The sequence below is a fragment of the Pteropus medius genome, unplaced genomic scaffold (genome assembly GCF_902729225.1).
Source record: "Pteropus medius unplaced genomic scaffold, Ma_sr-lr_union100, whole genome shotgun sequence".
Taxonomy (NCBI): Eukaryota; Metazoa; Chordata; class Mammalia; order Chiroptera; family Pteropodidae; genus Pteropus; species Pteropus medius.
The window spans coordinates 11089433-11161521 of NW_024350319.1; the positions used below are offsets into that span (position 1 = coordinate 11089433).

The 72089-nt window shown below is 35.0% G+C and overlaps 1 protein-coding gene and 1 pseudogene across 1 annotated transcript; one reads left to right on the top strand and one right to left on the bottom strand.

Moving 5' to 3' along the window:
* Positions 1-20110: 20110 nt before the first annotated feature.
* On the top strand, positions 20111-52131 carry PTGFR (prostaglandin F receptor). Its single transcript, XM_039838473.1, has 3 exons — positions 20111-20328; positions 21733-22602; positions 51359-52131. The coding sequence occupies exons 2-3, from the start codon at positions 21805-21807 to the stop codon at positions 51665-51667; spliced, it is 1107 nt and encodes a 368-aa protein (XP_039694407.1). The 5' UTR covers positions 20111-20328; positions 21733-21804; the 3' UTR covers positions 51668-52131.
* Positions 23640-23785, bottom strand: LOC120583424 (uncharacterized; annotated as a pseudogene).
* Positions 52132-72089: the final 19958 nt, after the last annotated feature.

Sequence of the window (72089 nt, forward strand, 5' to 3'; positions counted from 1 at the left end):
TAATTGCTGGAGCAACTTATTCCTGAAAGAAATTCTTCTCAAGAACATAGAAATGGAATAAAACACTCAATTGTATACCTCTTGAAATCCAAATTGGAATGTCAAGACATAAGAATCATTGTACTCTTAACAATGTGGTACTATATACTTTCTTTCCATATTCCTTGTAAGGTGTTTGTATTTAACCTAAGATATGATTTTAAAGTAATCAGATGAGAAAAGATAAAAATGGTTAAAGAGTGTTGTAAGATTAACCTTTCACAGATTTAAAATTGCCCAGAAAATAAACTAGACCTGATTATTTTAAAATGAATTTATAATAGACTTGAAAATATCCTTTTACACTGCTCCACATAGAAATATCAGCAAATACTATCCAGGTTGCCCACAAGCATCAGTGGTTTGGTTTATCATCTTTTGCAGTGTAGTAGCTAAGTGGCTCAGCTAGTTGAGAACAGAGATAGGTCTTATGTTTGGTGTTATCTTACCATTATGTTAAGTATGTAGGAAGTAATTAGTACATTTTTGATGAATTAATTAACATTTTAACCTCCAATTATAAGTGTTTTTGAATATCAAATATAGTTTTTCAGGTATTTAAAATTATTTCTATTTTAGATAAACATCTCTGAATTTGTTGTCTGATTTAACTCTTGAACATTAAACAAATACATTAGAGAATACTAAAATCTGTATTTTATATGGTATATTTTAAATGTGTATTTTATATTGCCCTACTGAATAGTAGTTAAGAGAAAGGGCTTAAGAGTTAGTGACCTGGGTTCAAATCTCAACATTGGCATGTAATAGCTATGTGACCTTGGGCAAATTACTTAACCTTCTTTAAGCCTGAGTTTCTTCATCTGCAAAATGAGGATAATAAGAAGTATCTATTTCATAAAGTTGATGAGAGAATAAAATGAGTTAATGCATGTAGAACAACACTCTTCGAGAGACATGTTTAATACGTTTCCTTTTCCTCACCTCCATTTACTCTTAAATCAATTCTAATTTGACTTCTAACCCCACACCCAACTAAAACTTCTCTTGTTAATTTCACTAAAGACCTTCATGTTGTACTTGTGTTGATTTTTCTTTGTCTCTATTGTGCTCAACATCTTAGTGGCCTCCATCTTTTATTTATCGTCATTTCTCTCAAGGTTATTTCACTCTTACCTATGCTTTTAAATACTGTCTACATGCCAATGTTCTCCAAATGTATATCTCCATATCAGACTTCACTTTTGATCTCTGTACTCAGATATCTAGCTGGTATTTTCATCAAGTAGCTTCTCAAAGTCCCAAACTTTTGATATTCTTATACTCAGGTCTACAATCTTCCTTCTTTATCTTAATAAATGGTACCTCACTATCTGCCCAGTTATGAAATCTAGAAACCTGGAAATTATTCTTTTCTTCTTCCTTTTATTTATTTCTTCTATAATCCTGTCACTACCGTCTTCAAAATATATTTTGTATCGACCCATTCTTTTCCGTCGCTACTGCTATCACTTTAGTCTATCATCATCTCTCATCTGGATTTCTGCAGAGCTCAAATATCTGTAGATGTATTATGGGGCCTGCATCTCTTCCAAATGCCAGTTTATAGTGACACTTTCTCCCTTTCATCACTTAAATTAAATGAAGCCAACAGACTTTAGAAAGAAAATTACTAGTGTAACATATTTCTTTGAATTCAGGTGCAATTGCTATGTTTACAATATAAAGATATCATTGGAATGTAAAAAAGAATTTGTGGATGACTTGTGCTTGGGCAGGCCAGATCCTAAATGCCTGGTTTCTCTCCATAGGTCCCAGCATGACACCAGCTGGTCCCATAAAAGCAAGATTTGTTTTTAACGTTATCTCTAGGACAGCCTTTGGCAACAAGATCACTTCTTGACCATGCCGCTTCTTCTGCACCTGCCAAGACTCTTTGGATCACTATTATTCTTCCCTTGGCCACAAGAAGCAAGGCAAGCCTTTTTGGAAAACTCATGGCTCTCAGAATGGCACCTATTCTTCAATTGTATGGGTTGTCCCATGCCCTGCCCTAACCCCTCCTTGCTCACTGGTTCCTTGCTCACTAGTTCTGGGAACACTGGAAGAAGCAGTAAGATGGGCTCTTGGTTTCCTACTCTCTTGGGAGCCTGCACTATCTAAAGTCTGGTGCAACCGGAGGAATAAATTTGCTCTTCGTTTCATCGTTAGAACTAGAAAATTATCTATGATCAAGTAAACATACCTTTTAACTAATTTCTGATTCCAGTTTTGCTCTTGCCAATCCATTTTTCGCACAGCAGCCAGAAACTGAGTGTCAATAAACTTTTTAAAGTTGAAATATACATACTGAAGAATATACAAATCCTAAATATGCACATTGATAAATTATCACAAAGTAATCATACTACTTAATTCCAGAAATAGAATATACCTTTAGAGAGATGTTATGATGAAAACTACCTCCTGGCAGATAAGCTAAATATCTAAAGGTGCATAGTACATAGAAAGAGAACAAAAAATTGGGGCCTGAAGACCTAGGTTTGAGACCTGGCTTTGTAACTCAGTTTTTAACTCTCTCATAAGACAGGCACAAGGAAAACATCATAGAATTTAGTATTTAATATATATTTATTTATTAGTATGTAGTATATGTAGATTATAGAATTTAATATGTAGTATTTGATATTTAATATAGTATTTTAGGACAATATTGTTGTCAAAGTCACTAGACATTTCTACTTTCTTAAACATCAATTCTTAGGATTTTATTTAACCTTTTGGTATTATTTGTTACAATTGATCACTTTTTTGTCCTTTATACTTACTTTATCACTTTTCCCCTTGTCGGGATTGTCTTCTACATATCTGCTGCTTCTTAGTCTTTTTGCTTGTTTTCTCTTTATCAATCTGAACTCTTAATGTAAGAGTCCCTCGTCTTCTTTCCTATATCTATACTTTCTCCTTCGGTGATCTCATTTAGTCTCATAGTTTTAAATACTATCTATAGCTAGACAATTCTCAAATTTACATTTCCCATCTGATCTTCAGGCTTATGTATACAAGTGCCTGATCAACACTTCTACTTGTATTTCTAACAGGCATCTAAAACTCACCATATCTCCAACTGAGTTCCTATCACCCTCACCAAATCTTCTCTACCCCTAGTCTTACCCTTTTCAACTAATAGAAACTTCATCCTCTAGTGGCGGAGATATTGGGAGGCATCTTTGACTCTTCTCTTTCTTTCCACCCCACATCAAATCCATCAGTAAATCTTATTGGCTCTACCTTCAAAATACTTTAAACCATTTCTCACATTTCTATAACCTGGTCCCAATAGCCATCATATCCTTCTTGGACTATATGGTTACCTCCTAACCAGAAGTTTGAAGTCAACAAAGAGAGTCAACAGAGAACATGGTAAGAGTAGTCATGACAGAGGGAACAGTGCAAGGGCCCAGTGTCTTCCCATTAGAACACGAGCTCCAGGAGGGAAGGGATTTTAGTTTGTTTTGTTCACTGCTATCTCTTCAGAGTGTTCGATGCCATAGCAATACTCAAAAATTATTTGCTAAGGAAACGAATTTTTACTTTCAATAATATCTCATGACAAGGAACCTACGGATTTATGTTATACTATTTTTTATAAAATTATAAAAATTTTGCAAATAATTGTTATTTTTGTCACTGTTACTTTTCTCTGCCTATCTTGTTCTTTTTTATTCCACCTTTTGGTAATGGTTTATATTTCTAAGATCTTTCCACAAACTATTTTTTTCACTTCAAAAAGGGAAGGAGAGGGGAGTAGGGAAGTTATATTTTATGATTCATTTTTTTGAAACTTGATATTTTATTCTTGTATGTATTAAGATTTGAATATTGATTAAAATGTAATAGGAAAAATTACAAAAATTTATTTCCATGAGCATATTTTTTTCCTAATCATGTATCTTGTCATTTTTTGGGAAATATTTTCAACTTAATCATAATGTATATTTTTATTTTGCAAGTTTTGAACTACTTAAAAATAATAAGAAAAATATATTGCTATTAGTTTAAACTTCTGTTTCCTTTACCCATTGAAAAACTGTTTTATGAACAGCAAAAAAGAAAATTTAATTGGAATCATACATATTTTCAGGTTTTCCTTTGATAATAATGAAAAATGACTATTTTTCAAATGGAAGCTTTTTACCTCTTCCCTTTTTAAAAGAGGAATAGTAAGCCCCAACTGTTTATTTGGAATCTTCTGACCAGCCAGTTCAGAGTAGTTTAATACTCACTTCTTCCCAGAAGGCACTGTATTTAGGGAGAACCAGACCATTCAGTGCCAAACTCTGGCCCTGCCTGGCTGGCTGCCTGTGGCTGCTGGGAACAGCCTGAGTTAGGGGTCCTCCCAAAGCTTTTGGATCTCTGCTTTCTTTCCTTCTGAATTACTTGGTCTACTTCTCTGGGTTTTACAGTGCTGCTGGTTGGTGGATGGCTGACATTATTTTTCATATTATTTCTATACCTTTCTTTTCTGGAAGATGTCCAGAATCAAAGTTTTAGTTTTAATAAAATTATCTTAAACCTCATAAAAGTATCAAAGATAAAATTTGAGTGCTATGAATCATAAAACCTGTCTTCAGTGCTTGTAGAGAGAACATGGCAATAGGCAAAGAAATAGCACTTTCACAGTTAAAACTGGTAATGCTTCAGTGATTAAAAATCTACTTAATTGTTATTTGGTCATTTAAAAAACTGAATTCATTTGAGCCACTGGTTGTTATTTCTAATTCACAGCTGGTTAATTTAGCCTGTACCAGTTTCAGCCTACCTCACCTTTCACTGCATACACACATACACACACACGTCTCTTTTTGAACGTAGGTACCTGAAAACCACCAAGAGAAAGAAAAAAATGTCAGCTTATAAATACAGTTTTTCATGAGATTTTTAAGAAGAAATGTTTTCAAGAATTGATCTATAGAATTCAACTTTTTTTATTCAAACAAATATTCAATCTAATTCTTAAAGAAATAAACCTCTGTGCTATTATTTTGAAATTTCACTTTTAATTTGTAATACTGTTAAAGAGCGCATACCACTTAATGAACTCTAGTGTAAAGACACTAGATATAAAAGTATTATATCAGAAAAGCTCATGCTTTACACTGGGAGAAAATTACAACTACATGCATACATAACAACATTACTTGTTATTATGTGTATTCTTAACCCCTTCGAATATGTAATTCTAAGAAAAGCTATTTGTTTTAGAATAGTAACAATAATAATAGTAATAATAATAATAATAATAAGCACACATTTACAACTGAATTTTTTTCAGAGGGATTCTTTTCATTGCTTGGCTTTCACTAGTCTGAAAAGCACTTGCCTTGTCCTTCACAGAGCCTTAAGAATTGACTCTATGTGATAACTAAGGAAATATTTAGGAGTAATGTTTTTAAATGGTGCATGTGGTGTTCACTGCATATTCTCTGACATTTGTGATCAGAGTAATAATAAACATTTATTGAGCATTTATTTTAATAAAAGCAAAATTTATTTTCTCCTTATAACAACCCTATGAGGTAGGCAGAAGTGATTTTCAAAACATTTAACTTCCTGTAACATTCTGACCCATTGGAATGGATTCTGGACACATAGCTAGAGCAGGATAGCCAGGCTCCTGCTATTCAAGGTATTAGCTTTTTAATTTTTTAATTTAGTGTTATGGAGTATAGAGGAGACTTAGGGGGTGGGGCCTGGGTGGAGGTTGTGTGTGTATAGGCACTGGGGTGCTTGAGTAGACAGCTATTTATCTACTGGCATAAAAGTATTTTATATTTTAAGAACCAGATCTCCCATATTGGTGATAATAGGACAGTGGTAATACTGTTATTATCCCCCGATATGCAGTTGAGGAAATCAAGGCACAAAGAGATCAAGTAATTTGCTTATGGTCACAAGTAAGAAGCTGGAGTTGAACCAGGAACATTCGTGCTAGAGCCTGTGCTCTTATTTGGTGTGTAATACAGCTTCATAACGGTGCATTCTTCTTATCTGCTACAATGAATGGTGGAGGGAGTGAGTGAAAGGGAGACCAATGGACTCACATGAACATCTAGGCTGCTTGTTTCTCTATCCCAGAATACATTATAAAAATATTCAATTGTAAAATGACTTTTAAAAGCCACGAAGGAGAAAATTGCAATAGAATGTGTCTGGTATATATATTTTTAGTTTGTAATAGTACGGAAAACTCTTTATGTAATTACATATTCTGTATGGAAACAGGTTAATTTAAAAAGAAATGAGAGAAGAATATAAAAATATTTAATGAAATTATAATGTGAGAAGTGTTATAAATATATAAAGTATATAAAATATGTATATTATAAATACATATTTTTGTTTTATTAAGCTTATTGGAGTGATATTGATTAATAAGATTATACATTTCAAGTGTTTAATTTTATAGCACAGGGGTCCCCAACCCCCGGGCCATGGACTGGTACCAGTCCGTGGCCTGTTAGGAACCGGGCCACATAGCAGGAGGTGAGCGGCAGGCGAGTGAGTGAAGCTTCACCTGTATTTGCAGCTGCTCCCCAGCACTAGCATCCCCACCTCAGCTCCACCTTGGATCATCAGGCATTAAATTCTCATAGGAGCACTGGTCCCTGGTGTCAAAAAGGTTGGGGACAGCTGTAATACATCATCTGTATATTACATTATGTGCTCACCACCCAAAGTAAGTACATATTGTTATATATGAAACCCATAAAAGTATACTGTGAGAAAATGTTACAAATTTATAATGTGTTGTATATCATAAAATGGGTAACTACATGCAGTAATTATGCTCCAGGTTTTGTTAGATCCTTTAATTCTTACTATTCCTGACTATGTATTATTTCAACCTTGATCCAGTGCTGGTTTTATTAGAGATGTTGAAAGTGCAGCTGCTGTGTGTGGGGTCAAGATCTGAGTGAAGGCCAAGCAATGTCTTAGGTTATGGACTCCTCAGTTATGAGAGAACAAGACTGTTTTCCAAGTCTAACATGGAGGGAACTGGAGTTATCAGTTATTTACTTGCTGGGCTTGGTTAAGCAAGCCACATACTCTGGTAACTTCAGTTTCTTATCTGCATAATGAGGAACAGAGTAGTACTTACTTCATAGGTTTGTAGTGAGAATTCAGTGATATAATGTGTGTGAGTTACTGGGAACAATGTCTATCTCTATGGAAGACAATCAATAAATACCATATATTTTGATTTACGGTAAAGTCGGCAATATTTTTAGAAGTTCTCACACTAATTCCATCTCATTGTTGTTTATACAAAATGGTACGCTATAGCCTCACATTCAACTTTAAGCTTCCAGTTAGGCTCCCATATGGGACATTTATTTTAGAAATAAAATGATAGTGTATGTAAATAATAGTTAACATTACTTGAATCTTGTTGCTGTGCCTGACAACAGTGCGTTACTTTGCATCACTTGCATCACTTACTCTGTACAGCAATCCTTTAAGGTGGATGTTGCTATCATTGTTCAGTTGCTTTGCACAATCACATAATTGACAATTTACAATAATACTATTAGGTAAGTATTTTTTTATCTCTATTAACAGATGAGAAAACTGAGACTTACAGAGGTTAAATGTGGGGCTAGTTTTCAAACCCAGATGTTCATGACTCCAGTGTTCTTAGTCACCACCATTGCATATTATATGTCATATCATGTTTTGTATGTTCCATCGTGGTATCTCTCATTTACTGCTAGCAACAGTTTTTTCTCCCTCAAAGAACTGACATTTCTCCCTTACTTCTTTGTAACAACCGTATGACTGTTTCTTCCTTTAGACGATGCCTGCTAAGAAGCTTAGATCCAAATGTGAAGTTCAAATATAATAATTCTATAATGGTGATAAATTATATATTTAAGCTTCCTTGGTATTGAAATCCTACTTTCTTGTTTGTATCTTTCCCAGTCTTGATTTTTAATTCTAAATTTGCATTTTTCTTTAACCATCTGTTTATTAGAACAGTCCCCCTTAAGCCACAGTCAGGCCTTTTGTAGAACAAGATGAATGAATAAATAAATAAAGCCTATAGTCATAGCTTGATAAATTGATCAATAGGGTGGATTAAAGATCTAATAGTTGTTAATTGAGAGTGATTATTGCTTCTGGTTGTTTCCACAGTTTTATGAGTCCCAATAATCAAGTGATAAAATATATATTTTTGAGAGTCAGTTTTGTAGAATATTATCCGGAGTTGTAATTCTTTTCTGTGAGGTAATAAGCATCTTTAAGAGCATGCCAAATCTAATATGTCATTTAATGACAGTCGACTGGCTAGCTAAACATTCTGAATTAATTAATAACTAAATATATGTATCCTGAGAATTAGTTCTTCACAGATATTTTACAGCATACAGACAAAACAGAAAGGTAGAATAATAATACAAAAAGGAAGCAGAAAGGAGGGAGGGTCATATTTCAATCTAATCATTCAGGAAATATTCAATTCAATAGAGAATTCATTTCTTTCAGAGAAAGAAATGTTTGAAGATGTGACAGAGGTAATAATAGTAGGCAATATGGCTTCTTTGGATGCCATTACCAGATTGTGAAATTTGCTGTGGATGATTCTTAATATTAGATATGATATATTCAAATTCTGAACTAAGTATTTTAGTTCAGAATTTGATTCTACCTTATACAGCAGTTTAACTTTACTAATCCAACAGATATTTATTCGGTTTCTACTGTGTTCCGGATTTGGGTTTCAGATACCTGAGGGAACAAAACAGACAAAATTTCTATCCTCAGCGTGGTAGGCAAATAATGCGCACCAAAGAAGTTCAGAACCTGAGAATATGTAACTTTATGTGTCAAAAGGGACTTTGCAGATATGATTAACTTAAGAATCTTGAGTTGGAAGATTATCTTGGTGAGCCCTAAACGTAATTACAAATGTCTTTCCAAGAACAAGGTGGAGGGAGATTTTCCTTTAGAAGAGGAAAAGGTAATGTGATGATGTAAGCAAAGACTGGATTCATGTGCTTTGAAGACACAGGAAGAGCCCACAAGCCAAAAATGTGGGTGGCTATGAGAAGATGAAAAGGAGAAAAATGGATTCTCCCTTCAGGGCCTCCCTGCCAAGAAGTGGACCGTAGTCCAGTGAAATTGATTTTGGTCTCTGACCTCCAGAACTGTAAAAGAACAAATTTATGTTGTTTTAAGCCACCAAGTCTGGTAATGTGTTATAGCAGCCATTGAAAAGAAAAACATTCATGGATTTAGTTCTAGAGGAGGAGACAGACAATAAATAATTATAATAAACAAATAAATCATATAGTATGTTAGAAGGTAATATGTGCTATATAGAAAAGAGGAAAAGCGGCCCTGGGTAAGAAGGATAGAGAGGGCCGGATCCACACAAGGGTTCTGGTGGGGTCTAGGGGAGGAGAGCAGTTTACAATATAACCAGGATCTGCAGAATACACTTCATTGAGAGGGTGGGATTTGAGCAAAGACTTGAGGTTGGTAAAGAAGGTAGCTAAGTAGATATCTGTGGGAAAATTATTCCAGGCAGAGAGAACAACAGTACAAATGCCCTAAGGCAAGAGTCTGCCTGGTGCATTTAATGAAAAAAAGCCAAGGTGATTAAAGTGAGAAGGGCAGGAAAAGGAAGATTAGAAAAATAGCAGGCTAATCACATAGGCCATTTGTAAAGCCTAAGAGGAAACCATTTTACAGATTAACTAGCAGTTATTTTTCAGAAGATAATACATATCTGGTCAATTCAGTTAAATAGTTCTCAATTGAAAAAAAATTATTAGTAGGGTAAACTAGAGGATAACAATAGACACAGAGATGTCTCCTTAATCAATTGCAGAGCACCAAACAGTTTAGAAGAATGCTGTCAGTCAACTGATGTTTGTGAAACAAAAGTTTTCAGTTACTTTTGAGTGTAAATATATAAAGACTGTACTTGAAGCCAGCTGAATTTTATCTGATATCACTGTCTCCTTTTATTTCATAAATTTCTGATTATTTTGAGGTTAAACTTTCATAATTTTGCTGATGTAATCTCGTCTTAAAATTTGTTGTTCTTCTGGCATATAGTTTTGGATGACAGCATCCACTTTTGGTGTAGTCTATATCTGGATTTAATATATTTGAAACTATGGACAATTTTATGTGTGAGGCAGGGATGTCAAAGAATAGGAACTAAATTTTAGTTGGATGAGTCAGCCCCATCCCTGCATGGCAGAATAGCCTGGACTGATTGCCTTGAACAAGTTAAAGGCATAATGACAGTGATTGCCAGCCTAGTTCTGGCCCAGCGGTTCATTTTATATTCCAAGGACCTTCACCTTTCAATGGCAGCAAGGTTTACTCAATATGTTTTCCATTCCACACCCTGATGTGGTTAAATTCTAAAATCACCTGCAGACATGGTGTGATTATGAGCTCAACTTCTCTTTCTTTTCACATGTTAAACTTGGATCATGTCTACCATGCCAGTTCTTTCAAAGGTGTCTTGCCCACTTAAAATTTGATAACTCGATGGCAAAGTCACCTCGAAACATTCTAGAATCATTGCATCCAGAATTTTGTTTAAGCTAAACAAGTAAATATTCGTTGAATAAATGAATAAACCAATATTACCATTGACAGGGAGTGTCTGTCCTTGCCTTTCCCAGCTACACTTAATGTTTAAGTTTTTGCAGATTCTTGGGCCTGCTCTGATATTAGTTGGAAGTGTATCAGAGGACTCAGACCATCAGCCAAAGGGAACTGGAACAGTTGCGTATGGGGTATGTGGGATGAGTCCCAGGCACCTGCATGCCCAGTGATTTGAATCTTTGATTAATCCCACTACATTCATCCAGTCTTTACAAACAGGCTTCTCTCTTATTTTCTTATTTTATGTTCTAGTTCTTGTGTGACTGGTTCTCCATATAGAATGCTTTCCCAGTTGGCTGGTGCCCTGACCACATGCATGATGTATGAGAGGGCCAATTTTGTTTAGCAGGCAAAGGACTAGAACTAGGGGTCTGTATCAGGGTTCTCCAGATAAATAGAGCCAATAGGATGAATATCTGAAAAGAACAAAAAAACAGGCCTCCCTAAGCAAGAGGAAATTCTCCAGCAGACTGCCTTTGGACTGGAGCATGACTCATCTGGGTGTCTCTGGGTTGAACCCTAATTGTATTTATTATGTTATGTTATGTTATGTTATGTTATGTTATGTTATGTTATGTTATGTTATGTTATGTTACATTATATAATTATTAATGTTTCTACATAATATATATACATAATGTTTATGTACCCATACACACACATCTTATTGTTTCTGTTTTTCTGAAGAACTTTGATTAATACAGAATCTTAAAGACCATTCTAGCCTAGCCATTTCTCCTTTCTCTTCCTTTTGCCAGTTGTTCTCCAGTATGTAGATGAGACATCTGAAGCTCAGAGGGGTCAAATGACTTATCCAACATAATCAGCTAATTCATTACTGATGTGGCCTGTTGGTGGGACGGGGAGAGAGGAGGCATCAGCAATGACTAATATATTCACCAGCTAAATACCTGGGATTGTTTAAAGGAATAGAGATGTCAGGAGAATGTACATATTTTGAGATAAAGTTTTACCCTCATTCAATTGTGTTTCAAGCATCAATTATGGTGGCGATAATGCAGAAGGTATTCAATGTGCAGGAGAGGTGTCCAGGAAAGGGAGACATTCCTGTTCGATGATTATCCTACTTAAAATAAAGATTTGATTATGTAAAAGAACAGACGTCCAACATGTATGAAAAAAATCAGTTTCCATTTGTTAAAGACAGCATTCCGACAGTGTTCTCTATGCTTAGTGATAACTGGCTTTGATACTTTCACAAGATGAGATCCTTTTACTGTCAGAGAAATCACACTCTGAAAGCCAAGATCTTTTTGAACTTTAAAAGAATGTCATGAGGACGTGGTTCCATAGTGTAGCAGTTAGCATGCATGCTTTACATGCAGAAGGTCCTGGGTTTGCACCCCAGTGGAGCTGCCATAGTCCATGGTCTTTGGCCATGCCACCGTGAACAAGCCTGATGTCTGATCTCAGAAGCTAAATAGGGTCGGGCCTGGTTAGTATTTGGATGGGAGACCACCTAGGAAGACCAAGTGCTGTAGGCATAAATGATTATAATAAATAATAAAAAAGTAAAGGAATGTCATGACAATACAGTACTTTCAATTTTCAATTTGATTTTCGAAAATTTTACAATAGAAGAAATAACATCAACCATGTTGAGAGTAAATTATAACTAGCTTTTAGAAAATGAAATGTGATGCTTCAACCATGCCTAGACACGAAACATGTTGTGGAGAATGTAGGTAATTAGTTGCACAATTCAGGCTGAGAATCACTTTTCCTCTCAATTGTTTTTGCCTTGTATGTTGGATAATTTGAGAGTATTTTTTTGTTTTAGTTTATTCAGTCTATAATTTTTATTTCCCCTTCATATTTTCTAGAAGGATATGGTTATTGAGACAAGGTAAAAACACAACTGTATATACTTATTCAATACACATTAATGAGCATCACAAAGGACTTGTGCTGTTTTATCAGAGATACGAAAATAAAGAGGACACAGCTTCTTTGCCAGTTTAGCAGGTAGAAAGTTTTTAGTGCCATAGGGAAAAACTGTTAAAGGAATTTATTCACGCATTTACCAAATATTTATTGATTGTATATTATAGCCTAGGATCCAGTGTTCAATATGTGGAAGCTGAGAGAGAAATGCAGAAAATATAAAAGTATATTTTTATACTATTAAATATACAGTATACTGTTAAAAGTATAAAATATAAAGCTTTTTTCTTTCTTTTATGGTCTCTTGTCATGGTGTTATTTATTTGCTATTTGATGTTCTAAGTAAAGAAAAATTAAAGTGTTAAATTATTAGTGTGATTTTCATTGTTCATCTCTATATTGTGCAATGCCAATTCACATGCAAATATCAGTACAATTCACTTGTGTGTAGAGTCACCGAAATTACAAAATTTATATTTTATGGTTTGCCCTTCGAGGGCACCTCTAGCTGGTCAGAGACAAACTTAAGATAGAGTGAGAAAGGTTGAAAAAAGAGAGGACCTCTCAGTCATGGAGATGGCTGAGCATTATGGGCCAGGGGACATAGGGATACTTATGGGGCCAATGCAGATCCTCACAGACACCCTACGGTTCCCTTCTGTGGTTTGGGATGTGTATTGCTTGAGCCTAATGGCTACTGAGTTCCTCCTCCCACTGGACAAAGGACCTATATGCAGTGCTCAGCAGCAGGTGGGGGCCAGGGTTGTCGAGCCAGGTGTCTCCTGCACCTACTGCTCCAACCCACGGTAGATGGGCACCCCTAAAAATCTGTTATTTTTTCCCTTCTTTAATTCCCCCCACTCCACTACCACCTCTGACCCATAGATGTTGCCATTTTCCCCTTAAGAGCTGGATCTCTGAAGGCAGGGCGTCCTCTCCTACATGCTCGTGGTGCTTGCTACACGATAGTTCGTGGCTCTACCTGGGGGGTGAACCCAGGACCTTCTGCATGTAAAACAGACGTACTAACCACTACACCATGGAGCCACCCCCACGACCCTTAAAGATCTTAAGCCTCTGTGCCAGGATGTTTTCAGTACCTGGATGAGGGTGGGTGAGAGGCTTGCCCCTGCCCTGACCCAGATAAGTCTCACCTGAAGTGGGAATAGCAGTAGCTATGCCTGGCCCTGAGATGCCAAAGGGTATGTGCCTAATCTCATCCGTACCCAAGCTCATGTCCAGGCTCCTGCCTAGGTGAAGAGTGGCAGCAGTTACAGCATGGGTTTAAGGAGGGAGAGACCGGCTGGGGTCTGGGACAGGAGAATGGGTGGCAGAGAACCATTTCAGTGAGGTGGAATTGTGCAGGAAAGAGCCAGAGTTTCTGAGCCCTGGTGCATGCTCCATTGTCCCATTGGACTTCACTTACAAAACACAAATTCAAAAATAAAATTACTTAGAATTTCAAGATTTCACTGGCCGCATGCCCAGGAAGCCGGTCCTACCCTGGAGTTGAGCGTTTTGATATTGTTGCCACAGCTGTGATGGCTCCATCTTTCAGAGAAAGCAGTTTCCTCTTCATGGTGAGTTAGAGGAACAGCAAGCCCATCAATATTTTTCCGTTTAATTTCTCTTTACTTGAATTGCAGCTCGAGACTAATTTTTAATGTTTTCTTTTTTTTAAGGGTTGATTTTCTTTACTTTTCCAAGGATGATCTCATTATTCTTCATGGTGGTTTTAGATTCGCTTTGGATTTGGATGCTGGTGTTTTGAAGCTTCCCTAAAGTGAAGTTCACATGAAAATTGTGGACAAGTATTGACTGAAGTCAAGGAATCAAGATGACTCCTGATAACCACTTAGCCACAAAAGGACATTCTATGACAGCTGCCAATACTTGAACAACCCCGTGTCTCCAACCACAGTGTGCAGAGAAGTCTTGGATCCTTATCATTTTCAGCGAGCAGTATGGGCCAGGGGTAAAGGTCAAGTGGCTCAGGAGTTGACCAGACTGGGACCAAGTTCCTCCTCTCCTGTTATACGATTTAACCCCTTAATCTTTCTATACTTCAGTTGCCTCATGTGCAAAATGAGGATCATGGTTTTGCCTTTTTTATAGAGTTCTTGTGAAAGATAATGGATTATACACATAAAGTGTTTATCATGGTACTCAAGACTTAGTTCTTGATAGATTACCTTCCATGCAACAAATTCTTGCTTGTTACTTTCACTCTTGTCAAGCACGATATTTCTTGTCTCTTACCTGCTCGGGGACATTTAAAGAGATAGTTTACTGAGTGGATTAAATGTGTTTCTTAGTTGAAGCCTAAATATCTATATCAAATATTGAAATCAGATAAGTCAGGAAGAAAAGTTCCAAAAGAGCAAATGGGACCCTGGAACAGGATGAAGGTGATTTGGAAAGAAAAGTGAAAAACAAAACAAAACAGGAGGTTGTTAATAAGAACTAGCATGCTACTCTAGATTTTAAGTTCTTCCAGGGTAGAAACTGAGGCTACCCGATCTCTGCATTTAAATATCCTTAACACAATGCCTTGCTCATGTTAAGAGTCCAACAAATTTGTAGAATAAATAGCAAACAGTGATAGGCACCAAGGCTCTGGAGGGAGTGGCTAAGAACAGGGTCTGGGCTGAAGGGGAGGTGTGGGAATAGATTAAGAGGGTCTGCGCTGCCCCTGTGTACTTCATGGTTTGGGTTGTATTTCACTTTCAGCATGAGCTTTGTAATTTTGGGCAAGTAATTTTTGTTCTCTGGGCTTGGTTTGCTCATCTCTCCTTTGTACAATGAGGATAAAAATAACCACCTGGTAGTATTAATGTATTCATCAAAAGAGTCTGTCACAGTGCTGGTCACAGGGCAGGAAATCAATAAATATTATTTTTCTATTCTGTCTTCTTCCAATCTTTCCCCTCTTTCCACCTCGCAGACTTTCTATTCTGCTTCTGTCAGGAAGACTTAACAAAAACAGCGCTAAAAATGTGCTACTGTAGGTCTTGAAGGTTGTCAAAGAATGTAGATAAATTATTGCAAAACTTTTTTCACTAAAAGAAAAACAATACAGGGATCTGTTCTTCTGGTGGTAGGATTAGCAGCAACACACCTATGTGTAAAGGACAATACTTTATGATTTACTAAACCCGGAGGCAATATGAAGGATTGGTAAGTATGGGTTTTGTGGTGAAACAGATTTGGTTTTGTCACATGTGTTTGCCATTCTAATCAAGCAAGTTACTTAAGTTCTTTGTGCTTGGGTTTCCACAGATTTGTGGTATACCTACTTCATTCGTTCGTTCGTTCATTCATTCATTCATTCATTCATTCATATCCGAGCACATCCAGAGCATATGCAAGGCACTGGGAATACAATGGTAATGACAAATGTGCAGTAGGCATGATGTACAGAAAGCACACTAACTTGTTGGGGGCTTATCCTTGAAGCCTGAATAGGAGTCAGGCAATGTTTGAAGGGTTGAAGGAAGGTTGTTCAAAACACAGGGTGAATGAAGGCAAAGAGACAAGTTTCAGGAGCTGAGAACTCAGTGTTGCAGAGGCATAGAGTTCTAAGGGTGAGGAATGAGAGTTAAGCCTCAGGGGAGAAGATGCTGGATAGATTAGGAAGGGCCTTGAAAACCACAGAATTCAGAGTTTATCCTAAGGATGACAATAGCACTTCCCAAACAGTACTTCCCAGTGGGACTAAGTCTAGTGAGATCACTCAGCATTTTCTCCCAAAAGATTTACAATGCACATTGTTATCTATTAATGTTCCTCAGTAAAGAATTCTGTTTAACATTTGTTTAACAGTTTTCCTAAGCCTAATTATATTTTTTAAAAATTAACTTCTTCTAAACTGAGGCCCCAGAGAATCTGCTTAGGAAAATTATGGAAGTTGGAAGCCATTTCATGGTTGTAAATTGGAACCCAACATAACTATATTTGCATTTTATAAAGATATATTTTATCTATCACATATGAAACACCAGGTATTCTTCAAAGCACTTAACACATTTAATTCTTATAATAAGTCCATAAGGTAGGTGTTATTATTTTTTACATCATGGCAATGAAGAAACTAGGCATGAGAGAATTTGGTAATTTCCTAAGATTATGGAACTAGCTATAAGTACAGGGCCTTGAATATGAACTTGGCCATTCTGGCATTGGAGCCTATACTCAACAGATTAATCTGATTGCATGTGGCAATGGATCGGAATCAAACGGGAGACAATTAGGAGGAAGTTGTTGCCATAATTCGGGTGAGAGATAATGACCACGTGAATTTCATACATTTGTTTAGAGGATTAAATTTTATAACATGATTAAAGTACTTAGTATAGTTTTTCCTATATGATAGGCAGTCAACAAATAATATAGTTTTCCCATGCATATATGGAAACTAGATATCTGAGAGAAGTATATATTCTAGATTAGTGGGGAAGGGAGGGTATATAAATTTACAGTTTGTGCCATAACAAAGTACCACAAACTGGGTGTATTAAACAACAAAAATTTTTTCTCACAGTTCTGGAGTCTGTAAGTCCAAGATCAAGGTGTTGGCAGGGTTGATTCCTTCTGAGGGCTGTGAGGGAAGATTCTGTTCCAGACCTCTTTCCTTGGCTTACAGTTGGCCATCTTCACGTGTTCTCTTTGTTTGTGTGTCTATCTCCAAATTTCCCCTTTTTATGAAGACACTGGTCATGCTGGATTCAGGCCGACCCTGATGGCCTCATTTTAAGTTGATTACCGCTGTAAAGAACTTACCTCCAAATAAGGTCACATTCCGAGGTACCTGGGGTTAGGACTTCAACGTATAAATATTGAGGTGACACAATTCAACCTGTAGCAGAGAGATTATTTAATAATGACACCACAAAAATTGGTTATCCATATGGAGAAAACTCCTAGATTCCTACCTTACATAATTCTCAAAAAATCATTATCTGAGAAATTAAATACTTAAATGTGCAAGGCAAAATGTTATAATGTTTAGAAAATAAACATTAAAATTTTTCTCAGCAGAATGCATTATAATCCAGGTTTTGAACAGACTTAAAATTTGACGCAAAAATGCTAAAATAAAACACAAAAGATAAGATTTAAAATATTTAAATTTGATTACATTAAATTAAGAGCTGTTTGTAAAAAAAAATAACAGCATAAAGAACATGAAAAGGCAAGCTGTGATTTGGAAAAAGATGCTTGCTGAACATATAACTGATATATATAGGATTAATGTCTAGAACACACAAAAAATTAAGAAAAAGACAACCTAATAAAAAGTTAGAAAAAAAGAGATGAACACATTTTATAAAAGATGAAAAATGAATGCAAAGGGAAATACAATTTAGGTCTGCAATGAGATATCATTTTATGACCATCTGGTTGGTAATAATTAGAAAACTAGACAATTCCAAGCTTTATCACGAACGTGGCTAAAAGGGAAACTTTTATGCACAGTTTGAAAGAATGTGAATTTATACAAGATTTAGCATTTTCTTGTAAAGTTGAGCATACTCATACATTATCACATAGTAATGTCACCCAAGATATATATCTTAGAGAAACTCCTATACAAGGTGATGAGATGAGATCATTCATAGTAGAATATTTCCTAAAACAGAAACTGGAAATAACCCCAATGGTTATTGACAGAATAATATTAAAAATATTTTGATATCCAAACATTGAGATATTGTAGAACTTTGTAAATGAATAAGCTACTACTACATATAACAATATGCACAAATCTTATAAATCTTGCATGCAAAAAGCAAGTTTCAGAAGGTTAAGTTACAAAACAAAAATTAATATATTGCTTCATCTGCATATTTATGTGATAAAACAAAATGCAAGAGAATGATAACAAATACAATTTAGGATAGTGGTTATCTCTGTTATCTCTGAGGGAGAGATGCAGAAAAATGGAATGAAGGCAGAAACATACAAATAGATGTAATAATATTAGTAATGTTCTAGTGTAGTTCTTCCGATGGGTTGAATTGCTTCCTCCACCTCCAAAATATATGCTGAAGTCCTAACCCTCAGAATTTTAGAATTTGATCTTATTTGGAAATAGAGTCATTGCAGATGTAATTGATTAAGATCAGGTCATACTGGAGTAGGGTGACCCCCTACTCTAATATGACTAGGTCTTTATAAGAAAATGGTCATGTGAGGACAGAGACACAGGGAGAATGGTATGTGAAGATGAAGGTAGAGATTTGGAATTCAGTGGGAGAGACATAAGTAAACAAATATTTGCAATGCAATGAATGAGATTAAGTGCTATTAATCATTAAAAGAAAGAATAGTGCCCCTATGCCATTCACATTTTTACTGTGGTTTATTAGAGTTGTTTTTTGGATACTGGCCATCCAGATATAATACTTCTCTACTAACCAGAATATTTAATTAGCTAAATTATTCAATTCCTGACCATACATAAGTAAGTTTATTTTACAAGTTATAATCATATCATTCAATTTTTTTCCCTATAGTTAATGGCTAATTTATCTTCCTTAAGCATTTTAGGATCCTTTTCAATTTCCAGGAATTTAGAGGCACCTTCTGATTTTAGAATGGAGATAAAAGGGTTTATTTCTATGTGGCACTGGTTTTTCACATAGATTGTGGCAATGTTTTACTAAAATAAAATTAGCAAAGGTCAGTAATAGATTCCCGTACGTGTTTAGCTAGAAAAATGATACACGTTAATAGGTATGGATCAAAATGATATTAGCAAAAAGTGGTTACGACATTAATATGAGTCAAATAATTCTAATGAAGTAGTGGTTATTGTCATAAAATGATCTTCACAAAATTTGTTATGTTCACATCTCTTTGGGTAAATATATCAGTAGAAATTCTCTCACCATTAAAATGTTACTAATCCCTTATCTGCAGGTGTCCTTCAACAATACTTCACATCCCCTCCCCTTCTCACATTACGTAGAAAGCTGGAAACAGTTCAGTCCCTCTGAGAGTGCATCCTAAGCAGTAACCATTTCCATTTACAACGCTGACTTGAATCTCTCTTTTTAACACCCTGGGGATACTGGCCACAAAGGCCTACCTTAAATAAACCATCTCGTTCTACCTGGTTTCTTTATCCTTTTCGAGCTGGATTTGGGTGGGATGAGTTCAGTCTGCAAACTACAATCTGACAGCCCAACACGCCGTTACGACAGCTGTCTGTAGACTTAGCTCTCTAGATTCCTGTTTTGCAGCCTTAAAGTTGGCGCTTTTAGCTTGAAAATGAATTTAAAACAAAACTTTTCCCCAAGTGGTTGGGCTGTTGAGATCGCAGCTCTGATGATGCTGGAGGTGGGTGGGTGGGTAGTATCCGGGCGCGGTTCCCTAGTCTCTCCTGATCCTACTCTGGGTTCACGGAAAAGGAGGCGGAGAGGAGAAAAGAAAAGGAGGCGGAGGTCACCCGCTCCCTCCCTCCCGCCCAGGATACAAGCGCGGCTAGGTGCTGAGGGATTGGAAGAGGCGAGCGCGACCGGCGAGTTCCACGCTGGGGGAGCGAGCCGAGGGACGCGCGCCGAGACTCAGCAGTCCTTGCAGCGGGAGCCGCAGAGGGAGCGCGGAGCTGCTATAAGGGAACCTGCAGCAGCCGCGGCAGCGGGGCGCAGCACAGGCGGCAGCGCGATGGCGCACCGAGTGGCGCGCTCTTCTGCTCCTCCGTGAGCCCTGCCGGCGGCCGGGGATGCCAAGGTAAAACTACGCCTTCAGCCTCTAGTTTCCCACGCGTTGGAGACTCAACGCGACTAAGGTTTAGCCACAGCCGGCCCCCCTGCAGGCACCTTAGCCTGCGCGTGGCAACAAGTTTGGACCAGATGTCCCCAAACGGGGAGATCTGTAGAGAGAAGGGTATTCGGGCTGATCCCTTCCGATTCCGAGCTGCGGCATGTGGACCAGGTGGAGGTCTCAGAGGAGGGAAATAGGCAAAGGGGGTAGTCCCTTCCGCACCTCGCACCTCCCTGCCCGGGACACTTCGAGTCCTGCACAGGGGCTAGCGCAGGCCTCTGGCGCCCACCGGGGTGGGAGGAACGCGGCCCCCTGGCATTTGAGCAATCGCAGAAAGTTTCAGTCAGTTAGGAGGTTTGGGAAGGATGTTGCAAGCAGTCTTAACTGGCGAAAGTCGAGCAGTGAGTAAGATCTGGAGGAGGCGGCTGTCCTCGGGGCAGCCGGGTCGGACCCACTGGGGCGGGTCCTTGGAAAGGCTGGCTCCAGAATTCCCAGCCTCCCGGAAAGCTGCTCGGGAAACGCCAATCGGATTAGCTCGGGCGGGGTGGCTGTGGTCGTGGGTATCGAGGGTCCGTGACTCAGGCCTCAACTCACTAGGGAAAGAACCACAATAAATACTTAGTTTTGGATGTTGCTATCCTGAAGCTGTAGCTTAATCAACAGCATCTGGGCGGATGTGCTCTCAGTGAGCACGGCTCTCCTCCTTTTCTATAGCGATTAAGGATTTCTGCACAGGTGGTAGTAGCTGGACCAGAAAACCTTCCTACAGATTTACCACTCTTCCTTCCAGGGATCACTGATGCGTGTGGTTTGCTGTTATTTGATCTCAATCAAATAGTTTTAGAATTTATTCAGAGAAGCCGCATTTAACACCAGTGACCTTGCTGGTGGTTTCTTTTGCACTCTCCCAAGTTTTGGAGAAGATTGTTTTGTCTACCTGACAAACAAGTAGTTCACCTAAGTAATAACCTGTAGTTTGGGGACGAAGCCCATCAGAGAAAAGAACAAAAACTTTAAAAGGTTGTCTAGTTGTTTAAATAAACTATTATGCTTTTAAAACTTTATTGGGTTTAAATTTAATCTTGTTAGTGATTTTGTAAACCTGTGAAGTGTCAGGAGGAGATTTAGGAGGTGCTCATTTGCAGAAGGGCCACAGAGGTTAATCAAGGGGTTCAATTTTAACAGCTGCTTTACCTTGAAAATGAAATGTGGAACCACAGGCAGATGTGTGCTGTTTTCAGTATGACGCAACCTTGCTTATGATAGGTCAGATAAATCTGATTCCTACCACAAGGTACTGGGGCCCTTTGGTTTTAAATGGCAGATTAACAGTTATGCAGTGCTCATAATTTTTCTGTCTTCATGCTACAGACGCCTGGACTACAAACCTGCACTGTCCTGAGTGGGAAATGACTTGAGCGGCTGGCTGTTATCTTCACAACAATGTCCATGAACAATTCCAAACAGTCATTGTCTCCTGCAGCTGGGCTTCTTTCAAATACCACTTGCCAGACGGAAAACCGGCTTTCAGTATTTTTTTCAATAATCTTCATGACAGTGGGAATCTTATCAAACAGCCTTGCCATCGTTATACTCATGAAGGCATATCAGAGATTTAGACAGAAGTCCAAGGCATCGTTTCTGCTTTTGGCTAGTGGCCTGGTAATCACAGATTTCTTTGGCCACCTCATCAACGGAGCTTTAGCAGTGTTTGTATATGCTTCTGATAAAGACTGGATTCGCTTTGACCAATCGAACGTCTTTTGCAGTATTTTTGGTATCTCCATGGTATTCTCGGGTCTGTGCCCTCTTTTCCTGGGCAGTGTGATGGCCATTGAGCGATGTATTGGAGTCACCAAACCACTATTTCATTCTACGAAAATTACATCCAAACATATGAAAGTGATGTTGAGCAGTGTATACTTGTTTGCTATTTTCATAGCTTTGCTGCCCATCCTTGGGCATCAAGACTATAAAATTCAAGCATCAAGGACCTGGTGCTTCTACAAAACAGAACACATCAAAGACTGGGAAGATAGGTTTTATCTTCTACTTTTTTCTTTTCTGGGGCTCTTAGCCCTTGGTGTTTCATTCTTGTGCAATGCCATCACAGGAATTACTCTTTTAAGAGTTAAATTTAAGGGTCAGCAGCACAGACAAGGCAGGTCTCATCACTTTGAAATGGTCATCCAGCTCCTGGCAATAATGTGTGTTTCCTGCATTTGCTGGAGTCCGTTTCTGGTAAGAGCCTAACATTTTGACAATATCTGCTTTCTTCCATTTTTTTTTTATGTTCAATACAAGATTTGTTGTCTTTAACTACGATTTTTAGTCTTGATGGGCAACATTGTTCAGTCTTTTAAAAGCTGGAGTTTACTCCTACTCAAGACTTATTTCAGCACTTAACTCTGGCTTCGAATTAAACTTTTTATGACACACATGGTTATTTTCTCACAAGCGTTGAGTTAGAAATGTCTTGCTAACCATATGCTATGTGCTTGCAGTGCAGTGTAAAGTAATTTTAACAGGAACAACATAGTTTTAACATACTGAATATGATTGGGTTCTAAAATGTGAAAAAAGTTACCATCTAAGATGCAATACTGGAATGGACTCCAGTAAGTCTTGGTAGAAAGTCACACAGACCTGATTTACAGAAAAGGTATATTAGCTACTGGGTTCTTCTAAACACACAATGACCAGGTCTCAGCTTGCAAAAGGAGGTATTAAGTGCAACAGTTGGATAGTTCAGGTGAACTATACACATAGATCAGGTGAAGAAATCACCAGTTCACAAACCCAGGAACAATGTGCAGGGAGAAGTATGATTGGCAGAAGAGTTAGGGATCTTTCCCTTATAATTTCATTCCTTTAAAAAAATAGCCAAAAGCTATATTCGACAGCTTGATATTTTTATTGGAGATGAAGGCTAAGGTTAAGGAATTAGCAACAAAATACAAGTCATTTATATTACTTTCCAGGTAGAAGGAAAAAAAAATACTTATGATTGACAAGTATGACACTAACTCTCTTTAACATTATACTTTATGATGGAAAGAGCGACAACATGCCATGAAAGAGAGAAAATTCTTCTGTACATAGCTACTGATTGTTTTCATTGCTTTTTCTGTACCAATAGGAAAACATGCTGGTATCCAGAGATAGTATATAGCTGATACACAGGTAGAGGTGAAGCGAAAGGGTCAGACAAAGGTAAATATAATACAAAGTTCATGGTTGTCCCTGTCATGGTAGTATAAAGGTGCTTTATTTTTTTACACCTATAGCACCTGGTCTTCCTAGGTGGTCTCCCATCCAAGTACTAACCAGGCCCGACACTGCTTAGCTTCCGAGATCAGACGACCCTGCTTAGCTTCCAAGATCAGACGAGATCGGGCGAGTTCAGGGTGGCATGGCTGTAGACAAGGTGCTTGTTACTCATGCATTTTCCCTAAGCTCTCAACAGACCTGTTGTCCAAGAATTGTTGCCAGTGGAGTTTTAATAAACAATCCTGATGACCCAGATGCACTAAAAAATTTGTGAGACCTGTTGCCACAGACAGATTCTATGAGAACCAATTTTATTTTACAAAAGGAGTTCTACTTTTAAAATACCTCTTTATTTCTATACATCTTATTTCCTCATAATTTGAATTTAGCGTCTTGAATTCAAATTATGTTAAGTCATTTAAGTATTTTGTCATGATGTTCCTGAATTGGTCCTAGGAACCCAACTAAGGGAAGGCGAGGCTGGGTCTATTAGTGACAAGTCAACATTTTGAAACCTTCTTATTGTCAATTTAGGAGGCCTTAGGTGAACCCAAGCAGGGATCTGATCTGGGCTCACAGTATAGTTATTTGAATCTGAATGGCAGAAACCAGTTCTGTCAATACGTGGAATCACTTTAGTGTTCATTCTTGAAGAGTTTAATTTATGCCACTCTACAAAGAGAATTCCCTTAGAATAATGCTTCTTTTTTCCCTTAAACTTTGAAATAGAGTAGCTTCTCAAAAAAAAAAAAAAATGAGTCTGAATAGAATTAAAATTAACTTGGGGATTGTAAAGGGAAAATGAAGAAGGCAAGAAAAGAGGTAGCTGAAAATACTGACTTTTTTTTGCATGAAGGTCATAGCTTTGGAGAAAACCTGAAAACGATGACATAGTAAACTCAGTGAGAGATAATCTGGACAACTGAGGTAATCACTAGTGCTTTTAAAGGTAGTCACCTTTAAAATTCTTCTTAATTATGGCTTTTGACTTTGAGAAATCAGAGTGAAAGTTTAGCTAGTATAATAAGCCTGTGTTGTAAGGCAGCAAATTTCGCTTTTGCATTGGATAATTTGAATCTGCGTTTTTCTCTAATTTCTTTTCCTGAATATTTGGTTTCCTTCACAGTTAAAATGGATAGTGCAATTTAACTTATATTTTGAACATATTTTCTAGTTGAAATATTTTTATGAAACATTTTCTGAGGTCAACATTATATTTGACGATGAATTATTGATATACCTATGACACCAATTTATCAATACTTCTAAAATTCTTTTTAGTGTGAAAATGATTTCTGTGTTAGCTGCCAAGTAGGTATGCCACAGATACTCCTTGATGGATTCATATTTGTTTCAAACATTCTTTGCATTCCTGGTTTCTCTTGTAGGGACTTTAGGTCTTCATGGCAAGTTCAGGCTAAAGGATTTATACCCTTCACGGGCTGACATGAGTGCCTTGAGCAGTAGGTTAAGGCCATTCAGACAGCTCTAAATAGAACCCTAGTAAAAAACACAGGTTTTGGAATGCCAAAATAACACCTAACAGGGGGTACATCACTTGAAATCTTTCTCCTTTATTTCCTTTATTGCCTAAGACGGATTGCATAGATGTTGATGACTGAGCCATCATTCTCTACCTTATATTTTTAAAGCGTCTTAGTTTTAAAAATACTTCTGAAGCCAAGCTTCTAAATTCCCCATAGATATACTATGATGATAGCAGCTATAGATCAATTCCCTGCTTTACACCATGCGCCTTCTCTCTTGATCGATAGTATGAATTGTTGGATTTGTAATCTGAATGACACCTGTACACACTCTTCGACCTCTGTTCACTGTCATTTTTAAGCCTGAAACTGGAACACAGGTACAGGTATACACTAAGAGTATGAGATGCAAATGATGGAGTCTGTGCTTGTGCTTAACAGGATTTATTGCATCAAAACTTATCAGTGGTGGCATAATTTCTAAAATGATTTAAATTTGTAGCTGATGATAAAGGGGGTACTTTATTAATTTTGATGATTGAATTTAACCAATACAAAGGCAAGATGGTCATGATACAATCTCTCTGTTTTTAATGGACTTTATTTTTCTTGAGTCGTTTCAGGTTTACAGAAAAATGAGTGGAAAGTACAGAGTTCTCATTTATCCTCTCATACCTCCCCTCAGTCATTCTTATTAATATTTTGCATTGATATGTACATTTATTACAATTGATGGGCTCTTATTGATATGTTGTTATTGATTAAAGTCTCTAGTTGACATTAGGGTTTTCTCAGTGTTTTCTATAATATGGGTTTTGACAAACGTATATTGACATATTTCCATTATTACAGTGTTATGCAAAATGCTTTTATTGCCCTAAATATTCCCTGTAGTGTTTTCTTTTGAATTTAATGTGTCATTTTTCTAAGGGGAAATGTGTGTGAGTTTTCAGGAATTGGGATTTAGAAATGTAGTACAATCATAATATTAGTTTAAAATTTAACTTGTTAAAGTTGTGAGCAAGAAAAGTGGCTACTGAAGTAACACTCTCGAATACATTTGTATCTTTCCACAGTGCCAGGTTTATTGAGAATCATTACCTGATCAGGTACCTATGCAGGTTAACACACAACACACAGAGGGGAAGTACAGTCTTATGCGACAGAGCAAAAGGTTGAAAGACCTTAGGGTCTCCAAAGCGAACTCTGTCGACAGGCAGCACGGAGAGCTGTGTATTGGTCCTGAGCCAGTGGCTAGGACAGGTCAGAAGGTCAGAGTCTTCGGCTCTAGCTCACCGTTCAAGATGCTCTCTGGACAGGCTTGAGCATCATCTTTCTAAGATGTTCAGCTTATATGGACCTTACAAGGTGGGATCTTCATGCTTATCAGCCCTTGCAGATGGGGGCTAACATTTCTGGGGTTTTGGGTGTTCCAGTTACTCCCTAAGGGCATTCCCCTTGTGTGCAAGTTGACATTACTGTCATGGCTCTCATGAAATCCATTTTGTAAAGTCCAAAAAGTTCTCATTCATTATACTCTATACAGTTAATGACTTTTCAAAATTTACAATATCTGGATTTTATAGTTTTAAACATGGTTAACACATATAAATTAATTTAATTATAATTTCAACTGAAAAATATAGAAAACTTCAATAGGTATTTATTACCTGATAATTCCAGGTAATTAACTTAGCAATAAGTTAATACAAAAACTTTGAATAAAATGGCAATTATAAAATTGTCTTGCGAGCATATAGGCGAATTACTTTCTCTAATAAATAAATCTTGAAGATATTCTTTTGATGTTTCTCGAGTGAGGAGAAAAAGACATTTACTGGCACTTTCAAGTAACATTTTCTGAACATTTTTTTCATTTCTGTCTTTATACAGGTAATGATTCTCTTTAATGCTTCATTTCTGGAATATGCAACCCTAAAAAGAATTTATTTTTGGTACGCTTTATTTCACCGGTTTGGTAGAGCAATAAATACTTTTTGACCGGCTGACTGTAACTTAAGTAGTATGAGTGTTAAGAGATTGCAAATGATTGACTAGAATGTGGCTTCTGAGTTTTGTAAGCAAGAGATAATTAAGCAAATACTGAAACCAAATGGTAGTTTTTAATCTGTTCCCTAAGTTCGCAGCTATAGACTTCAGACACTATTAAACTTCAGTGATCTTTTACTAGAAAGCCACACATTTGTTTACTTTCTTTTTGGGGATAGAGGATCATTTTGAATTGAGAAAAGAAGTATTAAGAGCAAATGATTTCTTATATAGGTGAGTACTTAAGAAAAATGTTCTGCATTAGAGTTTGAATTTGATTTTTATAGGTTGTTACTCTTATTCCAATAATTCTCGTCAATGTAGTTAAACATTTGGTCACTAAGATGTTTGTCAGATATAAATCAGAGACTTGGGTGGTTAATTGTATTTTGAATGAATTACTAAAGGTATTGGCATCATAGTGACCAGGTTTTAGAGGGCTAATGGCAAATGATAGAGCAAAGCAATATCACAGAACATCTTGACTATAAGTGAAGATTATTTTCTTTGAAAGATGAGCCCTTATTTTTATATTTAAGAACCGTGTAATGAATATCTCTGTGGGGTCTTATGCATTTGCTACTACAGCAAAAAGGTGGTAAATGGATGTATATTTACACATTTTTAAGTAAAAAGAGAATGTGGAAATGTAGAAATATGTACATACATAATGTGTACATGTGTAAATTATTTCTAAAGTTAAAAAAGTTAACTGACCAATCTATCATTTCACCTAACTGTACCAAATAAAAGGGCTTCTAATGGGTTTCATTCTAAAATTAAAACTAAAATGGACTCTTTTGTAGTTCTATGTCAGATCTTGAAGAATAGGTCGTTTGGTTTGTTCTTGGATGGCTGCTGATATTAGAGGCAATATTGTCATAAGTTGTTTTAGCGGGCTTCCTTTGGGAAGTGAGAAGTGCTCCCACGTTTGGAATATGGAAGCAGCAATGATGTCTGAATAAAGGGCTGATGATGATGCTTGGGTTCTACTTCTACAAAAGTCTTGAATAACTCAGGTACTTACAACTCAAAATTAATATCAATAAGAAAAAGTATATTTTAGATCTGTATGAATGTAGTTTACACTGTGGGAATTTGGCCTGCTTTTGTCTTTGGGTGGGCATGGAGTTAGTGGCCTGAAGTCAATAATAGCAGCTGGCAGAAGACAAGTTCCAGGATATTTGAGAGCACATTCTTGTCCCTGAGCCCTGGTGTTCTCTCCCTTACTCTTCTCTTAATATCACCTCCTTTATTTAAGGGTATCGTTTCTCTTCTCTCTTCCCTTCCTGTGCTTTATTTCTGTCATAGCACTTAGCAGTATCTGATAACATAAGATAGATAGATTTCTTTATTGTTTGGCTTCATAAACTCCAATTGTTTGAAGAACAATTCAAGTCGTTGACGTGCCCCAAATCTCTCTGGGTTACCAGTTTTAACTTTATTTGCTTAGTCTTATCCTTACAGAAGGCATATAAAATGCATTCCATTTATATTTGCTTTGGAAGGCATTTATAACCACACCAAATTTCACCTGGTATATCGATGCCATTTATCTGTATTTAGAGAAGACTTTAACCAGTCTTTTGATATTTGCAAATATTACCTTTCAAAGTTTGTGTAAATTTGTCATTCTGTCTATACTTTGTCAGGATGTAAGGACGGTAATGCTACACAGGAATGGATATAATTGTGGATTTATACAGATAGGAAGGTGTTTTTTCTTCTTTTTCCTAAGCTATTGAATCCCCAAGTAAAATTTAGTTGTGGAATGCCAAAATGGAGTGTGGCAGTGATGTGATGGTAAAGGAGACAGAGACAATTGAATTCTTGTAGCTTTTTGTGCACAGTCCTCAATCAAGCCTTCCCTTTAGAATACTGTAGTTATTCAAGTACAAGCAGGGGACAGGGTCCCAGCCCTACCACCTCCTAGCTGTGACCTGGAGTCACTCTAAGTAAATTTTGCATATATGTGAAGTTATCATAATAATAGTACTTAAAAGTCAAATCAGAAAAAATGATTTGATTTCCCTATACTCTAATAACACAGCAATTGGCACATAAGAAATGCTCAACAAAACCCCCAAATCCTCAAAAAGTCTATTGCTATTATTGCCATCCACCATCTCAATTAGAAATAATCACCTGTGTCTAGTTTAGATATTTTCCATTTTCTCCTCTATTAGGAAGGTTTGGTTGTAGTGGAAAGGAACGGAGGGAGCTGATAGCTTTAGAAAATTTTCCTGGACATTTCCACTTGAAGTTATTTAACTCTCACCAGAAGTGAAGATGTTGCCTGCTAATCTTTCACATCGTATTAAAATTTAAATATTTTAATAATAATAATTTATTAGGTATTAATTTATAAATTATTGGAATCAAGTTAAAAAAATTATTGAAACCATTATGTATAAGGCACTACTCTTGGAGTCGTATTTCCAGGGAGTAAAAGATAAACCTCTTCCTCAAAGAGCTTATAATTAGTTGGAGTAAAAGATGTATCTTATCTATGAGTTAAGATATTAGCTCTTAGGCAATATAGTGTGGTAGTTAAGAGTCTGAGTTCAAGTCCTATTTCTTCCACTTCCTGGCCGTGCGACTGTAACCACTCCGTGCCTCAATTTCCTCATATATAAATTAGATATAGTAATAGTACCTGCTTTATTGGGTTGTCGTGAAGACTAAATGAAGTAATATATTGAAGTTAAAATAGTGCCTGACATGGTACTTCAGTTATTATACTGTTATCATTATTATTGCTGTTACTATTAAATATTAATGCTGCTAGGCAATAATTTTGTCAACAAGATAATCAAAAGTACTTTTTAGTTAGTTATTAAATGAATAATGGGCACTAGGTAGGTAGCTGTCACTTCCAATTTGGTGGTCCACAAATAATTATATGTTTATTTATTTGATAGATATTTATTGAGCACCTTCATGTGCCAGGCACTGTTCTAGATACTAGAATAACAATCTTTAATTTTCCAATATCTATGGCTTAAGCAACAGTACTCATAGAAAGTGAAAGAGAGAATATGTAGTGTGTTGAAATATGAACATATTCAATTACACTTTTTGTTAGAATAGGAAGTATTCTGTTGTGAATGTATATGGATGAGATTATTTTGATTACTAATAAAAGGAGAAAAACTATTATAGTATATCATTTAGAAAGAAAAATTGATGGAAATAAATGTAGTTTTAAGTCAAATTGTAAAAACCAAGGAGAAAAGAGATAATAATGTATACAATTCCTAGAGATATGAAAGTCTACAAATAAGAAACTTTAGTATTTGGGACAGGCTTGAACAGCATTAGAATATAGCAGGTTATAATAAATTAATATTAAAAGCTAGAAAAATTTTCAAGTAATAAAACATGAGTAGTAGAAAATCAAATCAGCTGATAATTTAATAATTCAAATGAGTATTTCATACAATTTTTTGATAATGAAGGGGACTCGGGATTAGAAAGGAAATAGTGACATGAACATTACAAAAATTGCTCACTCTAAGAATTTAGGTTAAACAAGTGTTAGAAAGGACTTAAAATAAGGAAAAACAAATTGCTGCGAACATTAATAGTATAAATGAATAAAATAAAATTTATTTTTGCTTAAATTTACTTGTTAATTTGCTCACCAATTTGTTCTTTTGGCAGGCTTTTGCTGAAAAAGAAAACAAAAAAAGTCTGATGTCTCTCCAGGTGGAGAGTAAAGCATAGAGACAGAAACCTGACCTGAGAAAATAATCCTGAGGCACACTGTGGGAATAATACTTCCTAATTCCTTTATTTGATCCATGATCTTTGAACTCTCTTCTCCATCCTCTAACTCTTAGGTGTATCCTCTTTATCCTTCTCTTCCCAACTTTTAATATGGGATAAATATAACTATTTGCATTTCTCTGGCCTTGCCTGGGAGCAATGCAGAAGGTTAATTTCTTTAGTAACAGTGGAGGAACCTCTGGGTCCAAAGGTACATTAAATAATGTGTTAAATAATAAAGTATTAAATAATAAAGTTGCTGTAGCAGCAGCAACAACAATAGTTACTATTGTTATTACTTTGATTACATGGTCCTTTATTTCACTTCTTGAATTTATGTTCATGGCAGAGGACCAGAAAATGAAGATAAAAACCACATGAATGACAGATAGAATGCAGGAGAGGAGAGAGCAGCAGGGACAAGGCAATGAAGGCAGCAGAAAACTAGCAGTATACAAGTATACAAGTAGAGAAATGCAATCTCATGTTTTAGGAGCTCCATTAGAAAGAAAAGACCTCCCTTTATGTCCATGGACATATTCTCTTTATTGAGGAATATTAAATTTTGTGCATTATATTCCTACAGACTACTTTAAAAATGCAATATTTTCTTTATAAAATTTTATTGTAAAATAAAATATAGTAAAATATAAATTAAAATAAAAATCTTTCAAATTATACTAGCAACAGATAACCACTATTAGCATTTGGGTGCATCCTTTTTAGTCATCCAATAGGGAAAATATATTAGTTTAATTTCTTTAATAGAGTAGTTAAACTTTTTTATATTACTGGGTATTTTTGTGTGTGTGTGAATGTGTGGTTATCTGTAAATGATTTTTCAAGAACTCTTTGGATGACAAAGAACAGACAATGCTAATACATAAAAATAAAAATAAAATCAGTTGTTGTAAAAGCAGTTGTTTTTCCAGGCTCATTATTAGCCTTTTAATTTAGTATTTTAATTTATAAAAGTAGTGAATAAATCAATAATTTCTTTTGTTGTTACTGTTTTCTGTTTCATATTAAGAAATACTTTTTTCAGGCTCAGATAATATCAGTATTCATCTCTTTTATCTTATAGCACTTTTGCCCTTTCAGTTCTTTTGTATTTATGTTTTCAATACATTTATAGTTTATTTTGGGTTAGTTTGCAAGTTAATAATATGAATTTTCTTTTGAATAGTTAACTAGTTGTCTTAAAATCATTTATTGATCTTCCTGCAATTTTAAAAAATTTCTACCTTTATTATGTCTGAAATTCTTAAATGTGTTTGAATCTTTCTAGACTTTTTATTTTACTGTATTAATCTATCTCTAACTTTAAGTGCAACTACCATCTTCACATTTTATTGAGACTTATGTTCAATTGATCAATTACAATATAGAGCGTTCCCTTTCATGACCATAGTCTAGCTGCCCTATTATCGAAGTCATGATTTGAATAATAATTTTGTAGTTTGTTCATAACAGTATATAAGAAAGCTCTGTTTATTTTTTGTTTTTTATTTATTTTTATTGTGACAAAATTCACATAAAAAATTTTACGATTTTAATCATTGTAAAGGGTACAGTTCAGTGACATTTAGTACATTCACAATGTTGTGAATGTTATCTTGTCTAGAATATTTTTATCCCTCAACAGGAAATCATGTGCCAATGAAGCAGTTATTCCCTATTCTCTACTCCCTGAGGCCCCTACCCGAATTTTGTATAACATTTTTCTTTTTAAATCAGCCTTTCCTGAAGGTCGTCTAGTTTAATGGTTTAAAATTTTCTTATACCAACTTGCAAATCTTACTGTTTTCAAATTAGTTAACTTATTATTACCAAATTTTGTAAATATGAGCATTTGAAAAGAATCTACATTCTCTCTCATTTTTAAAAATTAAAAGTTCAATACATAACTATTAAATCAAAATTATTATTTATAGAATCTTATTTCTTAATTATTTTCCAAATAATGTATATGAGAACTTAGAATTTCATTACATTTGTGTTTTTTAGTTTATGTTTGTATTTCTAATGGTTTTCAATGGATTTCGATGATGTAGATTTTATGTAATGTCATTAGGGGTTTGAAATTTATGTCCGCTCTATCTTTGTTGTAAATTACTCCTTTTATAAATATAAAGTAACTTTTCTTCTCCACTTTAAAACATTTTACCTTGAATTTTTTTTTATCTTATACTGAAGGTAAGTATTATTATTGCAATAATAGCAATAGACTTTTTGAGCGTTTTGAATTTTGTTGTACATTTACTATTATTGGTGTAGTCTAAGAAACTTTTTATGCCATTCTTATTAATGAAATACAGCATTATCATAACATTCAAATGGAACAAATGGAGGGCTTTTTTTTTTTGCCTATTTCATGCCCCAATACCTCTTGGTTGGGCTCCAGAATTGAAAAAAATACAATGTGGGGAGTGAAGTTTCTTCCTATAGTCTGCTGTCTGTATTCTGGTAGCTACTTTAGTTCTGCTGATTTAGGAAGTATGAAGTTAAATCAGGAGGGAGTCAATGAATGGACGAATACGGATAAATTTCCAGTTTAAAAAGCAGATCAGTTCTGCCTAGATCCAGGAATTGACTATAGATAGCAGTGGACCTGAGCACCTGTAATTGGCCTGTCCCTCATCCAGTTCTGCTCGAGGTTCTAGTTTGGAATTGTCCGAGAGCTGAGTGCTAGGAAGAAACTTGAAAACAGTCCTCCAACCTAGCATATCCTTCGGATATGCTTAAATTAGAAATGCACTCTTTGGAGGAAGAGCTGGATTAGAACTGCATATAGAAAGAAAGAACTCCTAGCTGCCAACTGTAGGTTTGTCTGTCTAAAGCAAATGGTAGTAATTTAAAAGCCAGTCTGCTTATTTAGATAGTTTTAGATTGATGTGGATTTCCATGTGGTCTATTTAGCAAGCCATTTTATATTTGGTTGTAATGATGAATGAATAACCTATTTTACCTATATCAGTGCCCTTGTCTTTAATACCTCATTTGAGTATGGATTGACATTAATATGTAACCACAGCATTGGTGCCACCTTTCTTTTGGAATTCTTAGTTTGTTTGAGATGATTTCCTAAAACTCAAGTTCAAATCAATTCAGCTCATCCAGAGATTACTTATCTACTAAACAGTACGAAGAGACAAGGAAGCAATCAAAAATCATGCATCACAGTGGTTTTCTGAATAATGTGCTATATATTCAGGTACTGAACAAAGTAATAGAACCCAGTGAGTTCTGAGATTTTTCTCTGTTACCCCCACCTCCACAGCACCCCCACAATAAGGCCAAACACTCAAAAATAAATGTGTCAGCTTTGAGGATGAAGTTCAGTATTTTGGAATTAACCTCTTTTTTTTTTCTGTCTACTGAAGGCCACTTGGATCTGTAGGAAACTGTCAGGAACCTTCTTTGTGATGGGTAGAGGGAGTAACTCAACATAGGCCTGCCTACTCGATGACAGTTCATTCATCAGAACCCTTTAATTGCAAATGAGATCAATGAATGAAACTTTCTTATAACTACGATTATTAAATGCATATGATATCACATAAAGGTTTTATTTTTAAAATGTTATCTTTGAAAAAAGGAGTATACAACTATAATTGTGACGACTATTTTAGATGTAAAATTCTTGCTTAGAAATTTTGTTTTGTAGTGTAAGAATCAATTCATTAATTTAAAACCCTCATCTGTAGTTTCTACTATGTGCCAGGCAATACCCTCAGCACTTTTCAGATGTTAATATATTGAATCCCTATTACGTTTTCAGTTGTATATTTCCTCAGACATGGGAAATATTTATGATTCTGTAGTTCAGAGGGTTTCCTGAAAGGATACAATCATTGTTTGCATTTAGCATCATGAGCAGTTGCACAACATCAGTGACCATGTTTTATAACTGAAACTTTAGTGAAAATTAAAATGATTTCAGATTTAAGTTAGATTCATGGGGAAGAGCTCTGACATGAAGACAGCTCAAAGACATTGAATTGGTTGTGATTCGTGGAGAAGGAGAAACATGATTAAATGGATTGTTTTTATACTTTATTGTTATACTGACATAGGCCTGATTGAAAGTAAATCTTTGAACAAGTTCACTAGAGAGGCTGCCTTTAATAAGTTAAAAAAAAATTGCTTCTCTTCTCCTTTCCAGAGTGTTGACAATGCCCTTGAACTCCTACTTCCTTTGTTTCCAACCTATATGGGTCCTAATTTATCTGGGTAATTAAAAAATTTCCAAATTAAAAAAAGGGGGGCAGCTCTGTTAGTTGATATTGGGTATTAAAAATAACCTAGATTTTGTGCAGAATTCTTTTACCCTTTGAGACATTTTTTTTCTCTTATGTCATTGAAAGGTTAAAAGCCCCATGCAGGGGAGAAAAGTCCTTGCTGAATGTTTTGAGGGAAACAGTGAGATTTTGGTTAAAACCAGAGGGTGCCATGAGGAGCCAGAATTTTGATTACAACAAAACCAACATTTATCTTGAAAATGTGTTCATGTCTACTGAATCTGTTTATTCTAAATGTCTTGAAAATCTAAAGTTATCAGGACACTACTGTTTGAAGTCATACCTAGGCATGTTTGCAGCTGGAGTATGCCATATAGTCCTTGATTTTTAGAGAGCCAAAGATATGGCATTAGTGAGAATTCACTATAAAAAAGCAATTAAAACCTATCCACAAATATAATATATTTAGAATATATAATATTCTAAACATTTTTCTCAGTGCCTTCCATGCGTCAGACACTGTTCGAGATTCTAAGGCTGTGATGCTGGACAAGACAGACAATAATCCCTCTTCCATGGAGGTTACATTCTTCTGGGGGTTGTGGGAGAAGGTTGTTGCTAGGAGCTAGGAGCTCTTTGGAGAGAGAGAGAGAGATAATGAACAAATAACAGGAGATTTTCAAAAAGTTGTAAGTGCTATGAGTGCCTGTGGGAATGGAACTCTTTTAGGTTGGATGGTCAGAAAAAGCCTCATGATGCGGTTAGCCCTGGATGACAAAAGGAGCCAGCAGTGGGAATATATGTGGGTAGGGTGGTTGCGCAGAGGGAATAGCCAGCATGAAACTCAGTGGAAATGAGCTTCTTGTAGTGAGGGACAAAACAAAGGCCATTAACTGGATCAACAGGAGTACAGGTGAAGGTGGTAGGATTTAAGGTTGGTGAGGAAAGTAGGACCTTATAAGCCATGCCTAAGACCTTATAAACCACGGTGAGTTTGGATTAAAATTTGGTTGGAAACCATTGCATTGGAAGGTCTCCAGCCCTCCAAGGGGGAGATACGATCTGATGCAAGGTTTAAGAAGAGCACTTTGGCTGCTGGAGTACTGTGGAGCATGGAACTTAGTAGGAATTTGTTTTCTACTTTCATCTACTTTGAGATTTCATTTGACATATGAATAATGAATACATTATTTTTGTAGAACTTATTATTGGCAAGTAAGCCAAATAATAAATCATTATTAAGTAAAGATTAGCTTGTGAGTAACAATGGAAACACTTTCAAAATGATTCTCCCTAACATTTAAAATACAATTATATTTTGTGGCAAATTTTTAAAAGAAACATATTTATTTATACCTTATCTATGCTACTTGGTTAATAATCTTAATATATCTTCTCTGCTGGTTTAGCAAAAGGCATTTTGATGAGCATTCATTTAGTTAAAAATATGCAATTATCTATTTGCATTTTGCTTTCAAGATGAAGTTATTTGGTTCTCTTTTAGTTTTCATTTTTATTTTTTGTTTTTGGTTTTACATAACTTCATACACACACAAATTAGATAACTCCATGTTTTAGTAACAAATGGTATTCAATTTCCTGACCCTAGAGAAATCATCTTTGAAACGCCCTAATAATTATTTTACTACAAAAGAGAAATTTTCAGCCATTACTGCATTCGTGATTATAGTATGAAGAGCACACAGATACATATACTTATAGGAGAGTGTGTATTACATGCCAGATAGGTCATGGGCCAGGAGTTTACATATCCTTTGTTTGGAGTTTATTTAGGCTTTGACTCTGGAATAATTTTTTTTTTTATTGTTGATTTTAATACCACCGTTTCCACTCTTTAAACTGTGTGAAACATGAATGAAGCATATTGTTTTATTTCACAGAGCTTTCCTTCAGGGCCTTAACATATGTTAAATCTGGGCAGAGAAAGATAAAAAACCTCAGTAAATTCTGACTCAGCAAATTCTGACTCTAATAAACCTCAGGAGATTATGACTCAACAAGAAGCTGTGCTTTCTGAATGTTTAACTATTCTCCAGCTTCTGTTATTGGGAAGAAATGATCAGTATTCATTCCATAGTTAGGACATTAAGAGGTCCTGAATCGGAAAAGTAATTGAGTTTCTGGCTTTGGTTCTTTCTTTTTTTCTTTCTTTTTTTTTCCTGGCTTCATTTCTGCACAGACTTACCAGCTATTTAGCAGGCACCTACTATATGTGAAGATATCTTGATTTATGTTGTTTATACCAATGAGCATCTTCATTAGCGTTGACTCCACAACATATAACTATGCTTAATCTCCTAAGCCTATACTTGAATCTCTACTTATAATTGGGTAAGCCCCTATAGAGCTATTGTAGGGTGCAAAAATTTTTCTCACTGTCTGAGTTTGGATATGCTAACCCCATGTCCTTAGGTGAATTATTAAGGATCTTTGTGAGCTTCAATTTTAATGTCTGTAAAATATGGATAATAATACATATTATATCACTCATCTCATCAAGTGGCATGTGAGTTTTCTCACAATACCTGGTAAGCATCCAGTAAAAGGTATTGCATGATTGTTATTACCACTATGACTATTATTCCATTTGGTACTGAGTTTTAGTAAACTCAGTGGTAATTTGAAAAACATTCACTGAGTGCCTACCACGGGCATTTTCACATGTGCTACATGGGTATATAAACATGACTAAAATGGGATCCTAGCTTCAAAGGAATTTGTAGTTTATTTGTGAGGCATGAGCTGAACTGGCTCTATTATAAAAGAACCCTTGTAAACAAGTGCCACAGCCTTCCAAGGAGCTTTGGTGAGAAACTTTGTGTTTAGTCTACGCCAAACAACTAAGGGTAGAGAGTTCCTGACCAATGCACCCTTGAGTTCAGGTTCACTGTGGTCTCTGATGGTCTTTGGGTGAAATAGGTTCTTAACTACCAATCATGAGACTGAGTTCTCTTCTAGAAATGCAATTCTTCGCTTTTAATTTAATCATTGATTTTTAACCTTAATTTTCTTTTCTTTTTGGATTAAATTACCTCATCTTTTCCTCATATTGATTTCTTTTCCAGGAACTTGTAGCAAATGCTGTTTTAGGTTAGTACCACCTCTTTTCTTTTCATGATGTACTTCTTAATATGAATGTGTTTAATAAGGTCAGTTCTTCTCTAAGATGCCAACCAGGGACCATTTTACCTTTTGGGATTTGGGGGATTTGCAATTCAAGGTTAGAGGGGTTTTGGATCTTGTATCTTTCACTAGTTAACCCTACCAGGGAAATCTAAAGTCTAGGTCAGCCCATCTTTATCAAATCACTTACCTGAATGCAAAGCCCAATTTCTTATGGATTATATATGTTTATCTCTTCTCGTTTATTTTGGGAAAAGTCATTTCTTTTAATTGAGGCCATTTTTGTGGTATTATTTATAAAACTTTTTAAGAATCTAAAATCTATATAACCACAGAATAAGGGCGTGGCTTTTTAGTATTGCAAATAATACCACAAAACTTGGTAGCTTGATGGAAGAAATTACAGAAAATTTATAGAATGGAAAGAAGAGAGGGTAATTGAAACCAAAATTTTACAGTAGAGCAAGGAGGAAATTTTCTCAGCTTTTGCTGACAGTCTCCTAAGGGAAGGAGAACCATCTTGATTGCTTTGGTGGTCATTTTCAGACTTACTTGTTGGATTACTTAGATCATTCTTAGTGAGGTGAATGAATCATTGGTTCAATTCGGGGATGATTTGACTTCAGTTTGGGATCAGTTTATCATGGTTAAAATATACAGAGGGTGTCTCGATACCCTATCTTGAGTGTGTTTGTAAAGTGAAAACAATTTAACCTCTTAAGCTGCTTTTTATGGTAAATTTACTTACCACTCTGGTAGATTTTGTAAAAGTACTTATTAAGTATGTTCTGTATTTTAATCACTATCTTTTGATTACTCCTGGAGTCCATGAGGGACTTTGAACCTTATCATTTCATAATTTGAAGGCAGGTAATGTCAAAATCCCCAGCATTCACATTCTTGGAACAACTGAGTTTATGTAGGAGATACGATCTGAGCTACACTTTTTTACTCTGTCCTATCAGGCAGGATAGATGGTTAGCCTGTTGGTCAGGTGCAGGCCACATGATAGTTCTTTCTTATTTTCTCATTCTTCAGTTCATAGACATGCTCTTCTCTCTTCTATGCCAGCTCTATTTTTTGTTCCCTGCAATCTTTTAAGTAAGTTATATCGTCTTGTTGATCTAATTTTGTTCTAGTCCCTTTTTCCTGACTACAGGAAAAATAATTAATTGAGAGAAATTCTTCAGAGAAAGTGAAAGGCTAAAATTTGTCCTTCTTGGCCAATTCTGGGAGAGAAATATAATAATCAGTTAACTTAAATAATCGATTAGTTAATGAGATGCAAGGCTCTTCTTCATCTGACAGATACCTGTGTGGTAAAACTGCTCATTTATTTTTTGTGTCATTCTGATTGATTGGTGCCAGTGTTCTAAATACTTTGAATATCACCATTGATATGGTATGTTTTTATTAGCAAAATAATATGTTTATTATATGAACTTTGAAAAATACGGAACAGGAGAAATTAAAATTATAAGCCCCTACAAAGGTCTTATTTATTTCTTAAATAAATTCCTAAATACTTTATAATGTCTATGCTATTTTGAATGGTATTTTGTGTTATAGTTTATAGTTAATAGTGTAGAGAACTGTTTTCTAAGTTGGTCATGTATTCAACAACTTGCTGAACTCTTTTATTGATTTTAATCATTTATTGATTCTAACTATTTATAGATAACAAAAGCTTATCTCTTTTCTTCCAATTCTTATATACCTCTTTTTTTTTTCCTTGTAGTATTAACCAGGGATTACAATACTGTGTTGAGCAGTGGTAGTAATGATAGGTATCCTTGACTCATTCCAGCTCTTAAAATGCATCTATATTTTCTTCATTAAGTATAATGTCTGTTGTAAGTTTTTGTATAAGAATTTTACTGTTTTCTAATTTTAAGTCCCTCATGAGTACTGTGTTAGTTTTCTGTTGCTATGTAACAAATCCCCACCAACTTAGCAGTGTGAAACAGTGCTTACTTTATTATCTATCTCATAGTTCTGTAGGTCAAAAGTCTGGGTGGGTTCAACTGGGTTCTCTGCTCAGGGAACTAAAATCAAGGTAATGTGTGTATTTAAGTGCTGAAAATTACCTAAGAGAGGTGAATTTAATCAGAGTTAGGCCCATAGGCTGTTATCAAGTGAATGCTAGAATATACACTGACTTATAACTAAGGAAGATGAATTTCAGTTTGCTATTTAGATGATGTGAAGGGAAATTAAAAATATAACTACATAATTCCTGAGAAATAAATTTGGAAAGTAAAAAAATCTTAATGATCAAAAAATTTTCTTATCTTTGTGTTAAAAAAACCATACTGACTCAAGTGTCACCATGAAACAGAATTATTTTTAATTAAATTGACTGATAATGTGCAAGGTTTGAATTTTTTTCCTGACCAGATGTATATGTTGATTTCATTTTGAACTATACTCATATTATACTTTGCAGTTAATTTCATTTTGAATTATACTCAATTATACTTTGGAGTTAATTAGACATTGGTTATAGTCCTGACTCAGAGCCTTCCTAGCTATGTATTTTGTGTCTCAATTTGTTGCCGAGAGCAACATTACAAACTTCTGTAATAATAAACCAACTTTGCCAGTTGGACATTTCTCTTTGGAAAAACATAATGTGTTTCAGGGTGGGTGTTTTACTGAAACACCTTTCTGCTACAGTCTGCTTTTGCAATTAACAGAGTGTTGGCAGTTGTCAAAGTAGTCTTTTGTTCCTAAAACAGTGCATCTCCTACACCATTTCTAACTAGTTGTTTTCTCTTTAATTCATAGATGAGTTCTAATAATTACATTAGTTATGACATGTTAGATAAACATTTCTTGATTAGGATGAAAATGTCTTCTTTTGCATCTATCATTGCCAGTGTTTAAAGTATGACCAATACTTTGTTAGCCTAACTATGGGTTGAAGATAGATAATCATGGCTAGAAAGAGCCAGAATTTACAATGCTGTTAAAAGCACAGTTCAAAGTAAAATGAAATAATTATTTCAACAAGGCAAGACATAAAAACAAACATATTTTCAGACACATGTTTTCTTCTTCTAAGATCTAAACATTTTGCCTACTGATTTTTAATTTTCATCATTGCCAAAGAACAGAAATGACAGAATAATGATTACAAATTGAAGTTTGGATTAAAAAAAAATAAAAACAACATCTGAAGACGAGTCAAAAGTTAAAAGGATGAGAGGAGACTGTTAAAATGAAAATCATTTGTATACCTGAAACTAATATGGCTAATATATTGTATACCAACTATACTTAAATTGAAAAACAAAACAAAACAAAAACAAAAACAGAAAATCATGGCATGCATATGGGGTAGATATAAAGGAGAAAAAAAGATGCTGAGCTATGTTTCACTTTACATCTATTAGTTAACACTTAAAAAGAAAAAAATCCTTTTCCATTCCAGGACAGACAGTGCTCCTCTGTTCTTGCATCCTTTTGACAATCATCTTTCTGAAGGACACCTCAGTTGTGTGGTACTCAACTCATGTGACTTACCTGTCAGTTATATTGGTTGTTATGGGCATAAAAGATCTGGAGCAATACATTTATTAGCATATGCTCCCGATCTATACTGGTGAAAGTATATTAATAGAAATAGTGGGTGAGAGAGTGCTAGAGTCAGCAGTAGACAGGCTAACAGAAATAGAAAACTAGAGAGTTAAAAATGAGATCTGCTAATGCCAAGGAGGCCAATACATGAATCCTTCCCATCCCCCGCTCTTTAAATCCTAACTGCACCATATTTTAGTTGGGTGACCTTGGGTTACTTAATTTCTCCATGCCTCAGCATCTTTGTGTTAAAATAGAGAATACATTGCTCTCCTCAGAGTTGTTAAGATTAAATAAGATAATAGATATAAAGTATTAAAACAGTGCCTGGAATATAACAAGTATTCAGTAAATGTTAGCTATTATTTTCTTTTTATCATCTTGTTCATAAATATAACATACTACTACTGGTCTCATTACTGGGAATGGTATAGTGAAAGATCACAAGCTTTGAAGCCAGATAGACTTGGGTTTCAATTCTGCCTCTGTCACATACCAGCAATGTGAATTTGGGCAAGTAAACTTCTCTGTGATTTAGTTTTCTTATCTGCAGCATCAGAAAAATAGTTATATATATATATATATATATATATTCAAATGACTTTTCTCTTCCCTTTCCCCTGCTTCCTTGAAGACACATTGAGGTAAAGGCTTCAGTTTTTCCTACTATGCCTAAACCAACCTGGTGGACCTGGTCCTCCTGCACCCTCCCGATGGCTGAATGTGTCAGATACTGACAGGAATATTTAATGGCCAGCAGTGTGTGAACCAAAACTTCTCTATGGTTAAATTAAACTAATTGATTAGTCAGTGAGTTTAACAGTGGTTGGATCTAACAACTTATTATGCAGAAGATTCGAGGATGGCAGAAGTCCTTTAGGCGAGATAAAGATGTCTAAGACAGAGAAGTCTGTTGTAGCATCTTGAATGTACCTTCTCACCACACTCCCCATATCTTCCATTTCCAAGCTCCCAAATCCTTCTGGGATCTAACCAGGTGGGAATCTTTGCATCTGTCTCTCCTCTTCATCCTCCCCAGTGATTCTCAATTTTGACCAGAGATTATAACCCTTCCCCAAGAATAGTAAAGGCTTCTGGGGAGATGTTTGATTTAACACCTTAAAAAAATTAAAAATTTAAAACTCACTTTAATTGTACTACTTTCCTTTAACTTTAAGTAAATAGACACTTTTGGGCAAACTAGAGATTAATGGTCTCAAAAAGGCTGAGGTATTCCTTGAAACATGAATTCACACAAGTTTTCTTTTACTTCTGTTGTTTTATACCTTATCCATGACTTCCGGCATATGCTGGCTGAGATTTGATGTGTCAGGCTCCAGAAAGGATATTAATACCAGGAGGTAAAGCCATCAATATAGAGTCATGGAAACGTGACTGTAACTCTATATATTTATGTTTAAATACTTGTATATTCACACATTTAAGTCCGAATAATTTGGAAACAAGTAGGGAAAAGTGAAGGTTGTATTGCTCTGCATAGTCACTTTGAGAAAATTAAGTAAGAAGCTTATTTTCTGTAATGTGTTAGGAGTTAAGATCAATTCACAAGGAGCTACGCAAAGGAGAAAGTAGCTGACACAATCATGGAAGCACAAATAGGAGTAGTTTGTCCAGATCTCAGGAAATGATTGTTCCTCTGAGCTTGGCACTTATTTCTGACCAGTGCATTGTTTTAAAGGATGATTGAGAAACTAGAGTATAAGAGATGGATATCCAGAGGTTTGCAGACCATGTCGTATGAGGAACAGTTGAAGAAATGGAGAAAAATATAAGTGTTATTTTTAAAGTATGCATCCTCTAAGATTTTGTGATTCTGTCTCCTTATGTGAAGTGATGTAGACAATTCTATGTGTATATAATAAATGAAGCACATTTTGTTTCTCTCTGCTCTCAGAATCCCTTAAATTAGATTTTTGCTTTACTCTCTGAAAAATAAACTTGGGTCTCAGTGGCAGTGATTATATGAAAACAAAATTGTTTACTCTAGACCGTGGCTAGCTTTGGGCTGAAAAATTTGGACAAAATTCTCGGATCCCTCTGACTTGGAGACATTAGTTCTAAACCCTGCTATATCAACCTTGGCCTGTCTTGGGGCAAGGTGTTTGTACCTGTGTTAATCTGGAGGCAGAAAGAGAAGGGCTTCTTCGGGCAGTTTTACAACTGGAACAGGGCCTCAATTCTGTACTATTTCCTCCTTCTATCCCCACCTCTGTTTTGGGGTGGATGGAGATGTTGTCAGGAGCAGCAGCTCTTGACTTTGCAACAGATTCTGCAGGCCTCCTTGGTAGGCTTGGTTATTGTGAGATCCTGGCTCTCTATAAGTGTCTTCCATTACTTAGGAAGCTTTCTCCATTCTCTTGGGTGAAGTTTGGCAGAAGATTGAGCAAGTAGACTGCAGGGCCCCTGGGCAATCTAGTGTAGTAATTAGAACAGGGCCTGGAAAGGCTTTTATTCAGGCTGACACCAGGGGGCAGGTCTCTTATCTTGCTGAACCATAATTTCCTAATTTGTAAAATGTAGATTACAACAATACATTTGTGATAGGGTTGTTATGAGCATTAGAAGGCCTAATAGAAAAAGAGCTTTCCTAACATAGAGAAATACTCAGTTCTAGATTCTGTAGTTTTTTGTGTCCAAATCTCTCACTCTTAGATGATATAGCAAGGTACTCTGGTTTATAGGAGCCTTTCCTATGATTCAGGATTTCATAACTGCCAGAATGACCAGTTCTTGTGGCTTGGTGCTGGCCTATGTTTTGATAGTGGTCAAGTTCTATGACAGAGTCTGTAGTTGGTAATAAAGACCTTCTCTTAACTATGCAATTTGTTCTCATTCAGTTATGACTAATTTACTTTCATTGTAATTCAGTACAATCTCTGTTTGGTCTGTAGGACATATCTTTTGATTATAGCCTATTTTATTTCCTTAGAGAAATTACTACATGTGACATAAAATATATATAAATTTTATTTATTTTTAATTTTTGTTGTAGTTGACATTCTGGGATAAATTTCTATATTTCATTCCTTCAAAAAGTGTCATAAAAAGAAATTACAACAGTGTTTTGTAAAGACTAGCATCAGCGGACCAGGGACAATTATTCCTAGGAGTTCTGAAATAAAGTTTCCCACTAAATAAACTCAAAAACAGTGCAGGCCTGGGAGAAGAAACTGGACTAGCAAAGGAAAAAACATGGATTCTATAAATAAACCTTCTCTAGAAAGATTAACTTTTTGGTTTTCCAGGTATCACACAATTTTTCTTCTCTATGGATTGTTCAGTTTAAAGTTTTTCATTTTAAACATCATTTTCTTCGCTGGCATGAAAGAGCAAAGATGCATATAAAGTATTATGATTTGGGATTGTCCTATTTTGAAGGGAGCAGTATGTACATAGCATATCCTCTTTTCTTATTTCTTTACCACTTTCAAAGTCTTTAGAGAGAGACAGGAATGTGCTGTCAATTTGGCTATTGGTTAATCCTCTGCCAACAAATCAAGCAGAAGAAAGTTAATTGGCACAAGTGTTTGTATTTTGCAGCACTGATACATACTTTGGTAGTGGGCAATATTTCACAGCTATTCTAGAGTTGGGGTATAAGAATAGAATTAGTCCTTTTATTCCTCCCTGTTGTATTATTTCTGTCTTAACTCTGAATCATTCACCATGTGCAAAATATTGTTTTAATTTTAATGAGCATTTAATAAATGAGTAATGATTTGAAATATTATTACCTTTTATATTCAGCAATCTAAAAATATATATAATTTAAATATAAAAAAGCCTCTACATTTCAGTTTGTTACAGTTTTTTTTTTTTTAAAGCATATTAGAGTTGCACAAGGATAAATTTTTCCTGAAGGGTCTTATAGTCATTGTTGCAGAAATGAAACAATCTATTTCAAAGATAAACACTGTTTAGTTAAATCGCCACAAATATATTTAACTCTAAATGTCACCTGTTGAATTGAGATGGATTCAGTGATTTATATAATGTGCCTTTTCTAAAGTTGTCATTGAAGTTGAATTAAAATGACACTTCTCATTTGCAAATACTCATAGGTGCTGTGACATTTTAAAATCAACCATTGATACATAGTTCTTTACTCACTAAGTATCCAAATTAACAGATAGATTAAACTTCTCACATGGAGATATAATGGAATGGTCTTTAGGCAAGGTTTCCTGAGGGAACTTGTTCATCATCTGGTAAAGCTGAGTTATAATCCCATAATCACAATTAGCTCCCTAGCTCTGTGTTATTCAAGTGTTAAACCTAAAGATAAGTCTTTGGATGATGATATGAGGGACAATAACTTGTCAATCAATGAATTATACTTCTGTGTACTCTTTCATTTCCCGAAGAAACTGTCCCTGAACTAGTCTTCTGTAATGACGGAAAAGAGGAAAGGAATGGTGTGCTTCTTGGAATAAGATAACTATGTGGGAAAATACCTGCTTCACTGACTAGATGAGAACCATGTATAATTGTCATAGACATTGTTCATATGAAAAAAGATGTTGATATTATTCTAAGAAATGGTTTTGTATCTAAAGAAGTTGGACATTCTACCAGTAATGGTTTTGATTATATATTCATTTAAATTTCTTTAAAAAATAGTGCCAAGAAGAAATTGAGACAAACTGCAGTAGAATCACCATAAATTCAAAATTTGTTCAGTCTGAATAATTGGTTTTGATGTCCTAGAAAAATTTCAAAAAGTTACACTTTTTAATGACTGCATCTGGGATCATGTACAATTAAATAGCCCTGCCTGTGACACATTTTACATGCTTTTATCATATTACTTGCAACATCATAACTTTGCTTTTGTCAGTCTCTCCTTATAGGGACTTCATTCATTCAACAAATATTGACTGCCCTACTGTATGCCAGGTGCTGGGGATATAGCAGAGAATCAATCAAACAAAAACATGCTTTCAGGAGAGCATATTTTAGAGTGAGAGATAGTAATAAGAACTAGATATAAGTCAGACAAAAATAAATGCCATATTATTTCACTGACATGTGGAATCTAAGGAACAAAAAGAACAAATAAATTGAAAACAGATCCACAAATATAGAGGACAATGGGTGACAGCCAGAGGGGAGAGGCCTGGGGGAGCAGGGCTAGGAGAAAGCAGTAGAGGTTTAAAGAAGTACAAATTAGTAGTTAATAGAGGGTCATGGGGATGGAGAACACGGCATAGGGAATGCAGACAGCAGTAAGGAAATGGCTATTTGTAGAGCCAGAGGTAAGATAGAGAATCCGGGAGATCGTTTCATAAATTATATAAATGTCTAACCAATGTACTGTATACTTGAAACTAATAAAAAAAAAAAAGAATGAGAAAAAAACCTAGATAAGTAAACAAAATATATCATGTGTTACATAGGATTTTTCTAAATATTCATCTCTGTATCACTAGCATCTAGCACAATACCGGGATGTAGTAGATACTTAGAAACTACTCAGGGCTGGATTGATTTACTTTTGTGATTACTCAAAGAAATGGAAGCATAATTTTTAAAATTTACCATGGCTGTTAATTGTGAATAGGCACTGGCATACTGACACTGACAAACAGATACACAGACAGGGTAGGAAATGATGGACTAGCTTACAGAATAAAACTTTAATAAACATGAGCTGTTACTTATGAGTGAAGTAGCCTGGCAGATTCATTAATTTTGATCACTTTAACAATTAATTTAATTGTATTGTGTGGCCTAGATAAATGGAGATTTTATTACAAGTGTTATCTATTTTGCTCTGTGCAACTGGCAATGAACACGAACTCTTCTTCTCATACTCTTATTTGACCTCAGTATTTCTCTCTTATCTTAGTGTTGAATGTCTTAGAGATATCAGGTTAATTAATTGTTTTTTTTCCCAAATAATATCTGAATATTTTGCCCTGTCCACTTCTCAAAATTCTAATCATTAACAAAGATGAACAACTATAACATGCCAAGGTCTAAAGAAAGGTATTTTAGACAACAACACATAATAATTCCATGTGCCAGGTGCCTCTTGGAAACTAGACGAAAGGCTGTGTTTGTGATGAGAATCTGTACACGACTCTCTGGAATCCAAGGTCATGTCGGCTGGCCAGAGAAAAATGCTTTCAGGGCTTGTGCGGTGACTGTTGACAGAGCCCATGGAAAATGGCAGACTTGCCTCTTTCTTACTCTAGCTCCCACACTTGTGCCAGTCTTATCAAGGCTTGAATTTTTCAAGCAATTCTGTGGCACTTCACTCACATACACATATACATGCATAAATAATCCACATTAGTTCTGATTTAGTGCAATAGTATATATCAATAAATTACTTGAGAAAAGAGCACAAATTACAAAAGCAATGCATGACCTATCTTCAAAAATTAGTAAATTAGAGATAAACCAAAGGAAAAAATCGAAATCCTCTGTCCTTCTACTATCTAGATTTTACCAATGAAAACGGTGAAATATACTCTAATCTTTTTTCTATGCATGCACAAAATTTTATATATATATATAAATATATATATTTAAAAATATATATATATATATATATATTTTTCCCCCCAAATTTGGGATTTGGGATCACATAGTCAATATAGTTTGGTAACTTGCTTTTTAAAGAGTTAATACTGAATCACAAACATTATTGCCTGCATATTTTTCCATTATGTGAAATTACCATAATTTATCTTTTGTTGGATACTTAGGTTGTCTCAAGTTTTCAATAATATGCTACTATCAATAATGTACTAATCATAATCATTTTATATAAATATTCCGCCTACATCTTTGTTGATGGCTAAGTGATTAGATTCTCCCAAGCCAGGCCCCAGAGCAACCTCTTCCAGACTGGCCTGGGGTGGAAGGAGTGAGAGAGTGAGAGTTAATGCCTGGGGACAGCGATATTCTGGAGAGAAGCCTGGGTGCTGGCTAGTCCTCAGCAGAGAACTCAAAGTCCTTTTACGGCTGGTGACAGACACACTGCTGATTGCAGAGGAGGGAGGAGAATCAGAGAAGTGCCTGTCATGTAACTTAGGCATTTTAAATTTGCACATCTCTGAGCCAGGCCCAGCTGTTCCATGCAATTACATTGACCATCTTTGTTCCCAGCTACACAGAGTGTCTTGGCTGGGTTCTGGGTTCCCCAGGAACATACTTAGTCATTAATAGGAAATGCATTCATTTAATATTCATGAGGCAAGAGAAATATTTAACCATTCATCCTTGAATCACCACCCACCACACCCTAACCTAGCAAATATTGTAAGTTCTACGAGGTCAGGCACATATCTACTTGATCTGCTATTTTGCCCTCAGTGTCAAACACGTCACCTGGCACATAGCAGATAATCAACAAATATTTGATGAGTAAAGAAAAAATATAAAGTGAAAATATCTCAGTCCAACTGCCAATTGGATCTTGGCCCCACTTTCGTCTAAAAGAAACTGGGCCCGTATAGGTTTATTTCTTCAATCCTGTTGAATAATTTGGGGAACAGTGATGTAAGAGTCTATACCTGATCTAGGTACTACTGTGTGGGGACTGTAATTTTTTCTGTGTTGAAACTTGTTTGGCCTGATTTATCTACAGAATCTTTAGGCCTGCAGTTTGACACATTATTCCCCTAGGAAATGAACCCTGAAAGAAAAAACCTTTTCCCAAGGGATCTGCATGGACTGCAAGTCTTGCTTCTTTTGGTGACAACAAATCACCTCAGAATCCTTCACTAGTGGATTAAAACTTTATAAAACTATTGTATTAAAACTTTTAAAAACATTTCAAGCTTCAAAATATTAGGCCATTCTGATGGATGATCAGATAGTTTCAATGAATAAAAAGAATACAGTGTTATTCATTCAACACTTACTGTGTACTTCCTAGGTGTGAGCTTTTTTCTGGATATTAGAAATGAAAAGAAGAGATGCTCATAGATATACAGATAAACGCATACTTGTTCTGGAGTGTCGTAAGTGATATTACTAGGGTGGACAGGGTGCTGTGGGAACACAAAAATGGGAGCTACTTGCTAATTCATCTCAATAAGTTGGGGAAAGTTTCATGGAGGTGAGGTTCAGAGGATGGATAGGAGTTTGTCAGGCAGAGAAAGGAGGAAACAAGAGTTCAAAACAAAGAGAGTTACACAAGCCAAAGCTCAGAAGGCTGTGGTCCATTTGTGACAAGTGAGGCCTTCACAGCGGTTGGAGGCTAGGATATTTGCAGGGGAGATTGGATTGTACAGGTGAAATTCAGGTGCATCATCAAGGAGGCAGTTAAAGAGATTGTACTTTGTTGCATGGATAATGAAGGTTTTGATAAGGGACATTTATCTTTCAACTGGTAGTATCATCAGGCCAAATTAAGACATTTCCTTCGATAATGATCCAGTAAGGAGACCAAGAAGACTTGATTTTCTTCTCTTTTTGGTTTTAGGCTTCATTATATCGTCTCTTAATCCTGGTGGCGTAATGGTCCAAGCCTCCCTTAATTTTTCAGCTTAAATTTTGTTAATTTATTTCTTATTTGTTTTTATATCCAAACTATTTTCAAACTCTACTACCCCCCCAACACCCCCGCCCCCCCGCCACCTCGTTTGTCCTGCGACTATTTATTTGGAAGTCAAAGCTGGGCTCAGTGATAAACCAGTTCTAACATGTAGCTGGGACCATTTATGGAACTTATTCCATAAAATGGTCTCTTTTACATCATGGGTGGTCAGGAAATGGACACATGAGATCAAAATCTACATTAAGTCTCAGTGGTAATACAGACCAGAACTCATTTCCTCAAAACCCTTAGAAAATCCCATTGTACTTTTGGAATGTTTTAACAAGTTAAATTAAGACTAGGGTGAGAGATATAGAAAAAGGAAAATGAAATAGGAATCCTTGGTATCAAGGATTCCAAGTAGTTACCAAGCAGAAAATTCTAAAAGTAACATTTCAGAAAAATATTGTATGCCATGTGCAAATTAATATCAGATACTCTAAAATCATTTTTAAAAACTCTTATCTATAGTTTATATATACCTTAACTTGTCTATACTTTATTTACCTAAATATACTTTAGTTTTTTTTTTTTCATTGAAATATACAAATGAGTGTTGGCTTTGAGCTTACTATTCTCAGAAGTAAAAAAAGAAATCAGTTACTAGTATTACTGTTTGTCCTCTCTTGACTTACTCTATTTGTGCATATTTGACTCACCATATAAGTTATTCTTTTTGTAATTCTGATGTCAATTTGAATGCAAAGGATTCAGATGTATGTGTCAACGTTTCTGCTGTTCATTTTTTTTTGTCAGTATTTTGCAAAATAACATCTCTTTGTGGAAGGTAAAATCAATACCATAAAGCGTAGCTAGGTAAGTTAAAAAAAACTGTAGGACTGAGAAAATGTCTATCAATCAATTTCCTTATGTTGTTTGTTTTGCAGGTGACGATGGCCAACATTGGAATAAATGGAAATAGTTCTATGGAGACCTGTGAAACAATACTTTTTGCTCTCCGAATGGCAACATGGAATCAAATCTTGGATCCCTGGGTGTATATTCTTCTGCGGAAGGCTGTCCTTAAGAATCTCTACAAGCTTGCCAGACGCTGCTGTGGAGTGCATGTCATCAGCTTACACGTTTGGGAACTGAGCTCCATTAAAAATTCCTTAAAGGTTGCTGCTATTTCTGAGTCACCAGATACAGAGAAAATAAATCAACAAGCACCTAGTTTAATTGGACAATTAAGTTAATGTAGGTCTAGGAAAAAATTAACAAAATTTTGGCAGTGTTTTAGTTGATTGTATAAATATGTATAAAGCCTAACTGGAAAATTCAGACCTCAGCAGGTAGTTTGGAGCACTTTTGTCAGATTTGGCTTTTGAAATTTGTTAAATTAACTGTATAAATGCACATTTTCACTTTGTTTTGTCAACGAGGTAAACATGATGAAATAATGCTGTGGGAGTCAAATTGAAAACAATTTTGGGCTTATCTGTGTTATTTGTGCTTTTGGAATGAGTGACTCTGTTAAATCCTAAATCATTTATGTGGCCTATTTGCCAAAGAACATTTTAAAACTACCTGCATAGTGAAATGCCTATTTGAGGGTCACTGCTCTGCAGCTACTCCTTATAGACTAGGTTTAATGCCATGGAGTGCCCTCACTCTTTAATCCGGTCTGTTTTATCCGTCACTTGTAACCTCAGTAACTATATGTATGGTCATGTCACATGAGATTCACTGTGGTTTGTTTATAATGACCTCCATATACACCAGGTGTGGCTGTCAGGTTGCCTGATCTTGCGAGCCTGTTTAAAATGAGCCTATCCTTGTCATATTTGATAAATATGACTGTTCGCATTTATTATTATGAGGGTCAATTGTTGATTGAGGATTTTCTTGGTAAGTCACAGATTTTCAGTTTTCAAATTATTCCCTTTTCCTTTGAAAAGTCTAGTGTACAGTAAGTAACTTTAAGAGAAAAAAAAAAGGCTCTGTCTTAGCACATATATAGGTGATTTGCATTACAGCAGTTCCTAAGAAGCTCTGCCATACATAATGCAAAAATAAGTAAGTAAGTAAGTAAGTAAGTAAATAAATAAATAAATAAACCTTAAACCTAGTGATAGGTGCAAAGAACACTGGCAAAGTTGCTTTTCTTTGAGCCATCATTTCTGTCAGAGAACAAAAAAATTACAATCTGTATTTAATATACAATGACTATCTGCAGGTAGTGTGTTTCTGCTTTTTACCTACCTGTACATAGACATACATACACACACATACCCACACACACTCAAAAGGACATCAGAAAGTTCTGTTGAAAGTGGCTTCATTAAATCTGTCAGATGGCATCTTCTAAAGCCTGTGCTATAATGTCAAGAGGAGGACTGGTGATTAGTTGGCATCTGAAAATCATTATAATGGTTAACCAAGAGGTCAAGGGATAATAATCTCTCCCCAAATTTCTCAATAATACTTTAGATTTTTTCTTTGCTTGTTTGTATAATGCAACCCTCAAAATTTTAGGTCCATCAGAGCATAGGGTAGGTAGTTCTGCTTTATGATAATGAAGTGCATTTCTGTAAAACAGTTGATTGCCTTCATTAACTGGGGTCTATGTTAAAATTAATTTTCCCTGTGAGACTGTTTTCAGAATTTCCAGGAAATTTGTGCAGTTCAACTAGACTTAAATTATATTCACAAAGTTTTGCTTTTGAATTATTTTACATCAGAAGTTGTTCACTTTTGTGAATTTTGAAAAATTCTTGTTAATAAATTAAAATAAATTAAGCAAATAGCTTCACTGAAGATTTAAAGGCAACCATTTTTTTCCCAGTAAATTTAAAGAAGAGAAACTCACATATACACATTGGTACATGATATAATTAATTTAAGACCAATAAATGATTAATCACACAAATTTAGGTTATTCTCATTTATAGAGCACATCATAGATGCTCAATAAATACTTGCCAAATTAAATTACAAGAATTTCTTGTTGCAAAATGACCATGGAATTGTAAAGTTTTTGTACATTTTTAATTTAAACTGAAAATTACATGTTGGTTATTGTGATATATATGTATAAAAATGCATATATTTGCGTGTGTGTATATCCAATGTATATGCTTAAAAAAGCCATTGCAATTTATGATTGCTGTTATATTATATAAATGTTCTCTTCTGTTTCAAGAGGACTTAAAGCCCAGAAGAACTTTTAGATGGTTTAGAGGAGATATCTATTTCTCACAGCTACTAAGAGTGTAGGTATCCTGTGAGCTGAGGTACAAGGAACCAAAGCTCCATCCTTCTTCCTTATGCTGGGTAGGATGTTGCAGCAAACACTTCCATGTATCGTGGGGGAGAAACTCTTATTCAAATTTCCAAGCCTCTTCTCCTTGAGGACTCTTCTAATCAAATGGCAGAATTGTTGCTCTATTGCTGTGTTGTCACCCTGGCCATGTGTATCTGTATTGAGGCAATATTGTGACATAACCTCATGTGACAAATCATTACCATGCAATGTTTTGGGGACTGATAGGGGGCTTTGTATATATCCTGGAAAGATTATCTATATTATCTGAGTACAGGTTTAGACAATTAAATTAGTTTTATGATGACGTAAAATCCAAGAAGTAGACACCAAAAATTGGAAAAAAAATTCAGTAAAAGAAAATGAGTTTACATTTTTTAGGGTTTTCATTCAAGGAAAATTAAATAATATGTATATCTGACTTTGGAATTTTATTCCTGTTATAATACACATTTTTAGTGTAGTTTGGCAATTTATTGCATAATGAATAATAGAATGGAGCATCCACCAATAACTTTCATACAAATGTTCAAAGTAGAAGTATGTTTTTTCAGATTACTAAAAATAAATCGTACAAGCGTTGTTCAACAAGTTTACCAATTTTGAAGTTTTAAGTTCTATTTTAAAATTCATAATTAGACCATCAGATTACCTGAATTTCTTTCATCATCGGGGAAAATAGTATCTAAGCAACTTCTCATACTGTTTGATCATAGTTTTGGAAAATTATTTGGGCAAATGTCTTGAAAATACTAGGCTTTTCTGATGTTAGTGAAGATTTTAAAAAAGGAGACTAAAAAACCCAACAGCACATAGGTTTTTATGATTATGAATACAAAGACATAATGCTGACTCATAATTAGCTGATTTTTTACTGATGGATTTAACTAGATGATAGAAATAAATTTCTTTAATTTTTTTTTCTAAAGGCACAACTTGCTTCTACTTATCTATATTGCTGAAGTGGAAGATACCTAAAAGCGCTCTCTCTCTCTCTCTCTCTCACACACACACACACACACACACACACACACAGATATAACTGATGTAACAGTCTTGTTTGCTCATTTTTAGACTTAAAAGAAAAACTTGCTTTAGTTTTGCGCCTAATCTTAGAACCCAAATAAGAATACTTGTTAATTACATAAACTTTTTGTGAAACTCTTTGCTAGCTTCACCTATATTACCATCATTGCTCAAACTTAATAAACTGTCTAAGATCAGAATACATAGGAAGGAAATATACAGTTTCTTTTTCTTCTGGGTGTCAGAATATTTACCACCTAATAAATAATACTGGATTTCAACTTCTTATTGACACATTTTAACAGTAGATGAATGTCTTATGTAAATAAATATATTTTGTGCTCTTAATATTTGTTGGATTGTATGTGGTTAAATATTATATATATATAATATTTTTGTTGTTGCTTGCATCAATATGCATTACAAGTAATTGTGATGCTTTGACTAGCTTAAAACTTCAAACATGATTTTATAATAAACTTGGGCTGGTATTTATCAAGAGTGGTTATTTTCAGGAAGGTTATGTAAGACTTGGAGCTCTTGAACCTAAACTCCCATTTTTATCTAGATGGGAAGAATTTCAATTTGTTTTTCATTATTACCTTTTGTTATCCCTTTCTTGACCACTCGTCTGTGACATCTGCTTTCTTTCTGTTTTCCTGTGCCTTACCTTCCTTAGGTAGGTCATAATTCTTATGGGAATCTGATAATTTCTAAAACACAGTGGCTTTGGTGTGTCAGTCAGGATAGCCAAAGTATTTTTGTGATAACAACCCGCAAAGGTTTATATCTCACTATGGCTCCTGTCTACTCAGAAGGGAAACTCTGCTCATTGTAATCACTCAGAGACCTCAGGTAGCAAAGCAGCCACCACCTTATATGTTACTGTTTGCTAGCTACAGGGGAAAAAACAGCATAGTGGATCATGTACTGGCTCTTAGAGCTTCCACCTGGAGGTAATACGTATTACTTTTTCTCACACATCTCTAGCCAAAGCAAGTGATATACTATGATATGCCCAGGAGAAGAACTGAAAATAATTGGTAAATAGCACTGATGATTTCCACATTAGATCAACGTTTTTTATTTTCATTTTTGCCTTCCTAATATAATTCAAACTGGAACCATGTTTTTATTTTAAATTTATTAGGAATATCATGGGATGAAAAGATTGAGAACTTGTTCCTATATCTTGCAATCTATAAAGAAGAGGCAGAATGAAATGAATATATATGCCACAAATGCTGTTTGCAAGTAGTAGATATTTTAGGTGATAAAAACCACGATAAAATAGTGAAAAACTTTGTTCTTAAAAATGGAAGAAGTGAGACATTTCTGTATAATGCACAAGCATTGCCTAATTGCAGTATTGTCTGAAATTGTTGCTTTTCTACTAAATGAGGATGTTCGAAATATAGTTTTGCCTTTGCACTTTGTTTCCTTATCGTGGAATATGTGTACCTTGATATATGTACTCGTGCTGTTGAATTCTATCAAACTGTCAGAAAACCTGCTATATAATAGCATAATAGTGCTGGAACAAGATTAAACTACATTTCTTTTTCTCCAAGTGAGAAGAGTTCCTTCATTTCTCCAAAAATGACAGTATATGCGGTAAGTCAAAATCTTGGCTAAAATTAAATCTTAGTAATCCGGAGATATAAGTTTATATAGCAAGTATTCTGTTCAAAACTTCCATAGTGTGTTACTGCAAAGAATTTCTGGCAGTGCCATCTTTTTGCCTTGAAGATATATCAACTGAAAGTTATATGATCAAGATAGGCAATTATGAGAAAGTAATTTGAAGGTTTTTATGTTATTGAAAAATCTCATACTTGCTAAAGTAAAATTTTTAGTTAAAAATCTAGATAGTTTATGAAAGAGTAATGAAAATCCCATTTTGCATATATCTTATAGTAAAATGGAGGCAGAATTATTGAAATCTAAAGGAACTATATTATGAATTTGAAGTACATTTTACATTTCTACTTATAAAAGGATATAAAGTCAGTCTTAGAGTTTCATATTTAATATCATTTAAATTATTTTCAAGCCCTCATTGGTAAAACCCAAATTAACAAAATGCACTCTGTTGTAGTGCTAACTTGCCCATGTTAAATGAAACAATCATATACCTATACAATTTTAGTTTTAAAAAATGAGATCATACTAGACATGCTATTGTGTTCTACACTTCTTTATTTCAACAGCTCATGTCAGTTTGTACAGAATATTTAACAGCTAAATAGTATTACATATTATAGAGGTACCAGTTATTTTTCCTCTTTCAAATAATGCTTTTTCAACATGCACATTTTTATACTTTTTTCTTCGTGTTTTGTGGAATTGCTGGATCAGTGCATGCTCATTTACAGTGTCGCTATGTACTGCTAAATTGTGCAATGCATTCTCATTCTCTTCTAAGAGAAAATGCCCTATTCTTGACATCACTGTCTGGGTATTTCAGTAATCTTTTTCTTGTCAACAATCTGATTGGCAAAAAGAAATCATACTCAAGTCGGACTTTGTTATGTTACTTGTATTTCCCATTGCTAATGAAGTTGAGCTTCTTTTCATATCTTTATTAGTCATTTGTGCTTCTATATGTTTCCCGTTCCTGACCTTTCTCTATTTTTAATATGTTAAATTTTTCTCATTGACTTACAGGGGGACTATATATATTAAGGACATTATCTTAGTCTTTTGGGATTCTGGACCTAATTCGTGTGTGTGTGTATGTGTGTGTGGGGGAATTGCAGCAGGTGTCCAAGAATTCAACTCAGTTCTGACACTATCTACCCAGAGATAGCATCAGAATTCACAGGTTAAGGGTTCAGTCCTCTGGGACTGTTCCCCCTACTTCCCCACCTCATTTCAGATGCCAGCTACAAGCCCAGGCTCTTATCTATGCCTCTGACTAACTGGCTAGAGATCGGAGGTTCTAATGACCGCCCCCTGCGCCCTCTGCCAACTCAGAATGCCAATGGCAAGTTTAGGTTGTCACCTGTACTTATGACTGGCTTATAAATCAGAGTTTTTCAATTAATTTGTGCTCATTTAATTTGCTAGAACAACTGGCAGAACTCAGAAAAATGTGTTACTTACCAGATCACCAGTTTATTGTAAAAGGATACAACTCAGGAACAACCAGATGAAAGAGATGCATAGGGCAAAGTATGTGGGAAGCAGAGTGAACTTCCATGGCTTCTCTGGGCCTGCCACTCTCCCAGCACTTCCATATGTTTGCAAGTCCACGAGCTCTCTGAAACCCTTCTTTCTGGGTTTTTATGAAGGGTTCATTATGTTGGCATGATTGATTAGATCATCAACCACTGGTGATTGAACTCTATCTCCAACGCTTCTCCTCACCCCAGAGGTGTGAGGGTGGAACTGAAAGTTCTAATCCTCTAATTACGTGGTTGGCTTCAAACCCTATCCTTAAGTGCTTTCCAAAAGTCACCTTGTTAAGATAACAAAAGACATCTTCATTCTTCTTAACGTAAATTCCAAAGGATTTTTTATTTTTTAAATTTTTTTTGGAAATTGTGGAGGAAGACCAAATTTATATGAAAATATATTTTGGTCATCTGAATGACCAAATATATATGTTTTATAAATCGTAATATTACGCTTAGCTCGGGTTACTATAACAAAATACCATAGTCTTACATTTCTAGAGGTTAATACAAGATCAAGGTGTTACCAGATAAGGTACCTGGTGAGGGCTCTCTTCCAAGCCATCTTCTTGCTGTATTTTCACACGGCAGGATGAGAGAGCAAGCAAACTCTTTAGTTCCTTTTTATAAGGACCAGTGATCCCATCATGAAGACTCTTCCCAATGACCTCATCTAAACCTAATATCTCCCAAAGGTCACATCTCCAAATATCATCACTTTGGGGGATAGGGCTTAAACACACAATTTTTTTTTCCAGGGGGGTGGGGTGGGGAATTTAGTCCATACCAGATATTAACACTTTATTTTTTATGTGTTACAAATATTTTTCTCTCAAGGCGCCGTTTTCTTCTGTATCGAAGGTATCTTTCACTATTCAAGAATTTTACATTTTTACTTAAGCAGAACTAATCTTTTATGAATTCTTTGTTTTATTTCTTGTTTAGAAAGACTTTTTGTCCTCAAAGATTATAAATATATCTCCCTCTGTCATTTTCTACAATTAAAGTTTTGTTTTTTAACTTTAGATTTTGTAGTTTTCATGAAATTATTTTTTTTGTGTGTTGTGCAAGTTGGGGATCTAACTTTTTAAAACCCAGGTGTATAACCAATAGACTCAACATCATGATTGCAATTTTAGAAAAAAAAGTTTTAGTTATATTCTTGAAATCTTATTTTGGATAGACTTCTGTTAAGCTTTTTGAAATATTGAACTTAGTTTATCTAGCTTCTATTATTGACTCAGACTGGGAAACATTAGTGTAGACCACACAATAATAAAAGTTACATTACCCTTAGTAGTCAACAATGACACTAATATCTATCACTAGTAGAGCATGGTCTTTGAATTGTTTTTCTAGGAAGAAATATAATTTTATGTAATGCTATTTTCCCTTTTTTGCTATGTCTTCTGTGACCAACAACAGTTTCCACATGGGTGAGTGGGTTAACTAGGAGATATTATTAGTGTTCTAAGGTTCTATCACACAGTATCACACACTGGGTGGTTTAAACGACAGAAATTTATTTTATCACAATCCTGGAGGCTGGAAGTCTGAATAAAGGTGTTAACAGGGTTGATTTTTCCTGAGGTCTATCTTCTTTTCTTACACATGGCTGTCTTTTCCCTTTATCTTCACTTCTCTTCTGGATGTGTCTAATTTCCTCTTCTGGTAGGAACACCAATAATACTGGATTAGTGCCCACCCTCATGACCTCATTTAGCCTTAATTCTTTAAGAATCTTATCTCTAAATTCAATCACATTCTGAGGAACTGAGGGTTAGGACTTCAACATATGCATTTTGGAGGGCCACAATTTAGTCCATAACAAGAGTATAGTCCATGACATTAAGGTAAAGTTATAGTGACTGGCCCACATGGAATTGAGCCTGCTACCTCAGGATTGTTATCCAGTGGTTCTCAAATGTTAGTGTACATCACTTTTACATGGAGGGCTTGCTAAATCAGTTTGCCGGGCTCCATCCTGGTGACTGAGTAGGTCTTGGGTAGAACATTCCTAGCAAGGTCACAGGGCAAAGTCTCAGGCAATGCTGGTCTGAGGAATATACTTTGAGAACCACTGGACTATTTAACTAGGCTAACCAGGCACAGATGGCATGATATGAAACATACAAAAAATCATGAAGCTTTTTGACAATGTAAAATTATACCACTATTTTAGTACTGACAATTTAATTCCTTTTCTAACTCCTTTTTTTTTTCTTCAACCCCAAACAAATTAGATCTGAAAAACATAAAAGCTAGAAGAACATGGGATGATATAGATTGACAGTGAAAATCATATACAAAAAGTAAAAACAGACATAATGAGGCCACAGATTAACTGGTTGCAAATCTCTTACTGGTGTCAAAAGGATTTTTGTTGTCATGTTCACAGCAAAAATTCCCATAGTAGTCTGAAAATATCGCTTACATTTCATAATTCTAACCAAAAGCCTTTTTTTAAAAAAGAAAAAGGACAAGGCTATTTGGATAAATTTTATATTTTCCTTTCTACATTTCCAATGTTTATAATCTTCTTTGATCCTTGCATTTTCCACTCTTGTTTAAGTCCAGATGGTCTTAAAATAATTTTCTACTCTAGTAAAATAAATCTTTAGTCAGTTGTTGGCTTTCCAGAAGGGTACTGAAACTTTCCAGTTTCCGAATAAAACATAATATTAATACTTTTCAAACAAATAAATTATTAAGTAGATTTAATTAAAAACAATTAGAGTGACAGTAGAGAATAAGTGGGCCAAAACTAAATAAACGTACTTGAACACAAAATTTTATTCTACGCATGTTAAAAATATAAGGTCTTTTATACAAATCCAAATAAGTGGTATTTCTAAAGTAAGGGACAAAAGAGCTACAGAGGCAAAAGCCCGGTCTGTGCTTTCTCAAAATACAATTTTACCTAGGAAAGTTCCTCTCCTTTTTAAGAGTAATATATCATTGGTTACTAGGAAACTTCCAAAGGCCATCAAACATAAAAAACAGGTAAAAATTTTGTAAGTAGTCACTTCTTTAAATATATCATCTGAAATCTCAGTGACAAATATACTAATTTGTAAAATATGAACTATTAGACAAGTTGAAAACAGCAACAAGATATAGTCTCCTAAAGATTATGACAATTTGTCATCACTTTATGATTTCAGTTTTGTAAGATTAGAGATTTCCTCAGAATAATACTCAAAAGAAAATGAAAAACAGAGAGTTCGAATATATACCAAGAATTAAAGAAGCTAAAATTAGCCTTAGAAGAAAAAATTCTGCATATTTCAAGAATGGAGGATGATTAACCACTGCTTTACAACATTGCCCTTGGAAATAATTTAACTCTCATAAACATTACCAGTAATTCTTTACAAGATTATCACCATCCCCTGAAATTCAATATTTTAATAGTAGTTCTGAGTACATTTTACGGGTAGGAAAGAATGTCGTTTTAAAATTTGTAACTATTGATACCACCTGAGAAAAAGCCTGTGTGGTTCAACCTCCACTTGCCTAATGATACATTTATTTACGAATACAAGTCATTCTTTGCTCTGATGGTTATGAGATAATAGATGGCTATTGAGTCCCAACACGTAAACTTCAATTTACTCTTCATTGCAATTGCCACTACAGCTAAGTATCATCACATTTTAGCTGAAATACAGCACCTAGCTGTTTTTTCCCTACTATTTTGTTTCCCAAAGAATCACCATTTTGACCATTTGGATTGAATGTGGTGTTTTCTTCCTAAAAAAAATAATGATGATTTTACCTACTTGCTTTCAAATTATTTTTATTCTTCACTGCCTTCAAAACAGGTTCAAACTACTTAGCATGACATACAAAGATCTTCATTATCTTCTCTGTGGCAGATCCTCTCTGGAGAGTTTGAGCAGCTTATAAATCATCCTCCCTCCTCTGAGATTGCTGAGCCTCCTTCTATTATTATCAGGGGTGCTTGTACCCCAACACTAACTGAATTTGACCATGAGTAGGCCTCTTTAAAAAGTTGTGAAAATCAGATTCTCTTGCTTGGAATTGTAGGTTTATAAGCTTATTAATTATTTAATTGGATCCTTACTTGCTGTTGTTATTCTGTTATATTAGTATGTCATTATAAATAGACAAAATCTATAGCGTGGAGAAACTATTTGCTTAAAAGCACAGAAGATTAAAATACCACTGTCTGAAGCTCCAGGCTACACTTCTATCACAAAAAAAAATTTTTAATGTAGTGTTACAACTAAAGAGCTACATGAATTACCTAATTTACAGAACTGGACATTGAAACCATTATTAAGAATTCCATTTGTCTAATGTTAATTCAAAATGATTAAAGGATTCCATGTTTAGTATATCTTCAGAAATATCTGCATTGTAAATACATTTAATAAATTACTATTCAGGATGAATGTACATTTTTAAAAAGAAATATTTATTTTCAGTTGATAATTGTCTTTAAGAAATTTTGGGGTAATAAAATCACTTGACATTAGTAATATTTATATATTTCCGTACCAATTTCAAGGAGCCATCTGGGAAAGGGGAAATATGTGTATGTACAGGGAAGAAGGGTGAAAAATACATATTTGAGTATACTTTATTCCAGTCACTTTCCTTAATGCATATTTCCTTTTGGGGTGGCGGTGGTGGTAAGTATTCTTAATTTTATTTTACTAATTGCTTCAAATTTAACTTACTCCACTGGGGAAAGTGTGGAGGGAGAAAAACATATATTTTTATAAAGCTGTACCCTTTCCCTGCACCCATCCTTACTACATGTATTATTTAAATTAATTTAATTCTTAATTTTTAGATAATTAAAATAATTAATTAGAGATATAATTGACATACAATATTACATTAGTTTCAGGTACACAACATGATTCAAGATTTGTATACACTGTGAAATGATCACCACAATACGTCTAGTCACTGTCTGTCACCATACACAGTTACAAATTCTTTTTTCTTATAAAGAGAACTTTTAAGATTTACTCTCTTAGCAACTTTCAATATTATTTTTTAAATAATAGTACTGTATTATCAACTATTGCTGCAATGCTGAACATTATATTTCCATGACTTATATTTTTTTAACTGTAAGTTTGTACCTTTTGACTCCCTTCACCTATTTCATCCAACAACCCATCTATCCTACCTCTGGCAACCACTAATCTGTTCTCTGTATCTATTAGCTTGGCTTTTTGTTAGTTTGTTTGTTTTAGATTTTACTGAAGAGACTGTCCTTTCCCTATTTATATACTTGCCTCCTTTGTCAGATTAATTAACCATATAAATATGGGTTTATTTCTGGTGATGCACAAAATTCTCAGATAGTTAACCTCTCCAGTGAGATCTAAGTTTAATTTTTGTCATGGGAATGTTAAATGACTTTACTTTGTGAATCACCAAAGTGTGGCATACAAATGTGATGCTATAGGCTTGAAAATTCCCAGTTTTTAAAATTATTTGTACCACTTTTTTGCACTGCTGTAGATGAGGAAGTTTATCTGAAGAAAAATCACCAAGAATGGAATAGTTCAGCTCTTGGAGGCAGGGAGTAGAAGATGCAGTTACAGGAATCACTTAGCTCTAGATGTATGGAAACTTTCTTGTGCACCAGGAAGGACTATGGTGCAATATTGATGTTTTCTTTTTGACTTTTGTATTTTGCACCTTTAGAATTTCTATATTCATATAGTAGCATCTTTAAAACTGTAATGTATAAAAGACTAATTGTTAATTGACGTCATTTAAATAAAGACTTCCCTGGTCAAATACATTTGAGAAACTCATTCTAAATCTTTTTTAGGGCTTGTCAAAATCTACAATAGAACAAAAACCTGTTTAATTTGTTTAATGATTAAAATATGTCGTAGCTGGAGCAAAATCTTTTTGCATGGCATACTTATCGGAATCTCTTAGCACCATTTTGGCAAGCACAGTTCTTGATGAGAAAACATAGTTTCTTGCTGTTCTTGGCTTATGATTTGTGACTCTTTCTGAGTACTAACATCTTAGATTCTAATTACATAAGAAAAATTCTAAAGCTGAAAGCCATAAAATAATAAAAGTTCCAACAGTCATCGATATTACCACATATCCTTGGAAATTTTGAGAGAATAAATAGGATGGCTTACTGCCTCCTGAACATTCATTGAAAAGAAGGATAACAATTTTAAAAATGAAATTCTATTATTCTCAACGACATGGATGGACCTAGAGGTTATGCTGAGTGAAATAAGTCAGACAGAGAAAGATAAATATCATATGATTTCACTTATATGCAGAATCTAAGAAACAAAAAGAACAAACTGATCAAAAACAAACTCAAATATAGAGGACAATCTGGTGTTGGCCATAGGGGAGGGGGATTGGGGAGCAGGGAGAATGAGGTGAAGAGTTAAAAAAGTACAAATTAGTAGTTGATAGATGTTCATAGGGAATGTAGTTAGCATTAATGTAATGGCTAGGTGGAGAGCCAGAGGAGAGAAAGAGCAATTAGGGGGATTGTTTTATAAACTATATGTAAATGTCTAACTGATGTACAGTGTACTTGAAACTAATAATAAAGTAAAACTAAAGAAAAAATATAAACAAACAAACAAACAAACAAATAAATAAATATAGTAGGGATAAAAGGGTCAAATATTTGGTGACAGAGGAAGTTTAACTTTGGGTAGAGAAAACACAATGCAATACATGTGACATACTGTTGAACTGTACACTTGAAATTTATTTGATTTTATTAATTAATGTCTTCCTAATAATTTTTAACAAAAAAGATTTTAAAAAGTAGGATAACCAGGAAGGATCAAATAAAGTCACTTAGGGACCATACTAAGTAATGATTAAATTGTTGCTTTGTCTTCTAGTGTTTACTTACTTGTTCCCTAGCAAAATATATTGCTCGTGCTCCAAGAAAGTGTTTGATGTGGTTTTATCCTTGAAATGTCTGAGACTAAGTGATAAAGTGTTAAATGCAAACTAGTTGAGGAAAAAAAAATGTCATTCTCTGACATGGATTTAGGAAATTTCTTCTGGCCTGATGAAAACTTTTATCTAATACCAAATTTGTTCTGTCCATCCCTTAATCATTTCTAATTCTTCCAATTTCTTTCCCTATAGCAAATTAAGTAAATCACAGCATCAGTTAATAGTGAAAATATGTAGGATTAGTCCATGAAGTAAAAATCCCAGGACTAGTCATAACCAAGAGTAATCCAGTGGAAAGGCACAGCATACTAAATGTGTCTTTTAGTAGCAAAATAGAAATAGAACAAAAACAGGGAAAGTAATTTGGGTACAATATGTTTCTATCAAGCTAACTAGCTGGTTTCTCTTATATGCCTGTTTGATTTTTCTTTTAGGATATGAATACCTGAAAGTATTGCAGATTAAATTTTATTGAATGTAGACACTTATAAAATAACCTAGGGTAGTCGAAATAAAATCTCCATCTTGATAGTAATATCATAGTTATGGTGCCTTGTTATTGTCAGTTACTTGGAGAAGAAGAATGGCTAATTTCAGCCTATTACTCAACATAAGGCTTTTGAAGCAACAAAGTTCTACATTGTTTTGCAGAAGTGGGTGCTGCTCTTTCTGACTTTTTGAAAACTCTTCTCCATGAAGCTGAAGCAGAAAGAGAAAGAAGAAATGAATACAATGCCATCATCACATTGATGTGTGAACCCACAGGACTGAGAGTTTCTAATCGGATGTGGGTCACTTTTCCAGTGGTTATTGAAGATGAAGAAAGTGTTCCCTACCCAACAGGAGATCTCGATTAGCTGTCAGGTTAGGTTTCCTTGTTACTGACTGTAATGACATTTCTCTTTGCAGCTGTGGTGCATCTACCAACAACATCACAGCTTCCCTCACACTGCTATTGCTCAGTACAAAGTAACGAAGACATTCTGAGGGAATAGGGAATTTATTTTCTAATCGCAGAAAAATTTAAAACACAATCTGAACCCATATTTTAAACAGATTGTTATTGTTGTTGTTATTTGTTTTTGCAATGGTGACATTGGTTAAAAAAATCCAGTAACTTTCAGGTGTACAATTTAACAATAAGGCATATACATTGCATTCTGTATTCCCCTCGCATAGTTAGATTTCTTTCTGTCACTACATGTATGACCCATTTTACTCCATTTACCTCCTTCCTCCCCGCTACCCTCTGGTAACCACTAGTCTATTGTCCATGTCCATGAGTCTCTGTTTGGCCTGTTCATTTGTTGCTTTTAGGTTTATATCCAACATTTAAGTGACATCATGTGATTTTCAACTTTTTCAATTTGGCTTATTTCTCTTAGCATGATTATCTTGTCGCAAATGGCAGTATTTAATCTCTTCTTATAGCTGAGTAATATTCCATTGTGTATATGTACCACAACTTTTTTATTCAGTTATCTATCTTAGCATCTTCCATGTCCTGGCCACCATGTTAAACAAAGATTTAAACCAGATTCACATCTGGTTAGTAGTTTAGTGAGACTATAGCAGTAATTTTGCATTGGTGCTATTGAGCTTGTAAAATTTGCAAGGGAGGACCTGCAGGGGTGAAGTGGTTTGGCTAAAACACAAGACAGTCCTCCATGAAATTAGAATTTTTAAGTTAAGATTTTAAGATTCTTCTGGAAATGTGGTTATACATCATATTGTGCCTACGATTTCATATTACCATGTATCCCATAATGTATAAACAAAGTTATTGTCTGTAGAGATAGCAGGGCACTAGGTAGCTAGGCAAAGATATTTACACAGATTTAAAAGAAGATTAAATAATATCAGTAAACTAATAGACTTTTTCTTTTTCTAGAAAGAAGTAATATGGACAAACTCATTTACCACAAAATAAATTCACAGAAGTCAAATAAATAATTTAAAAGATATATTCATAGTTTTAGGAGAAAAAAAATCAGTCACTTGTCAAAAACACTTGGAAAACCAGTGAAGTAAGGGGGTTGATGGAATATCAAGTGAAGTAAAAACAAAGGCTGAGAACAAATTCAAGGTTTGGCAGTTTCCTGGATTAAGCTGGGCTGTGGTGAGACTGACTGCACCTTTTGGCCAGAACTGCATGAAGGTTCAGGTAAGGGCCCCTGCCCCAGTGACCTTGGTCTGCCCATTACTGCTTTTCAGATTTCCACCCTTTTGGTTTCCTCACTCCCTCCTACTTTAGAAGAAAAACAGAAATGCTTTCTTGTTTTTTCTGTGTATCTTTCCTTCTTTGCCTCCTTTTTCATTTTTCCTAAAATGCCTGTCTTTGATCTTGGCTCAATTTTTAGGTAATGCATGTTGGAAGAAAATTCAAAAATAAGTTAATTGTGTGACTAATTATGTTATTTCTTCTACGCCACAGCTTATTTATCCTGCAAGTAATATTCTAAGAAGATCTGCTTTGTTCTTACAGTTTTTAACATTATTTTGTAAAGCAATTGATTTTATTAAATGCTTTTGGTAAATAGAGGATTTTCCCTCCTGTGGACTAGAATTGGCTAAATAAAACCCATTATGGAAGATCTTTTGCTAAATTTTTTAATCATTGGCCACTCATTTCTTGAATGCTTCGGTAATGTATTCCTGGAATCAATGTGGTTGATATTTGGGAGATATTGACTATGCTTATGAAGTTTTAAAGAAATTTTAAAAGTATCAGGGTCCCAGAAGTCCTACCCTTTACAGAGTAATCAAATACATTAATCACTAATAAAATGAACCCAATCTTGTTGGTGCGTGCCTCTTCAATATCCATTGATCACCACAGTGCATTATGGAACTCACTAAGTGAAGAATATTGTACTGAGTATTTTAGAAATCAATGTAGAAAAGTTTAAAAGTGGAAATGAAGGCAGCAATTAGTAGATGCAGGGAAAAATCCATTTGCGATGTGCTTTTTATTTACAAATCGTGAGTCTTCTGCCGTGATAAAATAAAGAATAATGATTATTTAACAGATTAGGCAGGGATGCTGTTGCATTTGAGATATGCTCAAGCTGCTTTGATGAGCATAAATGTTTATTACATCTTAAATTATGGCTTAGAACTGAAACTATTTTTGACGTGAATGAAATCAACATGGCAATTTATCAAATCGAGTACATGGAGAATTCCACAAATCAGGCAGATTAAACACTTCGACGCATTTGTTTTCTCGGAGCACAGTCTGGGCCCTAGGCAGGAGCAGGCAGGACACTCCCGTCAGCATGGCTTAAGTAAATTAGAAATCAAGCAAAGCTGGGAAGGAAAGCACTGCATTCTCAATTAGTGTTGGGGATTATGTTAATCCAAGAGGTTTTGCCAAATTTTATGATGTTTTTAAGACTCCAGTGAAAAGCAGGAATGAGGATCGTGTAAACCAAGTCTAGGACTGTTTCTTGAGGTGCTTATTCTTCTAAATTGGGGAAGTAAAGGTCAGAGAGATCTGGCAAACAATGACAAGAGTCTGATGTTTTGGTGGCAGTAACCTCCAGGGGAGGCTCGTCAATAGCTGGTTAGTTTCCCAAGTCAGCACAGCCGGCAATGAGTGAGAATTGTTTTGACAAACTGTTGTAGCATCTATAAAACACAGTATTTGAAGTTTTGTGTATACAAAAATATAGAGTACTATGTATATATAATGAATATAGAAATATGTTATATGTAATAAAGAATATTATGTAAGACATTTTTCATCACTATTTACACACTTTGTAAATTTTCTTTTTCTTTTTCTTCTTTTGCCAAACACGCAGTTCATTTTCAAGTTAACTATGCCAATGGTGTCACTCCTCTGAAAAATAATTATATTAGTAAAGCTTGCATTTCACAAGTGGCTTCATCTTTACTAGAACTGCGCTGATGTTTTGGATATATTATTTTGTTTAATACATACAACACTTTGAGATAGAGACTGTTGATCAGTTTTACAGATTACAAGTCTGACACTCAGAGAAGTAAATAATCATGTAGCCAGAATTTGAGCACAGTTCGTTCTGACTCTGAACCTCACACACTAAGTTTATGTGCCTGTCCATGTAACATGAACATTCATAGATATTATACAACACACGCATACATAAAACACACACAGGCATATGATATAGTGCCACTGTATTTCTCTCTGAATTGTATGACTTCAGGGCAATCAATAAAGTATTATAATTGGATTCAAGCTGTTCTAGTTCTTACATTCTGAATTGCTGACTGAAAATCTGTTGGAGAGAAGAATCAATGTCCTAAGGCCTCAAAGAAGAGTAATGAGGACCTCAATAAATGTAAACCACCCCCCGCCAAAACAAACAAACAAAAAACCCAACAAAACAACAAAAAGCTGAACTCTTAGATAAATAGAACAGATTGATGGTTGCCAGATGTCGGGGGAGAGGGGACAGATTGAGGAGGTTGTGGTGGTGTGGGGGAGTGGTAGGGTAAATGGGTAAAGGGAGTCAAAAGGTACAAATTTTCAGTTATAAACTAATGCACAGCATGGTTATAATATGTAGTTAATAATACTGTATTATATATTTAAAAGTTGCTAAGAGAGTAGATCTTAAAAGTTCTCATCATAAGAAAAATAATTTTTAACTATGTATGGTGACAAATGTTAACTAGACCTATTGTGGTGATAATTTCATAAAATATACAAATATCTAATCATTACATTGTACTCCTGAAACTAATTTTATATGTCAATTATACCTCAATAAAAAGAAAAATGAAAAAACCACTGGTTTTATTGGTGAAGATATCCTTTAGAACCCATTCTTTGCAGAAGCCTAATTATTGGCCATAAATACTAAAAATTTAAATATTTAATGAGGTCTAATTATGAATCAGGCTCTTTATATAGATTGTTGAGTTGAATTTTATCTCCTCGAAATTCATATGTTGAAGACGTAACCCTCAATACCTCAAAATGTGACTTTATTTCAAAATAGGGTCACTGAAGATGTAATTAGTTAAGACAAGGTTATACTGGAGTAGGGTGGACACCTTAACCCAATATGATTGGTGTCCTTATAAAAAGAATGTCACATGCAAAGAAAGACATGTGTAGAGGGAAGCTGATGTGGAAATAGCTTCTCCACATCACTTGGCCTTCTATAAGCCAAGGAGAGAGGCTAGGAACAGAGTGTTTCATCATGGCCCTCATAAGGAGCTAACCCTGCTGACACCGTGATTCTAGACTTCTAGACTCTAGAACTGTGAGACAATAAATGACTGTTGTTTAAGCCACTCAGTTTATGGTACTTGGTTTTGGCAGCCCTAGCAAACTAATACATATATTATCTCATTAAATCTTCATGACAGACCTATGAGAGAGGTGTCATTGTCTCCAACATACCAGTTAGCGCCGGGCCATGATGCCAGGCCTCAATTTTACTACCCATATGCTAAACTGCCTCCACGCAGAAGCAGAGACAGTCATTTCTCTCACCATTTCTAGCAATTAAAGAGAATTCAAAACACTCAGGAAAATAAATTTTTGGTATGAATTAGAGAGACTGACTTTATATTTTTTCTCCTAAGGCCTTAAAAGAGTTAATGTGCTTTCCTGGGGTTCTGAGTAGAGAGCGATGTAAACACTCCACCAACAGTGTGATGTTCTTACCTCTCACAATCACAAATACAGGCAAACAAACATAAACACTTTCAAACTGGAATTTATGCTATAGGGAAAATGCTTACTTGGGAAACGTTTTCCCCAGGTTTGTCCTTAAGAATCCCAATATCACTGGGCTGCTTAGCACAGACACCAAGTGACCGTTGTGTCTTTCCAGAGCCTAGAATAAGTAGCTGGCCAGGAATTACAGTTTCTCTTGAGATGTAAGAGATTAAGTGTTTTCATAACATTCAGCTCACACCAGTCCTTTTAGCAGCAACAACTGAAAGATAGATTGCTTATGCTGCCAGTAAAAAAAGCCATTATTTCCTTAGATTGTTGCTAATACTTTAGAATGATTTATCTTTTCTTTTTATTACTTTGTTTCTACCTTTGGTGTTGGTGAATTATTTTAACTCGGGGTTACAATTTTTAATGTTCTAAGTAGCATAAGGTTAGTTCTAAGTGAACATCATAAGGAATGCTTAGTTTTTGTTGTGATAAATGGTCTTTCAACATCTATGAGAGAACAAAATGAAAAGACACATACATTGCATCCCCTTTCTGTATATTTATGTTTAGAGGCATTTAGGAGGAAAATATGCTTTCATAAACAGAGCAAGAGGTTTGGAATCAAAGTGAGCTTGAGTCCAGCTTTACTATTTGTTTGTCATATTATTTATATCTTTAACAATTTGAGCCTCAGTTTCTTCAACTAAAAAAAAAAAGATAAAAATCCATAATTTTTAAAAATGACTTTTAAGATTTAAGAAAGATAATGTATGTGAAAGTTCATTATAGAGTTATTGGCACATAGTAGGCACTATTATTTCCATTTTCTTTAGGTTGAGAAATTTGATTTTAAAACACATTTAAGATACATTTATAAATCTCCAGCAAGAGATAATGAGATGGAACCTTATACCTCAAAATTGAAAAGCAAATAATACCAAGTAGAGGCAATAATATGGAGAAATGAGAATTCTTTAAACTGCTAGTGAGTGAGCAAAACTAAAGAAAAAAATTGCAGAAATTGAGAAAGTATTTAATGAAATTGAGTAGGTTTATATTTTAAAGACCTAGACATTCTATGACTAGGCACATTGGCAGAGAAATTTTTTCACATGTGCATGAAAAGGTATGAATAATAATGTTCACTGTGACATTTTTGAAATAATGAAGAGTTAAAAACATCTGAAATGATTAGAAGAGTAATAGATAAACTGTCTATTAACTTTATATAATACAATTTTAAAGGGATGAATTAGATTTAAATACATCAAAATAGGTAGCTATTAACATTTCAAAACTATATTTTTTAAGGGAAACAGATGAACTACGCTGGATATGTATAGAAGGGTAGAGAGGTAGACAAGTATGATGTGGGGATAAAGAATATTGGAGATGAGGAACTGGGTCTGAACCAATATTGATAAATGTGCTGTAAACATATCTAATTATGCTTACCTAAGGTTCATACAACACAAATGAAACAGAATAACAATAGCTACATATTTTTATTCCTCAAAATATCTATAGCAAGTGCTGATGGA

Bases quoted from the DNA above. Each gene is read 5' to 3' on its own strand.
- PTGFR (XM_039838473.1), top strand. From the start codon at position 21,805: ATGTCCATGAACAATTCCAAACAGTCATTGTCTCCTGCAGCTGGGCTT. The intron at 22,603-51,358 runs GTAAGAGCCTAA...TTTGTTTTGCAG, and splicing joins TTTGCTGGAGTCCGTTTCTG to GTGACGATGGCCAACATTGG.